Source organism: Bacillus rossius, chromosome 6 (assembly GCF_032445375.1).
Source record: "Bacillus rossius redtenbacheri isolate Brsri chromosome 6, Brsri_v3, whole genome shotgun sequence".
NCBI lineage: Eukaryota > Metazoa > Arthropoda > Insecta > Phasmatodea > Bacillidae > Bacillus > Bacillus rossius.
The window spans coordinates 39,863,248-39,919,898 of record NC_086334.1 but is presented as its reverse complement, the minus strand read 5'-3'; the positions used below and the strand labels follow the sequence as shown (position 1 = coordinate 39,919,898).

General features: G+C 35.2%; 2 protein-coding genes across 2 annotated transcripts; one reads left to right on the top strand and one right to left on the bottom strand.

Moving 5' to 3' along the window:
• Positions 1-5,030: 5,030 nt before the first annotated feature.
• LOC134533073 (metaxin-2) lies at positions 5,031-27,566 on the bottom strand. Its single transcript, XM_063370285.1, has 7 exons — positions 27,267-27,566; positions 21,346-21,513; positions 18,509-18,585; positions 18,336-18,428; positions 14,402-14,566; positions 12,222-12,298; positions 5,031-5,408 (listed from the first exon to the last, which is right to left on the bottom strand). The coding sequence occupies exons 1-7, from the start codon at positions 27,310-27,312 to the stop codon at positions 5,246-5,248; spliced, it is 789 nt and encodes a 262-aa protein (XP_063226355.1). The 5' UTR covers positions 27,313-27,566; the 3' UTR covers positions 5,031-5,245.
• Positions 27,567-28,833: 1,267 nt separating this feature from the next.
• On the top strand, positions 28,834-55,004 carry LOC134533078 (large ribosomal subunit protein uL14). The gene is made up of 5 exons (XM_063370296.1): positions 28,834-28,945; positions 29,136-29,219; positions 31,032-31,160; positions 48,709-48,822; positions 54,876-55,004. Exons 1-5 carry the CDS (start codon positions 28,933-28,935, stop codon positions 54,956-54,958), a joined length of 423 nt encoding a protein of 140 aa, XP_063226366.1. The 5' UTR covers positions 28,834-28,932; the 3' UTR covers positions 54,959-55,004.
• Positions 55,005-56,651: the final 1,647 nt, after the last annotated feature.

The window sequence follows — 56,651 nt, the reverse complement described above, 5'->3', positions numbered from 1 at the left end:
CTTTTTATCTCCAGGATCATTCATATTGTAGCACAAATGCAATGCGTTGTCTAAATAACGTAACCTGAAAATAAACTCAACAATAACAATAAACAATCCCGGCACAGACATCAAACAGTATTTTTAGCGTAGCGTAACACTTTTGTCTAAATAATTAATACTTCTCTCAAACCTCCGTCTTTCGATGTATCGAATGGTGTTGTGTTGCTCACGTCGCATACTACGTACGGTATAATCTATGGTTGTGCGCGCAACTGTTTGTTAACTTTGTTTTGAGAATTTAGAGGTTAGGAAATATGTTGCGGTGGTATTTGTGTACCTTTGTTCTACTACATTAATCATTTAGCTGGAAAAATATTTACCAGTTTAAGTAAATTTTGGTGTAGTAATGCCACGCTACTAGTAGAATTTATACGTTATAGTGAAAATATGATACTTTAAACTGAAACCGTTCTGCATGGCGAAGATACGATTTTTGGCGGGGACTGAAAAAAAATTTGTTGTGAAATATACGTTATAATAAGGTACGTTATTGTACCGGTATTTTACTGTACATTTTTATTAAATTACGAGTTCTTTTTCAACTAGACCAAACGAACTTCGGTAAGCTATTGAACTTTCGTTTGACTCGAAATATTTCGCTAAAAACGAACTTCGACAGATGAAATTCTTACCGAAATCGAAAATGAAAGTAGCAATTTTTCGATTTCGGTATCGGTATACCGAACATTTGCACAACCCTAGCGATAGATTACACACCTGTAATTTTGCTCCAAAACAATGAGAAAACATCTACAATTTCCTTAATAAATGAAAAACAGCTTCGCACAATGAAAAACAGCTTCGCACAATTCCACGTGTCAGGCAAATGAAACACGCATGATGTCGCCGTCTTGGCAACACCGCACAAGCTGGGGCCCCGCTGCGAGCATTACTTATTTAGAATCACGCCGACTGTAGCCCGTAAATGAGCATAACTCGTCTCACACTTGCTTCGTAAGCATGCGGGGAGTTGACGAACACGGAACTTGTCGAGCTCTTCTCTTCTAATCAAAACGAAGAGGTGTCTGAAGATGATGACAATAATGACGACAAACCAAGTGACGTACCTCTTCCGTCGAAAACGTCAATGATGGAGGCACTTGACACAATGTCGTTTTTATCAGCTTACAAATGCTTCGACAAAAGATTTTATGAACTTCCAAGAGGTCCAGTCGTTTATTTTGTGCGAAAGTGTAGTGAAATCAAGGCAAATAAAAATTGATTCGTTTAATTTTGTGTTATTTTCCAAGGGTCTGTACAAATGATTATTTTTGTGTTACTGACCAATTGTCAGAAAAATTATTTTATATAATTTGTATGGTTGTCAAACGTAATTAGAGACTTTTTAAAAAAAAATTTGTATTCAAAACTCCGCAAATATGCACCCGATATCAGCTTAGCACATATGTCTCCAGCAAACCAGCTGAGGTCAAAGCGACAGGAAGCAGGCGGCATGACCTTGCGTGGCCCGCCCGCCCGTCTACATGTAAACAAACAGCTGTGTGCTTAGCCACGTGTGTGACGGCCTCATATTTCGCAGTCGGCAAGTGCCGATATACCTAAAAATGTTATTTTAGTAAGTTTTATGTATTTTTCCTGTACTTTTGTTGTGAATCTCCGTTGTAAAAACAAGCGAGAAAATAATATATTTTAAAAATGCTACAAAAATAAGATTTTTTTTTTAAATTTTGGCTATAATGAAAATTTGCTATAACAAACTTTTGGCGCCGTTATAAATTCACGTTATAACGGAGTTTTACTGTATATTATTTTAAACGAAACACTCATTTAACACAATGTTTATAGTGGGTTAAACTACTACTAGCACCGTTAGTTTGAAGGTAAGTCGGCAGACTTGCAGATTGTGAAACGTATGTTGAAACTGAAAAACATCTTTGCAAGTAAAATCCATACATTCTCACATTGTGTGTGATCTGAAAAAACATTTTATATTCATTAGTTTAAAGAATTCATGAAGGCTAAGTGCTCTCACAAGTGTATTGGATATTTTTGTTCAAAAGTTTTCATATCTATATATCAGCAAAATGTATTGGATTTAACACTGTGTGATTGGATCAATATCAAATGACATGCCAGTCATGCTGATTTAGTAAACAGTGCCGATGTGAATATTGTTACGTGCAATTGAGTAGATACTCAAGATATTTTGGGTTATTTAAATTTTTGTTTTACATCAGCCGTGGTTGGAGAGGTCCTGTGTTGCTAATGGCATATCACACAGCTGAAGGAAGCATAATTGGGAAAATAGAGGGGGGTGGGGGCCTTCTGCTTCTTGCACATTGTGTGCAACATGTTGAGAAATTTATCTGTGTAGCTGTAGTTGGTGCACTTGGAATTTTTAAATTACTGGTTAATTATAACTACCTTGCAACGATTTTGTTAAAAAAAAATTTTCCCCACCTTCTTGCATTGTTATTACAAGAGTACATTAAAATTGAGTGAAGTGGGTCTGTGCAAGCAATTTAATAATTCGTATTTGATTTTAGTTTGCTTACGAATATTTGACAGTCACACAGCATACCTCTTGAGTCTCTTTTATAACGTTCACTGTTGAGGTTTTCATTTTAGCGATACTTTTTTTTTTGTGTTTCTGGGACTTGATGAATCAGCAAAATTTTAATCAAGCAATGAGCATAAGTTTTTTCATTACTGTTTCACTAAACAGTAACTGAAGAATTGTGTGAACAATAATTCTAAACACTGCATATTTGCGACATTTCAAACTTGAAGACAATGAATATAAATATTATTTTGTGTCACGTACCAGTAGTGGTAAAAAATAAATACTTGCTCAACCATGAACTACACCATTAATCATGGACACTCCATTGTGATGGTCATTAAAAGAAGTGGATGCCATTGTTACAACAGTGTATAAATTGACAGTCACAATTGATAAACACCATGTGACAGTAGCAGCTTACTTGCTGTATGTATCAATGATCACAGGCGCAACACAAAAACACATAAGAAAATAAGAGGTTTCAGATATCAAGCGGAAATGGCATTTTTTAATATTACTGAACTAAAATACTGGTTCACCTGGCTGTCATTAACGATAACGTGTGAATTACTAGGGTTTAAATATGAGCTCATCACTTATTTGGGAACACTGCATAGTACAAATAAAATATAACAATGGATGATTTTCCAAGGAATTTTAATAAGGAAATGAAGGCAAATCAACAACATAACATTGGAATAACATTTAAACTGGCAGGTTCTGACAATTGTTAAAGTTCTCTGAGTCTCTACAAGCACAATAAGACTAGCAAAATGTTATTTAAAATTTAGGACATTACGATGGGCACCCGGCTCGATAACAGTCCAATTCACAACTCGGTCTCTATTTTTGGTCTCAAACACAACACGTAGATGCCGTCTACACGTTAGAAAGGGTGGGGTTTGCTCCGTGCTATAACTCTGTCAGTAGGCTATTTCTACCCCCAGGACCACTGGGGGGGGACCGCGGACAGTTACTATTAGCTTGTACAGTCTCGTAGCGGGAATCACCGTGTAAGATGAGGGAAGCTTGCAGTTCAACAATGCGCTGGCACCGACTCAAGGCGACCACGCCTTACCTTGCGAATGCTGCGCTGGCCCAGCAGTCTCCAGTCTGCGTAACGGCAGTCCCAAGGAGTGCGTTGAGATGCACCAGTATGCACCACACACTTTAGGTCACCAGAGCACTCAAACGAGGCGAAGTTCCGGCGCGCTCATCGTTATTTCCCGGACCGCGGACTCGTTGGCAAATTCGATAAATACAGTTCCAGTTCAGCTGTCAGTATTAATACCAACGAAGTTCAGCGTAATTGTCACGATTCCGCAGCCCGGAATCACGGGTAGCGAAAACTCCCCACGCGAAGCAACACGAGCTCGGACTCTGCACAGCGGACTGACTCCCTGAGAAAACGCCGGGCGGCTCTTTTATACGTCCGCAGAGCGTCACCAACGGCCTCTCCTATTGGCCCGTTTTTAAGTTCAGGCGGTTACCGATTGCCGCTAATACTCAACTCAATTTCTTAACGGGAGTTACGTAGTTCATAACGTCCAAAATGCGTAGAAACGTAAATTGAATATAAGTTCCACTGTAATTTAAATACTTTAAATAATTATCAACATTAATAATCTGGCGGCGGGAAAGAGGGCGGTCTGGCGCTGGCGCGCATGCGCCGTCACACTATCACTTCAAAAGTTGGCTCTCAGCACCGTCCAAATATTTACCAACACCGCGGCCCTTTGTTGCTTAGGCCCCCTCAAACACCGTTTATATGCCCTACTGACCATATATATGTATATGTGGGCCGTGTATCAGTACAGTGTTATGAAAGTCTTCTTTCTCCAAGTCATAGTAAATGATTGTGATTGTCTGGGAGTTTCGAGACCTTCTTTGGTATGCCTACTACTTTGGACAAGTGATGAAAAGCCATACTTGTACAGGAGTTTGCAAGTATTCAACAAATATTTTGTTGCTTAAGAAGCAACACTGCCTATGTGAAAAAAAAAGCATATTGCAAACATGACACAAAATGTAGTTTTTGTTTTAGATTACATATTTAATTAGTAGCAAGTGCTCAATGTCATGAGTTGATGATAAATGCGTTAGTTTCCATACAACAAAACAATAAATAACGAATTTCGATACTCTGAAAAAAGTTTATACTCAATTCAACTTTTGCAATTAGATATATGTTTTTTTAATTAAATAAAAAAAAAAATTATAAGCAGGCTGTGTTCAACCAACATTGTATGTGCAGCAGTGATGTTGGCATGCAAATAAAATAGCTTACCACAGAATTATTTTAATATGCCATTTGAGGAAATAATTTATTGCTTGAAAAAGTAGCTTTGTTATAATAAGTTGGCACATAAATAATTTATATATATATAAATATATAATTAAATTTCTAGAGAAGGTTATTTTTATTCGCTGCTTATTAAAGAAGAGTCAGAGCTTCAATAATGTATTATATACCAGAACTGTTTTATTACACTAATCTATCTACAAGCTGTAAAGTATTTGTCATATGCCAATTTAAATACAAAATGTCACACCTCTACTTTTGACTGTACAACTCACTCAAGTAGCAAAGAAATAAGTAAACTATTTCAGCAATTGCACTGAATAAGCGAGTTCAACTTGCTTGCAACTGTCGCTACAGCACGGCGAGGCAAATGCTGCTCACGCATCGGGTATCCTCTCGAAGAAGTCCTTCTCCACTCGCTTGCACAGCTCCACGAGGTTGTCGTATCCTCGGACGACTGCAGCGAACCTGTTGTTCAGGAGTGGCGTTGTCAGGATCGTGAACACGTGACCAAACACCACAGCGTCCAGCTCCGTCGGCCTGCACCAAAACGCCAGGTTCACTTTAACAGACCACATTAAACCACCAATATCAGGGTTCCTGAACTGACTATGTACAAAACAGTATCAGCAATTTTATGACTTGATGTAAGTTTTTGGACATATGCCATTGCTAAGAACTTTTTCTGTTGAAGAAAAACTAATAAATAAAATAAATAAAAATACACAAGAAAGACAAAAAACACACAAAATTAAGCAAACAATTGCTGTTGTCAACAAGAATATAAACACCACAAAATATTCCGAAACGGAAATATGGTCAACAAAGAAGAAAAAAACAAAGAAAAAAGTACTAAGTGAACCAAAAAAAACACAAATGATGACAACACAAAAATATTGAAACCAAAATAATTCAGCACAACAGTTGAAACGAGACAAAAACACAACAAAACGAAAAGACAAAAAAATACAATAGTTTTACCAAAACAGAAACAAGCGACGTTTCGGGAACTGCTATCTGCTCCCGTCCTCATGCAGAGACGCACATGGTACGGAAACACAGGTGCGACCTGTCTTTCCGTACCATGTGCGTGTCTGCCTGAGGACGGGAGCAGATAGCAGTTCCCGAAACGTCGCTTGTTTCTGTTTTGGTAAAACTATTGTATTTTTTTGTCTTTTCGTTTTGTTGTGTTTTTGTCTCGTTTCAACTGTTGTGCTGAATTATTTTGGTTTCAATATTTTTGTGTTGTCATCATTTGTGTGTTTTTTTGTTCACTTAGTACTTTTTTTTTTTCCCCCTTTGTTTGTTGACCATATTTCCATTTCGGAATATTTTGTGGTGTTTATATTCTTGTTGACAACAGCAATTGTTTGCTTAATTTTGTGTGTTTTTTGTCTTTCTTGTGTATTTTTATTTATTTTATTTATTAGTTTTTCTTCAACAGAAAAAGTTCTTAGCAATGGCGTATGTCCAAAAACTTACATCAAGTCATGCGCTCCCATTGCACAAATCTTTTAAAGATAACAGCAATTTTATGTATTGACTTAAAAATACAAAACAGTTTCAAGACATTATCAGAAAATTTTTCATTGTCGATAATCTGTGTGTGATTTTCACTAACATTAATACAAAGGGTATGTGCAGACCTCTTTTTTTAATTTTGAAGTCTAAATATTTTGTTTCTTTCAAGATAAATCCATAGAAACAATTGTAAATGTTTGAGTTGGTGTTTATTCAGTAGACGTCCTGCATACCACTCTGCCACTACTAGTAAATTAAAAGAAAAATTGGAAAACCAAAAGTAACTTATTTGAAAGTAAGCTTAAGAGCGTGCATCAGATGGAGTTAAACTTTCTAATACAGTCATCCAGGATTCGGAAGATTACTACTATACTTTTACACGTTTAGCATTTCTGTTGACGCATTAAAAGAACTTAAATGTTGGTAAACATTTTAAATGCAAAACATTTTGAAAATATCAATTGAAAGTTGCTTTAAAAGCATACTGTAATTGCCATATTTAGCCATTTTCAAACGGCGTTGTAGCCAAGAAATATAGACAGATCTCTATTCTGTTTAAATAGGCAGAAATTATAGTTCCTCGCCAGAAACTTTGTCGCTTTGTCCCCCATAGTCACCGCGACAAATTTCGAGTAATCTTGCTAAACCGAAGGCACTGCACGCGTTTATAGCATACAGCTGGGCGCGCCGGACTGCCGTGTCTGTGTGAGAATGGAACAAGAGATACTCGCGGTTCCTATCTTGGAATGCGAAGAAGCGTCAAAGAGGAGACGAAGAAAGATTGCTTCCCGACCCGGCGCGCCGCGGCGTTGCTGCGTAAGCTCAGATTACGAGGAAGTATTACCACCCTCGTAAATAATTCCCATCTTAATCAGTAAAGATTCCAGTTCGGCTCTACGATTCGTTAGCATCAGTCATGAAATCATTGAAAATGAGTTAACTCTTTATTAGTGGTTTAATATATACATTTTACTCTTTTTACAGTAAAAAGAACTCAGTCAATGGACTATTATACTACTTTCTAATCACTTCTTTGAGTTCTTTTTATTATAAAAAGATGTAATCAATATGCGAAACCATGAATATGGAGTTAACTCATTTTCGATTATTAGTGACTGAGGCCCTTTCTGCAGGGACTGATTCAAATTGTCACAGCGTAGAGGTTGCAGACCGACTTTCGGTATGAGAGGCTTGGTTGTAAATATAAAATGTTATTTTTATGAGCCTTTAAAAAAAAAATAGAATAAAAGGCTATAAGTATAACGATTTAAGAGAGAGGGGCGAGTGAAAAATAGCCTGATAAAACTCGAAGACGATCCAACCCTATTTAAATAAGAAACCATTCACAAATTTTTTTTTAATATCAAGATTATAAATGAAAGACGTTAAATAATGTTTGCCAATTTTAAATGGATACTGATAATTATGATAGTGCCGTAGGAAGTTAATTTTTATTGCATCTCAGGAATTTCGTACCAACTGATAAAATAAACCTTTCAAACAGTTTGTAATTAAAGCCTGTTAGAAGAGGCACAACGTAACTAAGAAGAAATAATTAAATAATTAACAATATTGGATACATTTGCTCGCACAGAGATACAGTGTTTCACATATTTGCTGCATATTGATTATTGTACTATAATTATTTAAATTACGCAAGGTTTCATTAATTTATTAATGTAGTTAAAAAACACAAAACATTTACTCCGTTGTATAGGTATTCTGCAAAGTTATCTTTACCATATGAATTGAAATAAACAGTTTTCAATCATATTACGAACGAAAAGATGATACAAAGGATTTTTTTTAAGGGGGGGGGGGGGGGGGGACGAAACAAATACAACCATGTCTAGTACGTAATTTTATTTCTGTTTACTCATGAACTAATGCTAGTAAGAAAAGTCCATGTAAATTCACCGTTATTATTAAAATGTAAATATTGATTTTTGATCTTTGTTCTATAAAGCCGTGACAAACAAGAGGAGCTGCTGACAGTTTCGTTTAAAAATGCCTCTTTGACAGTAGCTATTGACCTCGCTTAACAGTAGGCAATTGGTTACAAATATTAGCAATGTGTCGGGTTGGATGAATGCATTATCGAAATATAGCTTAACATATCGACGACATCGGGGTAGTTAATGAGAATAGAGCCTAAACAAACTGAATGGGTAAGAGCAACGAGAGCACCCTGAACTCCTACGGACCCACGGCAACGTCCGCCACGTTTCACACTTACGAAAAACCCAGATTTGATTCCATCGGGAATCGAACACGAATAGCCTTGGTGGGAGGCGAGGTGCTGGCCTGATCACAGCGCTTCCGTGTAGGATTAGAATACATACACTATAAAAATGTGGCCCGACCGGCATTAAATTTTAGAGGGATGAATGTACACGAAAAAAAAAAAATGACGTCACTAAATACAGAAATAATAATAAAAATCGCAAGGGGAATCTTTTTAACTTTTTTGGTTACAATTAGTTTGCCAAGATTTTCGTAATTTGTACAGGCCTATATTATATGTTGGGCCAATGTTGCGTAGCTAATTTCTTTAGATGAAAAATAAGAAATCATATTTTTTAATTGAAATTTTACTCTTTTCCATTTTTATGTTTCAACTCCTTTGAAATGTTCGTAAATCTTATAATTATTATCCAAAACTTTTGTCTGAAACAATTTTTGATAAGAAGAACCATTGTTGCAGGGGGTTGAAAAAATAAAGGGGTAGGATAAAAAAAATCACAATTAATATACCATGTACACTGTTAAATCCGTTCTGTTTTATCGTGAAACCGTACATTATTATGTACATCTTTCGTCTGAAATAATTTTTTATACGACCAACCACAACTCCAAGGGGTTGAAAAACAAGGGTTAGCAAACAAAAGTAAAGCATAACTCTGTTCGTAAGCATAACATCTAACTCGTACAAATTATGAATTTTTATTTTAATTTTTAACGTGACAACGTCTAATAAATCGATGAATGCTGGCTGCACGCACGAAAAAGTGTCCCGTTACGATCATTGTACGCTTGCGCCGCATCTATCTCTCTTCCACTCGATTGGCCTATGCGTCCGAGGAGAAAAAAAGACAGCGGCAGCACACAACTTACATCTACACGTGATATTTGATTACAGTTTATTTATATGAAAACGCGTTCATAAAGTGCAGTAATAATAGGTTATGTTACAATTGACTAAAAAATTATGGTGATTCATATAATTGATGATAGAAATTTGATTACAGTTTATTTATATGAAAAATTGTTCATAATTATATTTAAACTTTATAGCTAAACCCCAGTTTTTAAAATTAATTACAAGTCATCTACACGTGAACTGTTTCGTCGACTGTTTATAAAGTGAAGTGAAAAGTTAATGTGGTTGACATTGCTTATTACAACAACAATTTCGGCAATAAAGATTAATTATTCTTGCATTTTAAAAATCTGATTACTAGTATAATTTCAAGTATTTATTCTGTTAATATTAAAATAAAAATGATTCAATTTTATTCATAAAAGTATGCAATCATTTCATCATTTTTTTATGACGTCACGTTAAACTATCGTCCGTTAACCGACTTTACAGACAACCAATTTTTTTTTTCGTGCGTGCAGCCGGCGTTCATCGATTTATTAGACGTTGTCACGTCAAAAATTGCTGTTGTCAATAGGATATAAACACCACATAATATTCCATAACAGAAATATGGTCAACAAACAAAGAAAAACAAAGAACTAACTAGACTAACATAACGAAAAAACACCCACAAATGATGACAGCACAAAAATATGTGTTTACGTACCATGTGCGTCTCTGCCTGAGGACGGGAGCAGATAGCAGATCCCGAAACGTCGCTTGTTTCTGTTTTGGAAAACTATTGTGTTTGTTTCGTCTTTTCTTTTTGTCGTGTTTCTGTCTCGTTTCAGCTGTTGTGCTGAATTTTTTTGGGTTCAATATTTTTGTGCTTTCATCATTTGTGAGGTTAGTCCATTTTTCTTTGTTTTTCCTTTGTTTGTTGACCATATTCCTGTTATGGAATTTTATGTGCTGTTTATATCCTATTGACAACAGCAATTTTTTGCTTAGTTTGTGTTTTTGTTTTTGTCTTTTGGGTTTTTTGTAGTTTTCTTCTACAGACATACATGAGCTTAGCAATGGCGTATGTCCAAAAACTTACATCAAGTCATGCACTCCCATTGCACAAATCTTTCAAAGATAGTACATTCATAGGCCAATCGAGTGGAAAGAGAGATAGATGCGGCGCAAGCGTACAATGAGCGTAACGGGAGAATGAGCGTAACGGGACAATGAGCGTAACGGGGCAATGAGTCATCCTTTTTCGTGCGTGCAGCCAGCGTTCATCGATTTATTAGACGTCACGTCAAAAATTAATATTTGCACTTATATAAATTTTTAACTAATTTGGAACATTTTATATCATAGTCCCTAGTTTCGCATTACAACTATGTATTTCAAAATGTATTCAAGTTAAAGTGCGGTATGTATTATAACACCATTTTTACTTTTGTGATTATAATATATTAATATGAAACAAGACTAAATAGGATGAGTGAATCGCTGGAGTGTACATATATACGTATACGTAGCACTGTGGCTGTGGCTCGCGTCGGTTATTGTGCGTCCGTGGTATTGGGAAGGGATTATCTTGACAAGGGCCCCGCATGGTGGGTGGAAGAAAGATAACACCTCGTGAATGGTGTGGAGAAGACCATACGAGAGCGATAACTGACACGTTTTTGTCTCCTCCTTTTGCTCTCTTCGCGGTCACACACACACACACACCCAAATGCAGATGCCAGGCGCGAGCTGAGAACTTGCTGCTCTGATGAACGCTCTTAACTGTTTAAATACATTTGAAATTTCAGCACACTATAAACATTGCATATAACTAAGCATCTTTTCAAATCTTAAAAGCAGGCAGTTATGCAAATTTTGAAATACTATGTCAAGAATTTAGTTTTTTCAGTTAACGTTATAAGTATACAACCACCAATGTTGCAAATTATTTTACTCTCTCTTGCTGTATGTATTTACAGCATAAATGACCTAAACAATTTTAATATTTACATGCACTAGTAGAATCTTACTCTACTATAAATGTATTGTGGACCTTGAAAAGGTTTGTTTTCTTAATTTCCCATCATTTTTTAAGAAGGCATTGTGAAACTTTATAAGTAGTGGTTTTTTTTTATTAATTTCCAATCATTTTTAAGAAGGCATTATGATACTTTAAAGTAGTCTTATCAAATGGTTAAGTTAGGTATAAATATAATAGTGATATTGTAAAATGGTTTGGATGGTATAGGTTAGTTACATTTCTGGTCAATGGCCATATGGTTCACCGTGGCAAAGGTTACAAAAAAAAATGCAAGTTGTTTACAATGGCAAACTAAATAGCCGTGACCAAAAGCACACTCATTAAGGTATAATAAATAAACTTAACACTATTCGCTATCAACTTTTATTATTCCCTCTAAACTTTTCTAATGCAGCAAATTATGGCAAATGCTTTCACATAAAGCGTGTAAGTAATGCATTATCAATATAAGGAAAATTATGGTGCAAGTAAAAAAAATTAATCATGGGAATTTGTAAATCCCGGGTTCGTAAAAATGAGGTTCTACTGTACTTCGCAACCTACCTCTACCATTCTCCACACACAAACAGATTTCAATGTTGCTTATTGTCACACATACATCACTTTGATAGAACAATAGTTCATACGGAGACACTTGCTATATATATATATATATATATTACCAAACTGCATTAAGCTCACATTAGCTAAGTACTGAATCCCTTACTTTGAACCAAAAAAGAATTCCCTGTCGCCGAGTCGATCAGACAGCGACTTGCAGCAGTTTTCAACTTCAGCAAAAACCTGTGCACACAAAAAATTACAGTGAGATTTGTTCCTATCAAACACATTTTACTAATTGCAGATAGAATAAACAGATTAAGAAATAACAGGTTACCAGAATGTATGCATGATAACAGAACAAACATCAAATTAGACAGGACTTTAAAATATAACAAAAAAAAAGTTCAAAATTTGGGCTCCAAGATGGCCTTCATTAAAACAGAAAACCTTCTACACACCGGAGATAAGGTTAGTTGATTATGTTAATACCCATTTTTGGGTGAAGGCGGAGAAGCTAAGAGATTGAAGAGGAAGAGCAGTGAAATGTACATACAGTAGAATTCCGTTGATGCGACCCCTCACGGTTTCCGGAAAAACGGACTTATAAACGGAATGGTCGCAATAGAGAATTCGGGCCAATTTTTACCCCACCCCCAAATATATCCAAATACATAAAATACTCGCGCTAAATGTATTCGCGTCACGTGAGTTCGGCTATGCTAGCCAGCTGGTGGTTATTTTCGTTCAAAACGTGGCGAAGGAACTTGTGTGGATCAGGTAGAAAACATTCGGCTATTAACGAAAGATAAAAGAACAATGCTATCCTGAAATGCTGTGACATGTTTTTGGAGTAGATAATCACAGCGACAGACCGACAGGATGCGCTCCCGCCCTTGCCGTCAGCGATGTTTATTTTGACAGCTCAAGCAATTATCTTTTCCACATCCCTTCGCAGCATAAAAAAAAGAAGAAAAAAACATGTTGGAATGCAGACGGAAAAGTAACTACAGTATGCAGTAAAATAAATATATTTACGGCTCTGCTAAATTTTTCTATTCAATAAAATTCGAGGTATTAGTGATTTTTCAGCAGAAACTGCTGTGTGACTAATAAACAAACTGTATCATAATAACTTAAACTTATTAAGTATTTATTAACGGCGAAGGACAGTCGTATAAGCCCATAAAAATATTTATTTTACAGAGAATGGACTGTACAACCTGGCTTTTGTCGCACGCGGTGTGGGAAGGGAGGAGGATGCTGACAGTTTCTCATGCAGAAGGTTGAAATAAGGGAGGGAATATGTTGAAATGTTAGTTGGTAAAGGGGAGGGGGGGTGTTTTTACATGGTTTGTGGCTCTGGGAGGGATGAGCCTTGAAGAATTAGCAGGGGATGGAGAGGTAAGTGTCACGTCACGTATGACGTCAAGCCGCCGCTACCGCCAGCCTGGCCGGACAAGTTTCTTAAGCTCTCGCAGAAGCTACCACAGCGTGGGTAAGATAACATGACAGCTGAGACGGCTTTTCGTGCGATAGTGGACGCGCCGAGCTCAGCTAGACACTGTCGCGTGGATAGCCTAGAGGGGTGGTATCTAATTTTAGCGTCTTTTGTATGCCTGCCTGCTTACAGTTCAGCTCCCGCCAAGATAAACGTGAACACATAGCGCCCAACAAAGTGTAACAGACTTGTTTTTCAGCCGATTTTGCTCAAATTTTCGACTTTCTCTGCTTAAATTTTTCACGGTTTCTCAAAAAACGGTCGTATAAACGGAATGGACCCATCAGAGGGGGGTCGCATCGGCGGGATTCTACTGTACCAGGAATATAGTAGTTTGCCTGGGTATGTATCAGCTGTCTTTGACTGCAGTTTATTTCAAGCTGGACAATGGGTATTCATGGACGTAATTTTATGGGATAATATATCATGTATGAATTAACTTACAGACAGCATAAATTGTGAATTTTAATCCATATGAAAAAAACTTATATTAGTAATTTAGAAAAAAAGTATCTTTACTTCAAATGTCTAATGCTCTATCTGTATACACTATTAATCTCTTATAAACACAAAAATCAAAACAAAATGGCCTGAAGGAGGATAAAAAAGAACCTACATCTGTCCACAAACTGTAATTTGTGGGTGCATGAAACTATGATGGATGACCTTCAAGCTAACATAATTAGCTGGATCATCAGAGATTTTTGGACTGCAGGATCCACTAACACACTGCAAATATAAATGTAATATCTAAGCCAATATAAATGTGCACAACATAAATCTACAGTCAAGATACTAAGTGGGCACACTTTATTAAACCATACCCCGAAGACAAGTTGACCAACCTCGTCGCGGGACTTGTTCTTCCAGCCAAGAGAAGCCAGTCTCTTGAGAATCTCCTTCCGCTTGTGGAACGGCAAGTAGATGTTCAGGGGCCAGGGATGCACCGAGCCGTACCGCTGCCTCGTCAGTTCCTTGTACGTGGCCTCGTCCTTCCAGCACACGTACAGCTGCAACCACGGGCCACCAAGTTTACTGCAAGGCATGCCTCTCAGTAGTTCAGCAGCATCCCCCAGCACGGTCTGACAAGACACACACGGACTGAGCACGGCGACGCAGCGGTAATTCACAGGACTCAGGTCCGACCGTGGTGCGGACAAACTGATTTCAGTTTCCCGAGGATTCCTGAAATCATTCCAGGCGATGCTGGGTTGATTCCTTACCACAGGCCATGGCAGATTCATTCCGCAATTCAAGATGTCATGTACATCTATCACTTAACACCTCTGTCAAAAAACAAAAATGAAATGAGAAGAGAGACCAGGTTCCTGCAGTCAGGGAAACCCTGGGAAGCTAAATGGTATCTTAAAAACCATTTTCTATTTAAATCACAAATTTGTATGTAGTTGAAAACCCATCTGTCTCGTGAGAGATCAATCAATGATTCAACTGTGTATTAATTTAAGAGGCCGTGTCAGTAAATTTTTATTTCCAATATTCTGGTCTAGAAGTTCTCTCTTTTAACAGTGAGATTTAGTGGCTTATTCAACCGAAGTAACTGTAACCGCAGCGCGTGATAAAACTACTATACCGCCAGATTACTCGACGAAAAATGTATCTGGTTCCTCGACAATCTGAGAGGATGACAATCTGACCGGCGGCTCACTAGGAAATTGCGGATGCAGGGATTCAGAATCAAGAAACCTCACATTTACAACTGTAGTATGAGTCGTATCTAAAAATTTTAATACTTTAAATGTATCGGAATACAATTAATCTTCAAACATGTGGTAATTATTCTTTATCTGGATGTAATATTCCGTGAAAAATAATGGTAGTTGACATTAAAAAGTATACGAAATTCATAGTGTAACGTTTTAAAAGGATAATAACATAAATTCTTATGCTTAGATATTGCATATGCATTACACACAATCTAAATACAATCTCACTTAAGTCAGACTACCTAATTTTTTTACAATGCACCATCATACAGTTTAACAGAGGTAGGAGAACCTCTTATCGATGTTGTTTCAAAGAATCTAAATTTACAAATATTACTATTTATCTTATTATGATATGTATCTTTATGAATAAGAATTTACAAAAAAAAATGAATTGATTACATTACACTTTAACATTACAAAAGACTAAAACACTAACAAAACTTAGTTTTATATATTGCTGTAGCATATTAGAAGACGAAATAACTCACTAGACTAACATTAAGAGGGCTGTATCACAAATTTACTTTACAGAGGAGAAAATATCTTTTAAAGATATTTAATTACCTCATTGATTACATAATACTGCCGTTGATGTGATCGTAGATATAAAGTATTGAAAAATTAGATTTCATTATGTTTATGTAAATATTTAGAAAACGTTATTGCTTATAGATGCTCATTATTTAAATAATAAAGAATCTTTTACTTTTATGTACTGGACAAACAAAATACTTATAAGTTAATAAGCTTAGTTGAATAACATCTTCAATTTGTATTGAATTCAATGTACAAATTGAAAATCATGTACAATGAATGCAACTGATTGAATTCAATAAATATTTGATCTTGTGAAACGGCCATAATGGTGATGTAGATAATTATAGATACTCACATGCATTTTGAGAGTCCTTATAAAGCCTATTACAATTCTATAAGTATACATTAAAATGATTTTAAAATAGACATGTGTAATATAATTAAAACTTGTTTAAATAAGATCATAACAAAAAAAAAATGAAAATCCTTCAACAGTAAGTTATGTTTTATAAGATTTTAACAAAACACACATACCATAAGAGAATATTAATCATGCCACATAATTCAACACAAAATATTCATTCCAATAGGCGCTACGTAAAAATAACTTCTATTTTTATGCTGATAACTTTGCATTGTTTTATATATATCATTATTTCTAACTTTTAATATTCTCCACACATTAACTGAAATTAAGTATTTTCAGAGCCTTAGCAAGTGTTGGTCTGTACCACATACAGTTCGTACGATATCTCTACGTGAAACACATACAGTTCATTATTTGTAATTTTAATTATATTTCCATGAACATAATGAAATTAGTATAGGGCCTAGGTTGTTCACTGTTGAGTACTTCTGAAGTATTTTCATTGTGAGTTAACATACATACCAAATGCCATTCTTCCAGTAAAGTTACAAAGAAGACAACAAGATAATATATGTATAATATATATAATATGTATAATATATATAATATATATAATATGTATGTAGTACCATATTTTAAACCCCTATTAAATGAATAATAACTCAATCTCTTTTCTGGACTATTAAGTAATAGTTTTTGATTACTGTTATTTGTAACTTAAATAAAATGACAACTAACAAATTAGTAAAATATATAATTACGTGCGATATAGTGACAGTTTTACTTGGACGGCAAACGAATATAATAAAATGTCTATGACAATGTTAACTTTACTCATTATTATGGAAAGAAACAAAATGGGCAGATAAGCATATTCTACGCTGACATTTAAAATTGCTCAATTCAAAATGAACATTTCTTCCCGATGACAAACAAAAAAGTTGTATGGTCGCGAATAATACATTCGTATGGCGTCACATCAGCGGAATATTCCCTTGGCATAAATGTGTGAAGTCTGTGACACAAAAACAAATGAACGAACAGCTTTTTTTTTATCGGATGTGCAATCGGAGACCCTTGGGGTGGTTGAAGAGTGTCAGGTCGGTCGCCAGACCAGATAGTGAAAGCTCAGGGGCTTAGGATAGAAAAGGCCTATCTCCAAATTATTAAGTATAAATGTTGTCATGAAATAGTTAAAGACTTGATTACAACCAGGTTTTTAAACCCATCATGATCATGAAGACACTGATCGGAAGGTAATGTACAATACATTTCAATGGCCTTTTCAGTTTTTGCTAAATAATTATAAATATAAGCAAAATTCCACTGTATCTGGACAAATCAAAATATTGATTATATTTTTTTCATCACAGAAATAATATATGATATGATAACTAAATTTGAAAAAAGCGGTTATGTTAAATGTATTGTATACTTTCAGTAGGCAAAATTTCTGGCCCCTACCTCTTATAGACTTTGAGAAAAACTGCCTTTTAAAATAACATTGATATAGATAGGAGCGCAAATTTGTGACACTGCCTCTTAATAATTTGAAGCACGATCATATGTCGAATGTCATTCACATGGTCAAAATCAGCGATGTGTTGTTTCAATGTTTGATCAAATATTGTGATTTGATATTACATACTGGCAGCATTGGTTGCACAGCATCGCTTGGAAATGATAAAGCAAACTGTGCATTGTGTGGGAAAAAATTTTATGGGCAGTTGTAAATATTATTCATTGAAACTGTCTTTTAGATCACTATAAATAATTTCACTCATATATATTTTTAAAAATTAATATAATTAGTATCACTAATACTTGTACATTTGTTTTGTATAAATTACTGAAGAAATTTTGCTGTATTGTATAACATAAATATAAATACATTTCAATTCGATCATCCACGATTTTCTCTTATCCGTGCTGACGCTCCCCCCCCCCCCCCAACCCGCCATTACCCTAGTTAATCAAGGTTCTACTGTATGTATGTTACCTTAAGTTTGATTGATATAAAAGAAAAAAAACTCAGAAAAATTGTGTAGAGTAAAAGTGTGGAACCCTGGATACAAGCCAAAATTGTAACTTTAAAAAACAGTTGTGTGCTTCTGAAATGAGCAACCTTTGCAGTGAGTGAAGTCTCACCTCTGCATTCCCCAGGACATTGCAGACCAGCGAGATGTAGGCTCGCATGTCTGCCTTCTCTGCGTTGTTCAAGTCACCAACCAGAGTTATTTCCTGCAAGAGCCACAGGCTGCATCAGATGCACACTCCTCAGATACAGGCACTTCCAAGGGCAGTGCAAGCGGTCCAGTTACCTTCATGTTCACGAATGTAATGATAGGGTCCAGATCAGAGACCAGGTACGCACCACATTTCAAAAAGGGCACTCGACCTGGAACCAACCAGACCAAAATATCACTTTAGTAATGGAGATGTTGATCCTACGCATTATGTCCTACAGAAGTGATCAGCAATGTCACAAACTTGTCTTGACATGGTTTACATGCAAACAACCAAAAATGAAAAATAAAGTGTTTCTTTCTAATCAAAAATATTGAAAAGACTGGGGAAAACATTTACACTATTAATTAGGTTATATCAGTTTAATTGTCTGTTTACAAATTAATCATTTTTTTTAATTTAGTTCATAATTTTCTCTTCCCACTGGAGCTCGACTCAACAGTGGCGCTCTCCACTGCTCGTCTCTTACAACTTTAAGCAAACGGGGCTCTGGGAACATACCAAAAAGAGGTGCCGCTTCTAATCAGATTACCGCAGAGTTACATGGTACATGTGCTACCTGTCTGGGAGGCGGAGCCTTCCCTGCGCTGGCTGATAGTCCGGGCGAACTGCCCTGTCTCATTCCCTTCTCTCTAGGAGCTTCATAACAATGTTAAAAATATTTAAAGAAAATTTTATATTGTAATCAATATTGTCTTAATTGTGTTACATAAATCTTTCATGATTTATTTTAGCAGTGTGTATGTTGTAGTACAGTTAAATTCTGATTTATGTACTTTTTTGCATTATGCAAGTTATTTTATTTTATACTAAATTTTACACAATTACCTCAATAAACTGTACCTAGGTAGACCTTTTCACCAGTCCTCTTATAGTAGTACATGCCAGAAGTCTTGCAAGCTGTCAGTGTGGGGGTGAGGAGCATGAGGGATAGCACGATGGAAGGAGAAGTAAGGGAAGGAAATATGTATCAGTGGGGTGTGGCCAAGGAGGTTGAAAATTGATCGCTATACAGATTAAAAATATATGATGAGCATGTAGATGCAAACAGAAACACCATTATGAAGACTGATATTTTTAAAACAGTTTATGTGTAGCCGAGTCTGCACTATTTGGTTCTGTAGGCAGTTGCGGCCCTAGAATTTGCAAAGCCCTGGGGCATTAACTTCTTGGGGACCCTACTATTTAGGAGAGAGGCCATACCGCAGATCCTGGGGAGGGGGGGGGGGGTGGAATAGTCCCCTGAGAAAAGGGAGGTATCAAGCCCTTCCCTGGGAAAATTTTAAATATAAACTCTTTTAAAACAATGATTTTGCAAATTTATCTTACGAAATTCTTACACTATGTAGGTGCATCAGTGGAAAAAGGGGTGACGCAGAGCCCTGGGTGGTTGCCCGGCTTATCTAACCCTGGGGACTCCGCCTACTATTTGGCTCTGCTGTCTGTTCCAAGTCGAACTATGGAGTCAACTCACAAGATGTTTGACATGCACTATACTGAGGGATAGTTTTAAATGTGTAATTGTCATTTTGTATGTTTTTATGATGACTGTCTGCCAGACTAGATCTTCCAAACTATTTTGAAGGCATTAAAAATACCAGCATGAATAAAAATAAATCATAAAATGCAAGACATTTGAACCTAGAACATCACTGTTCAATGGTACACTCCAACATTAACCTCGATCAGATATTTCTATGACAATCATAAGTTACTAACTACTGGGCAGTGGGAGCACATTGTAAGGATGCTCAATAAATCCAGAATAAAGGCAACCAATAATAATAATCAATACAAACTACAAAGATTAGCTTGTATAATTTAAATGACAAGGCCAGTGCAAGATATGATAACAAAAATTAATGAACAATGAAAGGTTAAAAAAGTGAGAGAAAGCAGTAATTGAAGTGGTGGGGAAAATGGTAAACAGGAGTACAGAGAAAAACCACTAACTAATTACAATGTCTCCCAGGTTTCCACTTGCAAAGAAATATCTGGGATTACCTGTGCTGAGCATTGAACTCAAATTACCTAACCAATCGATATTGTGCCTTTCGGATTATGTTCAGAATGTAATGTACCCTTTAGTCTTCTTCACTGATAGCTATCCACAAACCACTTCAAGCTGCTAATATTAGCTGTCATTCAATTCAAAATTATTTTATGTTCTCTTTTTTGCACAATAATTTGAATCCATTGTGCACACATGAGGTTATGAATTAAGCTTCCAAATCCCTCTCTCAAGTAAAATTTATGTACATAATGTTCTCATAAAATTTAGCTGCACTCAATTTTAAATTATATAAATATGATATAACTTTGCGTGTTCTTTGCAGCACTCAACAGAGAATTCATCATGCACAGAAGCATGTCTCCTTTACTCTTAGGGTCGTCAGATTTACTTATAAACATTACTAACTGATATGACTCGACAAAAATGTTTGGTCCTTATCTTTATAAGATACCTGCCTCTCTATAATCATGCGCAAGTACCATTTCACACCTTCAAGGTACCATCTCAGAGATCAACTCAAATTAATGTCACTAAGAGCAGAAGTAGGAGTACAGGACTAGAATGAGATGGTATGGCCAGTTGCAGAGACTGGGAAAGTAGAATATACCTAGGAAAATTATGAAGTACAGTTTGAAGACCCCAAGGAAGGCCAAGGAGAAGGTGAGAAGAGCAGATAGTTAAAGTGCAGAAGAGAAGAAGAGAATGGAACTGAGTGAAGGAGGAGGAATGGAGGAGTGACAGAGGTAGATGGAGTCATTTTACTTTGCTGACCCGACCGCAGTTGATGATGATGATGATGATGATGATGATGATGATGATGATGATGATGATGATGATGATGATGATGATGATAATGATTGATAATGATTGATGATGAATGAGTAATACGTACGATACCTGATGGTGACATGTACTCTGCGTTCTTGCGCTGTTCAACTTGGAAGTTCAGGCCGCACATCTTGAGATATGCTTGTACTGCCAGGCAGTTGGCATTGTCCGGCAGCAATACTTGTTCCACCTCGTACGGTTGGAATAACTTGGCATCGCTTGGCCATGGCTCCGAGGCTATAAACACGTCCACATGTAAAAACAATCAAGTTCTAGCAACATGTTTCTACCACAAGAGTAATTGTTAAAACAGGGAACTTTTTCGAAAGGTGAATAAATCAAAACAATTTATTTTCAACACTAAAAGTTAACTATGTTACTTTCCAGGATTGTATTGTAACGAACACTGCATCATATACAGTTTACCTTGGAGAGTTTACTCTTAAATAGGTTACTATTTATTTGACGAAGATTTCACATTTCTATCTATTTTGTTTTGTTGCTTTCCTGTGACCGGTCTAAAGTGCACCATGACGTTACAGACACGCTGTACTTTTCCTTATATGGATATGAAGCACCTCCTACTCATACCCGAATATTGCCGAAATCAGAATTTATATAATCTTTTCTACTATTTCTTACCAATTTTATTGTAGTCAATGTTTTATTTTGTGAAAAAATTTCAATTTTTTTTCCCCTTTATTTGAAGGTTTCCTTAACTAATTTGAAATAAATACAAGGACATTCAGGCATATACAAAAGGTTCTATGAATCTTAAGCTTCCAATTTTCATATCTATTTTCAGCCTAAAATCTAGCAGCCCTTGAACGATCATGCAGTGATTAAAATATTTAACAGTGTGTCACTTTTTTTTTTGGGGAACACTAAGGCATGCATTAGCTATGCTAAGAATTCATAGTCTCTCGTGAATATATCAGTTTTTATTGTTTTTTTCTTGTTTTTCTATATCTTAACTTTTGTATAGCCTAGTTTTCTTTTGCACAACTATTTTTTTCTCCTGATTCTATTGCACAATGCCTAGGTAAACACATCCCTAGATATTTAATTGGTGGGCTAAGTAAACATAATATATCACGTAATCATCATAAAAAATGGTGTTTTTGTAAATTTTGAGTTTACTACACAACCACTCATCAACTTCCACTCACGGTTGTGGTGGCAGATAGCCTTTGGTCTACCATTGATTCTAAGGTTTGGTGGAAGTGGCTATGCATCTATGTTTCAATTATTTTTTAAAATCTAATTTTTAAGCCCCTTTCCCTATAATTTCTATGGCAACGGCTGTTGAACTGTTTGTGTTTCCTTTGTCTTCCTGGCAACATCAATTGCATTGTTGATGCATTTTTCATCTCCTGGTAATGGTTATTGCATTGTTGATATCTCATTAAGTGTCAGGAATGCTGTTGCACTTCCCGGGGGGGTGCGGCAAGGGTATTTTACCCCCCCCCCCCTTCTGAAACCTTGAAGTGGGGGTAAACGGGGGCAAAGAAAGTGCTGTGTAATCAATTTTTAGATAATAAAATTGCTTAAATAGCACCATTTTCCACCTTGAAATACAAATTTTCCCGGGGGAGGACCCCCCCCCACCCCCCGCTTCAATAGGGGGGATCGATGATTCATTCTTTATAAAAATGTATATTGCCCCCCCTTTGGAAATTTAGTTGTTGTGCCCCTGGCACTTCCTCAAACTGACAGTTGGCTTGCTTGTCATTTTTTTGCGGAATCAGATTTGATTAAAATTATAATTAAATATATACATGTAATGGCACAAAACTCTGCATTAAAAATCTGCAGAATAACATCATTGAAGCGAGCATAATAACTTGCAAAGAAAAAGGGAAAACTGTTAATACTGTGAATACCTGTAATTTTTAAACAATTGCTATTTCAAGTAAAGTGGGTTACAACTTGACTATCTACAAACTATCAACCATCACTACATAGTATAAAACAAAGTTGCTTCCCGCAGTCTGTACCTATGTATGCTTAGATCTTTAAAACTACGCAACGGATTTTGATGCGGTTTTTTTTAATAGATAGAGTGATTCAAGAGGAAGGTTTATATGTATAATGCATGCATAATATAGTAGAGAAACACTGATAATTTTAGAGGTTTCTAATGTGATGTCGTAAATAAACACTTTTTTTTTGCGCTTACATTGCAAACGCTGGCTGAACCCTATTAGATAGATCAAAATAATGTACTACAGTATTGTAAACCTTAAAAAGGTCTACAAAAAATTCAGCGATGGTATATGTCTATCGCTTAGGGATAACCCACAACAACCATTTTTTATCCTTTACGTTTTACGAGAAATAATGGCTTATTTATGAAGCGATTTTAAGCAATACAGCATTAATCCTTATCCAATTAAGTACCTTAAATACATTGTGCATTTAATATAGATCAATATGGCCCTTTACAGCATGTAATTTAAATGAATATTTTCGAAAATATTACAGATTTAAAATGCAGGGACATAGCGGTTGCGGCGGTACTGGCCAGGGGCCCAGCGGCGCGTGCCTATAAATAGTGTTTTTATGTACATTGTATATAAAGACATTCTGCAGTATATTTAGTATCAGTATTGCACCCATGCGAAGCTGGGGCGGGTCGCTAGTTTACTATAAATCTAAGATAATATATTCTTACTCGGGTGATGCCGGGTAATGCAGCTAAGTATTCTTGGTTACATAAATATGAATTTAGAAGCCCTTAGAAAATTAATGAATACAATATTTCTTCCCATTATCTTAGATCTAACGATTTTATTTGTTACATGAGTTGAGTTTCATAATTTGATTAAGTTTCTTTCTTCTTTCTTTATTGAGATGCTGCAGTGACATACCCTGAGAAGTGCAAGAGTTTTCTGCTTGTAGACTGCCATAGCGAAGCACGGGATCATCAGCAGGATAGCAACATTTCAAATAAATTAAAATCATTAGGTATTAAATTATTTAACATTTTGAAATTAAAAGTATATTAATCACAGTGTCATACAAAAACTGCACAATATTTGCTTCTCGAAGCATGAGTGACAGCTATTATCATATACTTCCAGCGGCTTTTAACACATTAATCCTAGATTCTTTCCCATTCTGAAAGAATACTGTGTAAAGCATGCGGATGGGGGGGGGGGGGGGGGACATTTTTTTTTTAAACAAAACCATATAATGTTTTTTTAAACAAGGTTTTTTTATTACTTTAGTTATTTTGATTTTCAGCATGTTCAAATTAAGCCATATGACATCCTGCTTTCTGCCACTCATTTTGAACCAGAAAAGTTATAACATCAAAGAACTTAAGTCCAGCAAATCTGCACATCTGACTGGGATTTAACCACAGAGAAAGGGATCCCACAGGAATGGATGTTTCCTACAGAAAGGGCATATAGAGTACAGAAAGGGCATATAGACTACAGTCAGGGATTTCCCACAAAATAGGAATTTTATTTAATAACAAATTTATCTATTTTCTATTTTTAACACTTTTGACTACTATTTATTATTACTTTAAATTTAGAGAAGTATTTAGCTGGCTACAATTTTAAACTTATTCAGATAACTTAAATGATAAGATCTTGATTAGTATATAATTATTTGTTCATGTAAATTACAAGAAAGATTAATGAGCAACTATTGTTGTTATTAGAATGTAATTAGACCTTTCATTAAAGTTTATAAAGATATTATATTTCAAAATACATTTAAAAAAAACTATCTGTCTTGTAATCAGGCTCGGTCTTGCAAATAGACAGAAGGACCCCCCCTCCCCCACCCGCAGGACAAACAACCCCTACTCACTCAAGCAACCCCTCCTCCTAAATGCCCTATACTTCAACATATGCCCATCCAATTCATTCCAATCTCCTCACTAGTAATTAATGCTCCCCAGTCTCCGTTTTCCACACCCTATGCAACTTTCCCTCATGCCCTGCTATGACCTATATTCTGCTAGATGATAAGTTAGCTTGGAATCCCCAATCAAAAAAAATAGTAGTGTAAGATAGTTGACATGTACCTTAAAAAATCTTGGAGCAAAAACAGCATAGCCTACATATCATATATGCCAAGTTTAAGGGCTATAAAATAAAAATGAAATTTTTTACTCTATAGAAAGGGTATCTCACATTAAATTGTGCTCCCTATAGTACAATTCAGCATATCGGCTTAAGAGTTACACAGGTTTGGTGTTTACTCTAGCAGCTTTATAACTTGGCACTTTTAACTGGAATACATGTGTAAACCTGAAACTGAAATGCTGAATTGTATTCAAAAGACTGTATTTTAAGGTGATGTACTCATCTGTAGGGTAGGTACAAAATTCTGTTTTTATTTTATTGTCCCTTAAACTTGGCTGAATGACCTGAATTTCAATTAAAAGTGCCACGTTGAAAGGACTCTGAAAATAAACATAAACCTGTGTAACCCTGAAGCTGATATAACCAATTGCACACAAAATAGTATTTTTTTTAAGGTGAGGTACTGCTTTTAAATTCCTTTCACCTTGGCGATTTTACTGATTTCCAATCAAAAGTTATAAATTCAGAGGCAGCTGAGCCAATTTGTACACAATAGAGCACTTTGAAAGGTAAATTTACCCCTACAATGGTTCAGGATTTGAGTTATTTCATCTACCCTTTAATTTGACATCATATATTGTTTTTGCACTAATGTATTAAGCCTTCACTTACCTCAGATTTATCGCATGGTACAGTAATTATGGAACTTGCTTCAATTCAAAGCTCATATTTGAAGTTAACTTAACCTCAGTTACATTACATTCTCAAGATCATGCTAATCTCCTTCAAAACTTTAAACATTACCAGCCTCTCCACCCATATCTCTACCGTAAGTGAGCCCCATCCCAAAGTCCTAACTATCACAGATGGCGTGTGAGTCTCCCACTCTCTACTCTCAACATTCCACCATTTCACCCAATTCTCTTCACCCATCTAGCTGCCCTCCAACACACACCAATTCCTTCACTAGTGTCCACAGGAAATGCAGTCACATCCCTACCCTTTATATTAATATCTTCTCACCCATGGAGTTAAGAATTGCCAGGTGAGGAGACTGCATGCTGTGACATACGTTGCCATTGCCATATTGTTCCTCCTAAAACATTGCCGAAATGGTGCTTGACCAACGTATGATGATGGTTAATAAGTATGAATAAGAATCTACGTCATTAAGAACAGTCACTTTCATAAAAAATGTCATTTAAAACAGTTTCCACGCTGTAAATGTTTTGGGTGTCTAACCAATATGGCTCAACAATTAGCTGAAGGAAAAAAAGGCTAGCATGTAATCATGCAGACATAACAACCCCCTGCTCAAACCTCTTCAATCTTTCGGCCTTCCACATATTAGCTGTCTCTTTCAATGTCCCTATCCTCGCAAATCTCTGTACTATCCTAGTATTTGTAACTAATATTGTAATTGTTTCTCCACCTCCATTGTTTGATTCAGTCCTGGACTTCCACCCCACTCCAGTCATTCATCGTTAACAGGTGTCCCAGGACACTTCCCTGTGGTAGCCCTGACATCACCCTCCACTCTTCCTGTTTCGTTTCCAACTATAACCCCTTGCTTCCTCCTGTACACTAGCAACAAGTTAATTCAGTATATGGATTTTTCACTAACAGGAAAAAAATTTTAAAATTGTATTTTTGGATTAATAATCCTTGATAAACGCACTGAACAGTGTTTAGTTTTTTTTTACTAACTTAATCTACCCAACATGTCTATTTTACAAAACTTTGAAAGTCGTTAATATAACCTAACTTAACCATCAAATTTACCTATATTTACAGTAATATTTTTATGTAGCTTACATAAACTAACCAACCTATCCGTAAACCACCAGTAAATTACTTGAAATACCGCAGTCGTTTTACAGATCTTTCACCAAGTTATTGACAAAGTCATGTTACACAACAATATACAAGAAGAATGCCAAACAGTACCTCCAATTTCTACGGCTATTGATTCCAGCAATAACGAAGATTGCATTTTAATAATTGTTATTTATTTGTACAACACTAACAAACAAAAGTTCAAGATGTAATTATCTTAAGGGAAAAAAAATTAGAGTCTTCCGAAATTCACTGCATAATAAATAATAAAAGAGTTACTTAGGTTTTTCAGAAACACGTTTACTGACTAAAGAAAATGGAAACTAAACAGACAGTAAATAAAGATCATGTCCAAATTTCATTCGCAACTATTGGAATCCACCCTATGACGTCTTGACAAACATTACCTATAGTTTTTTTTTGGTTTTTTTTTTTTAAGATAATGCTTGAAAATATTAACAAGAAAAATATATGGCGTTATATATTTTTGTTCACTTATATGTCATTCTGCAAACCACTTAAATGCATACTAAGAATATCTGAGATTTAAATTAGTAGTTTTGTCTAATCTCACGAAACTCCCAATATTTTCTGCATAAACTGATTTGAAAGAGTCATAGTTTTTTAAGTAATGTTTTTAACCTCTTATTTTATTTCGAAAACTCCACACAATTTCTTTTTGTTTCCTAACCTAAATAAAACTAAGGAGGATCTGGTTTAAGGCGGGACCTATGTGTGTCTCAAGCCAAAGCCTATACGCCTAGTCATGCTATAATTAGCCCTGCAGAGTAGGATCACAATCCATCGTATGCTAGGAGGAGATTGCCCTGCCATGGCAGCGATTGATGCTATGATAACTCCCCTCACTCTAAAATTGGCTAAACTACAAGTTAAGTTGGGCCCAGGTAAAACCCTGGGCACAGTCATGCGGGAAGCAATATTGTATGCATTACGAGTAGGAAACTACAGGAGACAGAGGATGGTATGGATGAAGAGTAGGATGGAGTAGAAAGAGTTTACCATATGGGCACACATATTTCGTCGAGTGGTTTTTTGTAAACCCCATCTCCCCTAAAAATAAAAAATAATAATAATAACGAAGGAACTAGTTGAACCCAACACCAACCATACATACTTTTTCGTCTCGCGCCCTAAGACATACAGGCAAGTACCACGCTTACTGAAAGACCAACTTCGGCATGTTCTTTCAAGTATTTTAACAGCAAGGATGCATGCCGGCCTCAACTTTTCAGACCAGGAGAAAGTGTCATCATAAATCTACAAATTACTATTTTATCCAGGAGAGTGTGGAATATTGTACATGTAAGTAAAAGTGGGTGCTGCATTCAGTTTATTGTATTATATTTTATTATCTTAGTTTAGATTTACATTAATGTTTTTCTTATTAATTTTCGTACTTTTATTTTCAAAGCTAAAATAATAGTTTAATTTTATTTGCTGTGCTATTAATCAGTATAGATATTTGCAATTAGGTTTTCTAACATGAATTCCTTTTTTAAATTTTTTTTTATATATTATAATTTAGATATAATTTTCTTAAAATAATTTTAATTGTGAAAGTTATATGATTGGCTCTTATCGTTTTTTAGGAATATTTTATACAGAAAATGAGCTTATAGTCGCTATTTATTTGAATTATAAAAACAACTAATTTAATTGTGTATGATTCTTCTTTTATTGAAGGAAAGACCTCAGTCATTTTTGTTTCCGTTGTTTGTACGTATATATGTTCACTTTGTTCCTGTTTTGATTAAAAATGTCGAAACGAGGTATGTGAAATGTGTTGAAATTAAAATCTATAGGAATCAATGTGGAAAGCGAATTGTAAATGCTGTAATTTCTTATTTTATATATTTGTATGATACAGGACATATTTTTGTGTGTATATTTTCGTCGTAGTGTATTTGTTTCGAAATGTTACACGTGATGGGTTGTTTTATTAAAATTATGTATTTTCAGGACGTGGTGGTTCCGCGGGAGCCAAGTTCCGAATATCATTGGGTTTGCCCGTTGGAGCTGTAATTAATTGTGCGGATAACACAGGTATGTATGAATTGGTATGTGTGGTTGTTGATGCTAGAGTTTGTACGGCTTATTAAAATTTTAACTTTTATAACGGGAAATAAGCATATTAATTTAACAATTTTTTTAGAGTATGGGAGATAATTCTTGATGGTTGCCAGCCCAGTGTTTAACGTAACAGGTTTTAATTGTACCGTAATCATGAATCAAAGTTCTTTGTTTGATCCTGCTGGCGTGTTGATCTATGCATTCATCTTTTGGTACATGATTATGTTTTAATTTAGTACGTTGAAAGATCCTGACCAAACGTAATCTTAAATGTCACAATACAAGTTTTTCTAATGTGTCTTAGAAAAACGTTTATGTATTTAACTTAGTATTATAATTCAATGTTGTCTCACAAGTTTTTCTTTTGTTAATGTAACAATAAATTAAAACTGCAAACATGGTTTGAATACAATGATAAACTTGAACTTTTGGTCCCAATCCGTGACCTTCGGTTGCACTATTATAATTCAATGTTGTGTCACAAGTTTTTGTTAATGTAACAATAAATTAAAACTGCAAGCATGGTTTGAATACATTGATCAACTTGAACTTTTTGTCCCAATCCGTGACCTTCGGTAGCAATCAAGAACACTCAAATTGGCTGTTTCCTGTTCCTGTTTTTTTTTTTTTTTTTTTTTTAAGGTAAACAGAAAATAACGAATTGTGTGGTAGGAAGTCAAGAAGACAGACACAATATTAATCAGTATTGTCCTTTTTCAATCAGCGCTTTTCAAAGGGCTGACATGCAAATTTGTTTTTGCAGTGTGCCTAGAAATTAATTTATAAGCATTTATTTTTTCTGACAATAAATCTCCCACGACTTTCTCAAGTTAAATTAATATTCTAAACTTAGCTGCGTTACTCATTTACAATACATGAATACAATAAACAAAAACAATTCAAAAAACATTTATTTTGGCGCTCTATATTATTGCATTCCAGTGACTTCTTTAGAAATCAGAAGATTATGACATCGGACATCGCAATGTAGACAGGGCAGTTTTCCTTTCGACAATGTGATGTCTGCACACATTAGAATAAGGACTCGGATTATCCACATATCTTGAAGCCTTGATTCCTCAGTTCATGACAGTCCTCGAACACTAGCGGTCTACACATCGCCCATCTTGCATTGGGATATGGGTCATGAGTCACAAGTGGTATCCTGGATTAGTGTGTTTTTCTATTAGTAGCTCTTAACTTTAAAAAAAAAAACTGTCTTAAGTATCTGTAATGCTAGGCTGAGTTTGATTGAAACATCATTGGTAGTAGGAATCTGTCCATGCTCAATTTGTCCCATTAAGACCCAGCCAAAAACACTATCAAAGCAATAGAGAAACCTCTAGGCCTGGTACCGCCCACTGTCAAAAAGGTCTGCTAACAAAATATCAATAGAGTTTACGTCAAACTTCTAGTCAACTAGTTCAGACCTGTTGCAAAAATCTATTTACATTTTTAATTAAATATAATTATTGGTACTAATACTAAACATTTGAAAATTCTTCACAACACTAAATGCTAACTAAACCTAGAGTTAAACCTTGCCTAGCAGTTTACGTGCAGCTGATTCGTTCTTCAGCTACAACAGTCATATCCTTACATTTATTAGCATGTTTGCCTAACCTACTTATTAAGTTACCATTTTTCTGAAGCATGACAAATGTGACTTAAGTCACTACAAAATATCTACTTGTGGGAATGCTAACTCAAGTAACTTTCATATTTGTCTGTTAACTTATGTGAGGAATGAGCAGTACTAGCATTAGCAATGCGTGGTGTGTACAGGAGCCAAGAACCTGTATGTGATCGCTGTGCAAGGAGTGAAGGGACGCCTGAACAGGCTCCCTGCTGCCGGGTCTGGGGACATGATCGTGGCGACGGTCAAGAAGGGCAAGCCCGAGCTCAGGAAGAAGGGTGAGTATCCCATCTGCCTTCAGTTACAAAACACTCAATGATAGCCGATGCTCAAGGTGACTACAGGTAGTAAAAATCGGGGAACCAGAGAATTTAAGAACGTCAAGGAAAACAGCGAAATGCCAGGGAATTCCATTGCAGTACAGAGGAAAATGTTTTAATATGTTAGTGTAATTTGCGATTTTTCTTAACAAGGACTTTTGTGTTGCTTGTTTAAGTTTTCCCAGTATTTGCGAGCATCGACAACGTCGAGAATGATTCGTGACGGGAAATGTCTCGATTCGGTATCCAAATAAATTTTTGTCTCTGAATGTTTATGAATTTTTTTAAAGAGAAATTGTGATTGTTTAGGTATCCCAAAAATACTGAAGTGCAAATATATTTTACAATTAGAATATGGAAAAGAAAGTAATAATGTGCTGTTATTCTGATGTACTACGAGCTGTTGTTAAGCCAGTAATAATGACTCAGCATTCTATAAAAAGTTGAGAACTCAGTTTGAACGGTAAACATATTGTTTAAAGAAATTGGGAAAAATCTTAAAGATAAATGATTCATGAAGCTGTTTAGTAGTTTTGTTACACTTCCAAGACCCCCGGACTAGCTCAGATATTTCACGTTTTAGTCTTTGAAGGATAACTTACAGTATACACTTGCAAGCTTGGATGCTGAAAAAAATGAGGTTATGTTTCCCTCAGAATATTATTTATGGGCGATGTTGAATTTCAATGATGTCTCTCGTACACAAAAATGTTTTTCACTGTTTATTTATTTATACCTTACAAATTCACGAGACATTTGCCGCCATCTTGCGACCACAACATTTACCAGTTGAAATGGTATTTTCCTTACAATGAATAAGCTACATTAATTTGAATCATTCACTGACTGGCCAAAAATTGAATATTAAAAACAGTTTGAAGTTAAGTCCCACAGTTGAACTCAACTTTTCGGTACAATGCCGAAGGACAGTGTCCTCGGAAACAATGACGAATTTTTTGAGTCATGTTTTGGGCAATTACCGACGACTGTAGTCACTAAATTCTAATTTATGTCCAAAAAAACGAAAATAAGGTTGATTATAAACCGGTGATGCCTGGAACACAGCCACGAAATTGACTCTTTAAATCTTCATAATATCATAATTTTTTGAGCCACCTATTCAACTACTCCACCTCCTCAGTCGCTTTGCAGTAGATGACTAAAAAACCAAAACGACACACTGGTCTCAGGAGAGACCAAGATTGCACCATGACGTAACTTTCGGCCAATCACATCACAGTATCAAACACTCCCTCCAACACCAACCAATCACAGAACAAATTACAATACATGGAAAAACCCTGTACACACATAACCTTTGACTTCCCTTGATCTGTCTCTTTTCAAATCCACATCAAATTCGGGACTCCCAAAATATTCTCTCATGCTAGTTGCTCTGTCTTTGCCTTATACCGGATGCATCATTATCGTTTTATCACCTTGGCGTCACTGTGTCAACGCACGCCTTTCTTTCTCACTCTAACTGGCACGCAACTGGCTCACATGATTGCATCATCCCACAGACAAAATTACAAAAGAAAAATACGTTACAGTGTATTTGCGCATATGAACAAAATATTTAAAGCTTAAAAACCATTTTAAAACACACAGAAACTAGGGATGGGGCGAATCCTGATTTCCTCGAATCCGAATCCTAACTCAAATTTTCGACTGGAATTGCCGAATCTCGAACCCAAACCCGAATCTTTTAACAGATGATGTCCACATATCTAATGTTAAGTGAGATGTATTCTGCTTGCACTAAAGGTCGCTTGACTTTATCACATGTAGTTTGGTACATTTCTGGTATAGCCTAAGTGTATATAAAGACAAAAAAAATTTTTTGAGAAATTTCAGTTTTCGTACAGATTAGCGGTTAGGATTTTTTCTATAAATAAGCTAGAGGTTTGCGAGCCTAAGAATTTTACTTTGAGCCGAGCTCGAGCTTTTGTGGTACAGTTACACTTTTGGGAAATTATTTTTATCTTAAACTTAGTGTAATGTTTGAATAAAGTATTAAAATGAAGTGGGCTTATTAATTTTGGGTAACTATTTACAGTGTGTGTTTACATTTTGGACTGCTAGAAAAAAATAACATTTTTTTCCATTGAATCTTACCTGTTTTTATTGGTTCATTAGTAACTGATATCATCCAACTAACATAACCCAGTACAGTAGAACCTGTTTATAGTGAACCCGCCTATAATACAGCAAAACCCCTTATTTGCACTTTTCATGGGGACAAAGTAAAAAAGTGTAAAAAGCGGGAAAGTGTAAATAAAGGGAAAAGCATAAAAAGGAGTACAGTTTACCTTATTTAGAATTTTTTTCCTTTTGTTTAATAGCACATACTACAATGCAGGTACAAACACACTAACAACAAATTTTACTTTAGTATTTAATCAATTATTAATTTACCACATTTGACAAAAATAAAAAAAGAATGAAAGCCAAAATGTTTTTCTGATTACTTCCTAAAAAATAAATTTGAAATTTTCTTCTGCTTGCTTTTTTGGCTGTTCAAGGAGATTATTTGCCTCTCCAAATTATAAATACAGTTGCAACCGGCAGGGTTTATAACAAATACGGGCTACATACACATTGCTCACAGTAAAAAATTTTTTAAGAAAAGGCCGCAAATTGATGAATATTTACCGTCAATAGCGCGCCAAACGCGGAGAAAGGTCATTGTACTCGGTCAGCTGCTGTAACGACGCGGCGGCGCATGCGCACTCTATGCTCCGCCCATTCTCATGACGCCATCAGCCGCCAACCAATAGATGCGAGCTTAGCGGAAAAAAATATAAGCTCCACCTCCCGTGTACCAATTTTATCCAGTTCTAATACCAGTTTATTGGTATACGCACCAGTTTTCTCGCTGCCGTGACATGTTCAAGTTTACGTTTATCATGTCTTGATACCAATAATTAATTATTTACGATCCCCAGAAATAAATGGTTAGTTTAAAAAATATGGCGTCAACTGTACAATACTTCCCAAATTATAAAAGACGTATAAAACAGTTACCAAGACACCGCTCATTTTATCTTGTGAAGTTTATGTCTCGTACCAGTATTTCGGCTAAGTTGTGACATAAATACAGTATCAGAACTTACAAGCAGCCATGTTTGTACATTCATGAGTTTACGTTTTTCCCTCGTGCATTTTAGATTGTCTCCTGCTATAATTACTCGTACTTTTACACGCCTAGGCTTAAATTATTACATGTTTAGAAATAAAAGCAACTTTTCATGTTATAAAATATGTATATTTTGCTATTTAAAATGTTCATTGCCTACTAGCTCCACGGTATTTTCTGGTTGTTTATGGTTGTTCGTGACGTAAATAGCGGGATTGATTCGATTTTTGAGACGTAATTCGCGGGAAAGTATTGTATTGGACTATATGGGAACCAAACGGGACCTGAAGAATATAGTGCAAATAACGGGAAAACGTAAATAACGGTAACGTAAATAAGGGGTTTCGCTGTAAATTCCCGTTTATTGTGAATTTCCGTCTCAGTCCCAGCAAAATGATGTGAGGTTATGTATTAATTTATTGGATATAGCGCACAACTTTTGTCAATGTTGATACGTTTTCCCGTGTACCACGAACAAATTTTGCCGACATAATGCACATTTATCTCAAATATTTTCATATAATTACAAGTTTTTTCACAAAACGTCTATTCTATATCACATTGAAGTTTTTCTCCGCAATACGCTACTCGATTGTCCACTGTTAATATTATAAACAAGTCTTATTCGAGTGGCCTCGGTAGGCTACGTGTAGCCATAAATGGTGATCAGTTAGGTGAAAATAAAAAATAGTTTTCCCTGCATAGTTAAAGAATGGGCGAACGCGTGTACATTTAATATGTTATCAAAATTAAACATAAATTACTACCACACAAATACGTATGTACATTATAGCAGCAAATTCAATATTTTTACGTCTCATATTTATCGTTCACGTTTCGGACATTTTCATCGAGTAAGGTTCGTAATCGTAAGACTACCACTAGATAGAACTCTGTGGACTAAATTTTTCCATAGAAAGTGAGAAAATTTCGTTCCAGCTTTAGCAACTGCGATACTAAATGATACGTAGTGATCTTTGATGCGCCAGACTCGTTATTTTTCGTTTATTTACTTTTGACGGTAAAAATAATTTCGTGTTATTAAGCTGCAAATGTGCTTCAATAAGAAATACGTACATAAAAAAATGTGAAAACGCGGAAAAAATACGTAAGGCATTATCTGTGCGAGATAAACTGGACATCATTGAAAAAGTAGACTCCAATCTCACTGTCCCGCACGTGTTAATAGCAAAGGAACTGGGAATTGCAACATCCACATTAAGTACAATATTAAACAAGCTGAACAATCTTCTTTCTCAAGCTGCGAAAACGTCACAGAGTATTAAATGCCTGAAAAAAGGATAATACGCCGATGTCTAAGAACCATTAGGTAATAGAAAGTTTGTACATGTGTAGTTCATTAAAAATAATATATGCATTTGCTAATAAAACTGTTGCTTTGAGTATTTTCATTCGTTCTTTTCTTGGCTTAGGCCTACGTGTAGTTAAGATTTTGCTTTTGAGTATGTATTGCCAATATAAAAGTTTTCCCAGATATAAAGTTTCCCCTCTATAGTGAACATATAAATGACTCACTTCAGATTCGTTATAACAGGGTTCTACTGTATATGTTTGTGTAAATGTAACATATGTTTGGGAAAATTTCATCCTTGCCAATTTTTCTGGAGTCCTTACTGAGCTTCAACAAACTTAGCACCAAAAATCATGTTGTTTGAAAAGTACATTCACATTGTTTCAGCATTTCCACTTTTCAGCACAATAATTCTGAGAGAGATTTTCACAGAGTCTTATTAAATTCTGTTCGTTAATCTATCATGCAGAACAATAATTTGTTCTGCACGTTCAGGAGTTAAATTAGCTCTACGATTGGTAGGGCCCCACTTTCATGGTAAATAAAATCAACAGATTTCGTCATAAAAATATCTTGATTTCGTCATAAAAATAGTCTCATTTCGTCATAAAAAACTGCTCTCTAAAATCACGGAGAAAAATGTAAAAAACAAAACCAACACATAAAAATATAAACCATACTACAATCATAATCCTTAAATTATAATAGTGATTGTAAGTTCCATAAAAGTAATTTTAACACTATCAGAGTTTTAAAATCATTAAAAGAATAGGCCTATGTACATGAATAAAAAAAACATGTTTCCAGAATTGACAATTCAGTCTCCTAAAGTATTTGGAATTTCTTATCTCCGCCGGGTTTAATGAAAAGAGGAAGTTAAAGAGCATACAATAAAAGTATTTTTGGATTTTTAACATTTTTTTTCGCAAATACCGCTAAACAACATATTTACCGCCTTCACTTTCAAATTCGAGTGCACGATCGAAAACTGTCACTACTTCAGGCATTTTGAGCATACAAGGCTTACATTTACACAAAATCTCTTTCATACGAAAGCGTCACGATCTATGTAAACAATAACATAGACACATTTGCATTTGTTCTTATTCTCCCCGTGAATGGCCGGTAGCCTACAACTCACGTAGTTTCGGTTCCCTACCACGTTCATGCAAATTCGGATTTCTCTCAAAAATTGAAATTAAAATCGAAGGGTTAGGTTAGGTTAGGTCAGTCACAACATGCTTGTTTTCATTGGAAACTTCTGATTTAGCGGCTGAAGTGGCGTTAATACCAAAACGCAAGACTTCGGAAATCTTCGGAAATTCTTGCAGGGAACCGAAACTATGTGAGTTGTAGGCTTCCCTGACATGGCCGTAGTAGTAATCTGTGCAGCCAGAGATTAACTCACACGTTTTACAAAACGTTTTTCGCAGGCGGTAATTTCATTTTAAGATCGATTCTCATTATTAAATAAACCGTAAATGGGACCGAGTTGTATGGAAATGTTAAACTGATGAAATACAGGATGAAAACTATGATTTTAAGCGTAAACGTGATAGCGAAGTATACAACTCGATTCTTGAATCGATACTTTCGAACTCAAAACGTCTCGCAAAAGTCGTATTTATACAGTTGCTACCGAAGCCATTATGTTTGTTTTGATGCATGTACGAAGACGAAAAGTGGTTAATAAAGTAGTCTTTAAGTGGGAAATTTGTGTTTAGGAATCTGTACTGATTTAAAAATGTTGTCTATGTTGTTATTAATTTAATTGACCTTTCCAGTCAAAAAATCGTGTACAAGTAAGCAGATTTCGGGTCAATTTAGCGAAAAGGGTTTTTTGTGCGGAATTTCGTGTTTTAATTAAAATTGTTAACATTTCGCGTTATTTCGCTTTATTTCGCTGTTCGCGAAAATTTCAGTGCCCTAACGATTGGAAATAGTGTTTCCAGCAGAAGAGAAGCGTCTCTCGCTGGCAACCTGCTTGGCTGGAATGCTTTAGTAAAATTGCTTAACCTCAAAATTAGTGTCATAAATATCTGTAACTGGTCATTCAAGTTTAATCAATTGAAAGTAATAAAAATAAAAAAAATTTAGTTCATTCAATTTACACTTGCAAAAAAAACATACACACATAAACCTACATGGAAATTAGTCTTTTTCAATATCCTGACGTCTGAAATACAGTGAAACCTCATTAATAAAATACCGGTTATTTCAAAGTTCGCGTTTATTCGAACACTTTTAATTCCCCTTCAGACTGGGATAGCATATTTAATGTCAATCAATACGGTTAATACGAAATATTCGTTATTATGTATTACGAAGTAACCTCACGTCCGCTCACGTAGTGTACTATTGTTTTATTATCGGATAAACCAAATGAAATTTTAGAACAAGAATCGCACACTTTAATCACGTGCACGCAGCTTCACTATAATTCTGTTAACGGCAAATAATTTGTACGGTAAATGGTCTACAGTCAAACCTCTATCTATCGAACTCGCGTGTATCGATTGTCCGTGTTTATCGTATACTTTCTACGGTCCCGGCAAAATTGCCATATAACTAAGGTTAAAAAAGTCCGCTTGTACCGATGTTCGAATTATCGTTTTGTCCGCATTGATCGTACAAAATATGTGGTCCCGTCACTATAAATTATAATAGATGATCGTTTAACCATAAAGATTTTGCAGAAATAACCATTTCTTAGAAAGAAACCGTCATAAAAACAGTAACGATAGTATACAGTAGTAAAAATCAACTTAAATCTGCAGCCAAGTAATGGAGCACGTAAATATGAAGAAAAGACAAATGAACAACAACTTACGAAGAAATTGGATGATGTACCATAACTACAGTACAAACCCAATTGTTATCCTAAGATAATTACCATAAAAAGAACTAAAGATTCTTTGTCGATACCATAATTACTACAGAAGCACGATAGCTACCACATTTGCACTACAGTTACCGTAACAACTGAGATGTATATTTACCGTGACGGTAATGTATTTATTTATGACATATTAAAAATAACGAACATTATTGAAAAATAGGATGTTAAATTTTTATATGTACGTTTGGCACATGTTGCGAAGAAATAATGCGATCTGAAAAAATGCAGTACTACTACGAAAAGCGAAAAGGGTAATCGTGGATTTTTAGGTTATGGCAGTCTCTCGTTTTTCAGTAATATCGGCCGAAAATTAACAAGCGTATCGGAAGTCGGCAGAAATGCCGATTCAACTAAATATTGGCAAAATCGGCTTCTTCAGTACTGCTCTACATTTGGTGACATGAGTAAACATATTTCAGACCTCAGGATATTGAAAAAGACTTTAATTTCCATGTAGATTTTTTGTGCGTATGTTTTTTTTTCCAGTGTAAATTGAATTAAGTAAAATACTTCCATTTTTATTTATTTTTCAACTGATTTAACTTTAATGACAAGTAACTGATATATTTCTGACACTAATTTTGAGGTTGAAATATTTTTTAAAAATTCTTAGAGTGAAGTCCACTTCAGCATTAATTGTCTTGGAAAATGTTCTGGCTGCTAGTGATGTAGACACTGATGTCTTGTCTTCCTTCGACAAACTTTGCAGTGCAGTAAAGGACATTTATGCAACTAAAAAAGTGCAGAAAAAAATCAATGAATTTTTCAAGCCTCTTTAATTCTCTATTTGACTAATTTTCAAGTAAAAAATCAATACTTGATTTTGTCGATTATTATTAATGTGAGCATATGCACCTGTTAACACAAACCTCGTTAATACAAACTGCAAAATTTTAGGTCCCTTCAGGTTTGTATTAAAGAGGTTTCACTGTATGTTTACTCATGTCATTAAATGTAGAGCTATATTGAAGAAGCCGATTTTGCCAATATTTAGTTGAATCGGCATTTCTGCCGAATTCCGATACAGTACGCTTGTTAATTTTTGGCCGATATTACTGAAAAACTAAAGAGACTGCCATAACCTAAAAATCCACGAGTACCATTTTCACTTTTCGTAGTAGTACTGCATTCTTTCACATCTCATTATTTCTTAGCAACATGTGCCAACCGTACATATCAAAGTTTAACATCCTTTTTTTTTTTATAACAATTTTCTTTAATTTAATATGTCATAAATAAATAATACATTACTATCACGGTAAATATACATCTCGGTTGTTACGGTAACTATAGTGCAAATATGTTAGCTATCATGCTTCTGAAGTAATTATGGTATTCTACAAAGAATCTTTAGTTCTTATTATGGTAATTTTCTTAAAATAACTATTGGGTTTGTACTGTAGTTATGGTACATCATCCATATTTCTTCGTATGTTGTTCATTTGTCTTTTCTTCATATTTACGTGCGCCATTATTTGAGACAGGAAGTTTCAGAAAAAATTTTAACGGACTTTATATCACACATTTAATGGCGTAAATAATGAGACCTCGGGCAATTTAAACGCTTTATACGGAAAAAATTACCATGCGGAACCTCGTAAGCGAGTTTTACTGTATTTTTTTTTTCGTAAATAGTAAAAAACCGAATCCTTTGACGAATCCTATATCAGACCCGCCGAATCTTCGAATCCCTAGGATTCGGCGGATTCGGCGGATATTGGATTCTGTCGCCCCATCCCTAATAGAAACGTAATTATTTAGGTAGAATTCGGTAAATTTACAGTTACGTGGCTGTTTCATAATAAAGCAAATAGGCTTAAACAATACACAAATATTAGAAACGGTAATTAATTGAATGTGTACATTGAAAAAAACATAAGCAAACATAAATATTAACCTTGAAAACAATTATAAACGGTAAAATATTATAGTCAAAGTTATTTGAAAAGATCAATTGTAAGTTTAGATGATTTACCACATGTACCACAGTCAGGTTTTGATGCCTGAAAATTATTTGAACAACTTACATACTGTATTACTGTTAAAACATATTATTCATAAAAACTAGAATAATTGGGGAAGGCACTGCTACAGTTTTTTTTTTAAATTAGGTGTTAATGTGTTGTCAATTTTAGAGTTTAGGTATTTTTATTTCTCCACCAACCATCTTTTTGAGGTTAGATTTTAGTTCAACTCTAAAGACAGCACGTGATGTTTGCCCGCTCACATCTTTATTATATGCTGTTTCCCTAAAACTTGATCAATACATGTTATAAATTAAACAAGCCTTTATTAACTAGATAAATAAATTTTAACTGAGTAGAATTCTACGAGCTTTAAAATAACTTCAGTATTTGGTTATTTCTCACAGTTACGTTATACCAAATTAAGTCTCCAGAATATTAATAGTTTGTACTTTTTAGCATTCTGTATACAGTAATTACATTTATATTGGATCATAATAGTGTATTTTGCTTAGCACTGCATACTTTTAACTACCGATGCTAGCTATTGAACAGAGTGAAGGAGAAAGAATGGTGGATGACAAAGAAGATGGAGGCATTTTACTTTGCTGACCTGGCAGCTGGCTGGAAGCAGTAGATGATGATGATGATGATGATGATGAGGAAATAGCAATGAACTTTAGTGCTGTGTATATAATAATTCTATTGTTTTAAGAAAAAAAATATGTAAATTGGTAAAAATTGGCATAAATGTGCATAATTTATTAGGAAAATAACACCACTTAGTGCAATAAAATGTAAACACAAATGCAAAGCAAGGCATTGTTGATAGTAGCCAAATCAAAATCAAGCTCAATGGAGTGCACTGAATGTACCCTTGCTAATCCAGTTGATTGGTGAGACCTGAAAAAGTGCTATAGAAACTCTTTTCAAGCCATGAGATCTTATGTCAAATAGCATCTGTTCTCTAGGATCGAGAAGATACATTGTATCATGTTAATGGTGTTTTGTATAGCTTCAAACTGCATTTGCAGATTTTCCTGCATTGATGGTACAGGAGATCCCCTTAATCTGGCACATCTTTGTGTTTCTTTATTACAGTTTCAGTAGATCAATGTTTGAAAGTGAAGTGATTGTCCGAAATACACTATGTTATTTTAATTTTATTTAAAACCAATGGCTGGTGCAGAAGTCCTTAGGGGAATTGAATAATGTTAACTACTAATTCCACTGATAAAGCATTAATGTGTATATTGTTCTAATATTCTATTTATGGTTTTAAAACAAAATTTTTTGGTATGTATTTTTTGGAATCTTTACAAGAAAATCGTATAAATACAGTGAATGTCTAAATAGTTTCTATAATAACAACCATTTTGAACATTTTAAATGAACTGGGTAGATTAAAGATACCTATCTTTTGGGGGTGTTATGAAATTTACTGGTAGGGACTGGAATGATAAAAAAGCGCAGGTTTCCTGGTACTGTGAATTACAGTAGAACCCCTGTCATACACTTTTCAACGGAGGGCACAAAAATGGTGTATGATGCGGGAAAGTGTATGAAAAGGGAATGGCAATAATAAAAAAAATTATTAATCTAGCATACCAGCCCAATGTCAGATTAAACTTAAATACATAATGTGTAAATAATTGCATCATATTAATGAAAGATATGAATTCATCATTATATATACATATAATAAAACTACCAGAAATGTAAAATACAGTCCATAATCAAGTAAAGCAGTCCTTTCTTGGAGAGGGGAAAAGTCACCAAGCCTAAATTAGAAATAAAAAAATTAGGCTATGGTAAAAAGAAAAACAGAAATTTTTGCTGGTTTGTTTCATTTTACAAACAACTTTATGCAACAGAACAATTTTCAATAAAATTTTAACTTGAGAAACGTAAAATATAAAACAATCCGATCGTAAGAAAACAATAACAAACAAGTATATTCAGTCCAAAGATTAATGAATGCACAAAATATGAGATCCATGCCTTGGTAAAGCACTGGCACCATTTTCATAATCATTGTGCCACTAGTCTCGCTTGGTGCTGGCCATAGATGCTACTAGCGAAGTGCACAGTCTACCCAATACTATCCATATCTATGGTGCAATAAAGTTATTTTCTTACGTTTGCAAAGGTAAACAATGAACGTTTTTCAAAATAAAAGCATTAAAACGTAGTTTATCAGGAGGAATATAACAAAAAAATTTGTGAATTTTAGGACTTTTCCGCTTCGTAAAAACGTATGAAACGGGAAATTAAAGATTTTATAAGTGTATGTTCCGGGAAAGTAAACCATTGTAAATATAGAACTTTCGGTGGGACCAAAATTAATCAGCGTATGACACGGGAAAATGTATGAAACGGGAACGTATCATCGAGGTTCTACTGTATATACAAGCCTGGGGTGCAACAGAAGAATCCCCTTCTTAATTGTGTAGATTTGTGTATATTCAGTGGTTTTATAGTATAGTTAACACCTGTATTATGAGAAATTAAAAATTATTGTTAAAGGAATGTGTGTTATACTTTAATTAATTGCTGATAGTGACTTGAAAAGATAAATTTTTAATTGCTGGATGGATTTTGACTAAGAGCACAGTTTCTCTTGGATGCTTTTGTATGTATTACATGCATTGCTAATGGTAGATCTATTGAAATTTCCAGAACTTCAGTAAAATTAAAATCAAGCTAAGTGGAGTGCACTGAATGAACCCTTGCTAGTCCAGTTGATTGGTGAGACCTGAAAAAGTGCTATAGAAACTCTTCTCAAGCCATGAGATCTTATGTCAATAGCATCTGTTCTCTAGGATCGAGAAGATACACTTGCCTCTCAAAGAAACATTGTTTGATTTGCGTGGTTTTGAAGTACCGTATTGGTCCGAATATAGGCCGACCTTTTTTGCCAGTTTTGTCAACCTTGAAATCTAGAGTCGGCCTATAATGGGGCACTAGCCAAAATAGTATACCTAATTAAACACATACATTTCAAGGAGAATTACTTATGGCATAAAAATGTTATCAGATATACAATTCATTGACCTAAAATTACGCCGTACTTACATGGAATTAGTAATTTTTCCAACTTAGAAATTTAGTAAGCACACTTTACCCCAATAACGTATCATATTTTAAATACACAGATGTGGACACTTGTAGCAGATAGCTTTTAAAAGCTCGGTCTGGTTATTTTTGAACTGTATTTAACAGGCTGCGGTAATTTAATTGCTTGTAAAATGTGGTATTTACAGTAAACAATTAGTATAAACAGTAAATTTGCCGTAAGGTTGCGCATGGAGGCCTCGGGCAGTTTTACATAATCTCGAGTCAGAGATAGGCATGTCCGCACCACGGCGCCCTTTAAACTTTGTTTAATCATTGACCATGTTTCATTAATAGTTTCCAAATATTTTTCCATTGGCTCGGCAGACGAACTTTCCATGGCTGACTTAAATCTACCAATCACTTAACTTAGGTGCCCACACAAGGGATGTTTCAATGGGCTAAGTGAATTTTGTGATTTTAGTTTGAAGTATCAGTATCCCTGCCACTGTGTCCTTCGTATTCCTGACAAACCCATATTTGTGCCAGTTTTCATTGATTTCCTGCACCATCAAATATCATAAATAGATTTCCTTCGCTGTCTTGATTTTAATAATCAGCTGTTTTCCAATTTCTTTTAATCCATTTGATACTATCTCCTTTTGCTTCCTCAGTTTGTTTAACTCTTCCTCCAGCTCCTTTACCATGTCCTTCTGCTCACAAAGTCTGATGATCTCCTTCACCCCTCTTCAAGTTCCCCCTTAAACTTCTACGCCTCAATCTGCAACTCAGTCTCCTTACTCTCAGTTTGCCCCAGCTCCTCCCATTCTGTTTCTCTTACGTGATCCTGTACTTCGTGCCACTCTTTTGGCCAGTATATTATCCTCGCTTATTACGTTTTTTTTTATTTTCACCTGCTCTGGCCTATAAAATCCTTTCTATCAGTCATAGACTCACCTTCTTTCAAATAATCAAACCTTTCCGTTAATTCTAGTTCCTTGCATTGAAGACATAGCAACATTTCGTCCTTCCATTTCCTTGCGTAAGCTTCCACTTACTTTTGCACCACCCCTCCTTCAACCACTTTCTCACAGGGCAGCAATACCTGTCTGTTTTTTTTTTTTTGTGTGGAGGGAGAGGTGTGGTATGGAGCACATGGCGAGATGAGGTGATAAGGCAGGTAGGAAGGCTAAAGGGGAGGAAGGCGGCTGGTACCGATAGGATAGGAAACAGCCATCTCAAATTAGGAGAGAAGGAGGTCTGTAGATACTTACAGGTACTATGCATACAGTAACTGGAGGAGGGATAGCTGCCAAGGCAACAGAAGGAGGCAGTGGTGGAACCTATTTTCAAGGAAGGTGGAGATAAGACAAAACCAAAAAATTATAGGTCTGTCAGGTGATGGAAAAACTGATAGTGAGGTTGCTGTCCGGGTTCTCGTCTTCGAGACTCGGCTGGGTTCCTAGCGGGAAGGCTGTTTTCTTGCGGAGAAGCGTGTCTGGGAGGGCGCCAGGCTAACGCGGTGGTTAGCCACGAGGTGGGTCGTGAGGTACGAAGGCCCCTGCGTGGCCCACTAGAAATGGCGGTGGTGGTGGTGATGTTAGTGGTCCCTAATGTCTGCTGTACCACTGGCCCTACACAGCAAAGGACGCTGATCCCAAACTGAATTGGAGAAGTTCACAAATAACGTACACGGTTTGGCACTGTCGTTTACACGTCGCGCACGGAGTGTGCGGAGTGGACGTTTAATTAATGTTGGCAATTACCCTTACAATTACAGTCACACGATTTCCCTACATTAAGCACACTATCATTATACACTGGGTGCTCTGATGCGCCATCACTAAAATTACGTCCTCACACCAGTCGAGGTTGAGGGAGAGAGTTTGATTGGAGTCGGCCAATCCCGTAATTTTGAAGGGCGACGCGCAGGCCCACCTTTGTGGACCGCAGCTCGCTATTAAATTAAGTAAAGTCTTCGATTAGATGTGGCCAGTGCCTGTGCACTCGGCAGTTAATTGAAAGTCTGTTATGGCGGACGTCGGCCCGTGCCGTATATTGCACTGCCCCGCATAATGCGTTGTGCGGGGCGTGTTAAGCTTACGTGGCTGGGATAGGACCTACACCGATAAAGGACCGGGCGAATACGGGGAGTGATTAAAAAAGGTTTCGAAGTTGGACTATAGTTACCAGAAGGAAGTTCAGTGAAGACAAAGAGATGATGGCTCCCCGTGGGACGTGCGTCCGTCCCGGTCCGCGAGTCACGCTGTACTGGCGTCTGGCCCTGGCGCGAGGGGAGGGGTGAGCATCCGGTCGTGCCATAGTTTCTAAAGTTCCGTTATTCGTCAAAAGTTATATTAATAACAAAATGTAAGTGGCTCTAAATTCACACAATAAAACTTAATAATTAACTATATATATATATATATGTGTGTGTGTGTGTGTGTGTGTGTGTGTATAAATATATTTTAGAAATTACATGTAACAAGTTTGTATGAAATAAGTTTGAATAATCAGAATCACACTGGAGACTATTCGTCGCTTGATGACTGCTCCAGTGGCGCTTGATAAATGATAATTTGGGGCAGTTTTAATTAAGTCACATATTACACTATTGAAATCAGGCTGAAGGCCGCAAGTGGAGATCTCACAGCTGTTTTACTAAAAAAAACACACGTGAGTAAATAAAGCATACTACGGTAAATAACCTTACGGCAAATTTGCTGTTTTTACTAATTGCTTGTAAAATGTGGTATTTACAGTAAACAATTAGTAAAAACAGCAAATTTGCCGTAAGGTTATTTACCGTAGTATGCTTTATTTACTCTTCTACCACAGGAAGATCAAAATAATGGCACCAGTGTTGGAAACTTGTAGTTGCGACACAAATAAACAAATACCGGTACATACCAAAAGTAACAAGAGCAATAAAACCTATTTTCAATATTGGCTGTTTTATGGTTAATTCATACACGTTTTACATGAAACTATTTTAGGTTTTTTACGTCAAAATTAAACGTATCTGTAAATGTTTTTACGTCACAATTTCTATGAGCTTAGAAAATGTAGCCATTGCCGTATAAAATGTTGGCACCACTACAAAAGAATGTGAAGATAAACGGAAACACAGCTTATATATACAGTACAACCCGGTTATAACATTCCCGTTTTTAACATTTTCCCGCCTATAACACCATAATTTCATGGTACCGTCATTTCTCCATTTATCACAATGCTTTAATTTCCAGCCTGTAACAATATTAAAATTTCTACATTCCCGCCTTAAACGTTCAAATTTGCTTTGATAACTGCCACAATTTGCAGTATCCCTTCCTTCAAAGTCATAATTTAGAGCGAAACCATAGCTAGAAAATACAGCACGCATATACAAACATCAGATGTTTACATTTGAATGGTTCACCATAGACGTGGTACACACGCACTCCACAACTTGCACCGGATCGACTATCAATATGGCGTCCTGTTCGCACTTGTTAGCCTATGACTTGTTCCTTTATACTTATGATGCACATTTTGTGCACTGATACATGGGTTGGAAACAGTGCTACTGTAGTCTATGGTGCTGGTTTTTGTTTCAAAGGTTTAACACCTTGAGATTGTTAACTGTTCTATGGATATATTCACGGCTTTTGTTTGTGGTTAACCTTTACCTAATTTTTTTTTTTTACTTATTGTAGTCACGGTCGTATTTAATTAAAATACGCCGTATTGAAATTTTATTCAGGTTTTTGTACGGCTATGATGGCCGATAAATATAAGCGAAAATATATTCTGTAGCTGAAAAAATTCAGTTTATTAACCAAGTGGACAGTAACCCCAACAAATGCGTGTTGTTATTGAAAAAAAGTTGAATATTTCTGTTTCGACTCTGAACTGTATCGTACAAAACATTTTTTTTCTTTAGCATATTATTAGGTATTATCTATAAATAAAATTAACCAATTTTCCACTCTATTGCTGTACTTAGTGTATTACTCCTGTATTTTGTGTTGTTTTACCTTTACTTTTTAATTTAATCAATCCACGCGTAATTTTTACAAAGTGAAGATGATTTCCTGCTTATAACATTTTCCTGCTTATAACATTTTTTTATGTTGGTCCCTTGGAGAATGTTATAACAGGGTTGTACTGTATTTATATATTTTCGTAAGTAAGAATAACACATTTTGTCAGTTCAATAAATAGTAACTTAGTTGAAGTATTACTGTGGTAATATGCTGCTGATTATCATTTTAGTTAGTTAAAATTTATTTTTCCCTGATTTTGAGTGTGCTGTAGAAGGGGTCGGCCTATTTTCGGACCAATACGGTAACAATGCCAATAAATTACGACATAATTTGAAGTAGCAAATTTTATGTCAATTTTTATAATTATTATTAGGTCGTGAGATATACTCCATTAAGTAAGGGTTGATGGTTTAAATTCTTAATACATTCATGTTCATTCTGTAATGAATCTACAATGTAACTTTTTCTGTGTTAATTTTTCGGTTTTGCGTATTTTTCGATGTTGCAGTTAATTGTGTGTGTTGGTTAAATACTAGTGTTTTACAACTGTTTTCATGATTTATTTTTTATTTAGGAAATTAAATAGTAGGTACAGTTTAGTCTTGATTAACTGAGGTTCCGTATTATCTGAGTCAACCAAAAGCGTTATTACCAGCAAAGAATGTTTGAAAATTTGCTTGATGGCCTAGAATAAGATCTGTGTTCGAAAGCCTAAAGATAATTAACTTCAAAGATGTCAACTGAGGGGAAAAATGGAGAGATGTGGAAGAATCCACAAAGCTGGAATAACATCACCCTAATAAATGATACCACTGGACCAACTTATAACCAAGACGATTATCTTATTATATTCGTGCTGTCTGAGATTTTGCTAATCCAATCCACATTAACCTGTTTAATAAAGTCTACTGTATAAATATTCATTTAAAATCAATTTTAAATGTTGCGTGTAGTTAAATCAGAGAATGTATGATTAAACTATTCATTTAGTACCCAGCAATGATGAATGTAGTGTGTTCCTGCATTTTGACTGTATATTACCAGCCCTAATTGATTAAGCGTATTTCATTTATAAGTATGCTATAAAAATGCTTTATGGGGGTTTTGCAGTGATGCCAGCGGTGGTTATTCGCCAGAGGAAACCATTTCGGAGGAAGGACGGTGTGTTCATTTACTTTGAAGACAATGCTGGAGTGATCGTCAACAACAAAGGAGAGATGAAAGGTAAAGGGCAGGCATTTTGTGAACCTTATCTAGATTCTCTTGTATATAGTGGAAAGAAGTGAAATTTTGTTTCATCGCAGCATGGATATAAGTAAACATACATGAGTTCCAGACTGAAGGTGTCTTGGTATGCTCTGTGTTTCTTGTGTATCTGTCCTGCCCCTTTTTTTCCTACCTGTCCTGGAATTAGATCTGCTTTTCCATTGTTCCCAGCAGTCTTAGTTTTTCTATGAAGTCGTAGTAACATTTAACTTATTCAAAATTAATACTAAAATATTGCTTGCCATTGCATATGCAATTGAGCTTTTTTCTTTTCTTACGTTGAGGGTAAATTGATAGTTTCAACTTCTAAAATATTAAAACTTTAAAATTATGGAAGCTAGAGGGTACGGTTGTAGATTGTGTGCTGTGTTCGTATACATTCTAGCCGGTATTGCAATAAGTTGGTGTTACTAGGGTCACCTTTGAAATGTAACAGTATGTCTAAGGTCCTGAAAGTCATGTAAAGTAACTAATGTGAAGAACTGGCCACGAAAGTCACGGTAACCATGGTAAAAGTCCAGAATCTTAAGATTTGAGCATCTATTTTCTTGCTGGCTTGTTTTTTGATGTCTCACATTTTATTGTTTAACGTTACAGTGGTGCTTATCCACTTAAATCATGCAGTGCTGCCAAAGGTCATTGATTTTCATTTGTTATTATTACTGATTGAGTGTATTAATACATTCGTTTAGGGAATTACGGAGTGATAATTTACTATAGAAACCAAGAAACTCACTGGCATGTCAGAAATACAGCCGAACCCCTTTTTTTACAATAGTCAAGGGAGTGTTTTGAAAATGTAAGAAGCAAGGTTCAAAACTCGCAACTGGAAATATTTAAAAAATTTACAATAGTATTATTATAAGTTATTAAAAAAATTGTAAAATAATTGAAATATATGTAAAATTATTTTTTGCTTAAATAACAGTGATATATGACAACCCTATCACTCTCTAAGCTATCGATACAATTTGAGTTTATGGGGGAGACTATATGCAAATACACTTGAGACTAATATCAGACAGCTCCAAGATTTTTGTGTGAAAACCTGGCATTGTTTTTACACCTGTCCGATGTAGCAGATGGTATGTCCAATATTAACAATGTAGCTGTTAACACTCATGGTATATGGTACCATCATGACAAAAAAAATTACTTTTTTCTCTTACAAAAACTTATTTTAAAATTATACTGATTTTTTGGTGAAAATAGTTACGTTTAAAATTTCTTAAAAAGAGGTGGATCATATGACACCAGAAAATAATATATTTATAGTCTAATGATTTATCTATAAAATATTTCTGTATTCATACCTTTTGCTGCTAGGTTATTTTTCACACTATCACCTGTAATTGTTATCTAGAGCAGGGTTGCCGTTTTTACTGATTTTATCCGTTTTCGCTGATTTTATCCGTTTTCGCGGATATTTTGGAGTTACACCGGATTAACGGATAAGCACTTCGAATCACGGATATTTGAATAGACGAACACACAAACAAATATTTACTTACTGCTCCTGCTCCACTTCATAGATAACATGTCATCAAGAGACACTTCACTTTGTTATGTTGTTTCAGTTTTACTAAGTGATATTAATTCACACACTACCTTTTATGTCTGGAAGCATTTTTTTATTTCACGGATGAAAGTATACTGTGCATCGTAATATCTATGACAGTTGTTTTAGACACAGTGTTTTGTTTCTCTCTTCTGCGCGATGGTGCGTTCGTGCGTGTAACGGAACACGCCCAGTAATATTTGTGCGAAGTGATATCTGTGACAGTGTTTTTACAGTCTGTGTTATACCATGCAATCACGATTCCTATGATGGATTGACGGAGTGTTGTTAATTTTAAAGTAATTGTTGCGTACAAAAAATTCTGCTTGCATCTTTGTGGAGATTGTAATTGAAAGATGGAAAGAAAACCCACTGCATTTCCAGATTGAACGCTGTATAAACAACGATATAAACGTGATTGGGAAGTAGAATTAAAGTGGCTGAAACCCGGTAAAACGGTCGCTGTTGTTTAGAATTGCCAATGTTGAATGCATTGTTGCACTGCCACAACAGGACCAAAAATTTGGGGCTTGAATTCAAACCCACTGATGAGCTGAGAAAAAAAGCTAGGAACCTGAAGAAGTGAAGCAGTTGGAGTGTTCAGGCAAGAAATGCCTGCAAATACGTCATAGTCTGTGTGTATATTTTTAAGGTGGTTTTTGTGAGAACCTCATACTGGTACTTAACTCTTTACATGTAAACTTATCAGTTTTTTATCTACATTCATTATTATTATTTTAAAGTAGGCCTATGCAACTGGAATGAAGGAAAAGCTGATTTTTGAAGAAATATGTTGGTAATACTTTGTTTTCTCCTGTGCTTTAGCTGTAAAAAAAAATGTTGGCGCGAATGAAAAACCTGTTTACAGAAATTTTCTTTTTACAGGATTTTATAACCATTCTTGGTGGCATCCCTGATCTAGAGTGTAATGACATTTTCCTAACATATTTTAAAACTTGGGATTTCTATTTAATGTGACTTTTTTACTTTACTGAATGTATTTCAGAGTAGTTTCACTATACATAATAAAGTTTCATTTGGTTTGGTATGTGCCTTAATTTTTACGAAATTGACTTCGTATAGGCATTGAATATATATAACTTATAGAAGTCGCGAGGGGATAGGATTTATTATTCCAATTTTCGGATCCAAAACTGTGGTAGTTGTTAGCTCCGCCGCTAGACAGCTCTTCTTTCCACAAGAGGGTACTCGTAGTTACCAGCTTCCACGCCAGAGCGCTGTAGCGTCGCTTTTTTCAAGGTCATGCGCGTAATTCTCTGTCTCACTCTATCGAGAGGCGGTGCCTTTTGTTGAAATCCGAGCGCTTAGATACGGGCGGGCGCAACTGAATTGGAGGAGTACGGCCACCGAAAAAAAAAGTGCGGTTAAAAGATGCCAACATCAAAATTTAAGTTTTAATTATAAGAAAACTACAGAAATTTCTTAAACGTAATAACGTAAAAAAATAAATACTGACATTCGTAGTTCAGAATTTATAAAATGTTGTGTTAACGGAGTGGCGCATTGAGTAAAATGGCTAAACATAATTTGGAATAATTCTTGACAACGTTGAATGATTTTGGTAGCTATGAAACAACTATGGCTGCGATGACTGTTCAAACGCGTGCACGTAATGTTATTAGTAACTGAAACTAATGGTATGATGTCATACTTTGTGGCTATGCAGTTTATAATTTTTTTAACATAAGATGAAGCATTTTTACATAATGTTTTGGTTGTTTCGTAATTCAAAATAAATAATCTTAAACGTTATATGGTGAATATTCCCAGTAACGAATGACCAATAAAAAAAATCAATTTTGCCAACATAGATCTGAAAAGTTAACGATTTACTATGTTAAGTTGATTATAAATAACGCACATTTCCCGGATCTCCAAAGAAAATAAGAGTTTTTGTTATAGCATTTAGTTGCCACTCTTTATATTCCTTGCTTTGAGGTTAGATACACAAGTTATGCTCGTAAAAACGATGCGCAAGTATTTTGAATACAAATATATTTTCTTTTAATAACCGAAAGGTTAATATTATTTCCATGAAATATAATACAATTATTTAAACACAGACAACATATAAGAGCTATTTTTTGTTTATTATTCCATCTGGCGTGATAAATATTATATTTTAAAAACAGTTTGTGGATTTTTAATATAAAATAAATATTTATTATGACATCAATTTAAGTTGTTCAAAAAATTCACTTTGGTATGAATTCAACCAAATTCATGTTATTCAGGGCAGAAAATTAGAAACTACCAAAAAAGATTATCTACATTGCTGTTTTGTGTAAATCTGTGCACGGACTTAGTAAATTATATATTTATAATTCCTCATTTTAGCAACCCATTTTAACACAAGAGAAAAAGGATTTTATACTAACAATTATTATGTTAAACCATTAATTAGCAGGAAACATGTATGAATAATCTATTTAAATTTGCATTTGAACAGTGAATATTATTTTGCAATAATAAATATAATATTATCATCGTATATTACGGATGAAAAGTTTGTATTTCCATCTAATCAGAAGAATTATGACACAGTTAATTAAATTGCTTTACAAGTTTTTATTCACATGAAAATCATTAAAAATTGGTTGGGAAGTTATATAAATATACAAAAACAAATCATTATACATACAATTTTATTATCTTAGTGGATTTAAATTAATGGTGTCCCAGTGACTACTGCGAAGAAAAAAAATCTTGCGAAAGGTTTCTTCGTAATTGAAATTCGTCAAAAAAAATCTATCTCTCATTTTTGGTGACATTTCTGACAAGTGGTACGATGAAATTTCAGACTGGCAAATGAATGTTGTGAAGCAATAAACAAAATATCACATTCGTGAACTATAAATGTATAGTTGTTTTTATTTTATAGTAAAAGTATATCTAATAACCCGTGGCTTTGCTCACGTAATTTCCGGGTATTGCTGATATTCTACCATTTTAAGAAAAGTATGTATTAAATTCCAAAGATTTTTGAAGAATTATACACAAAGAACTGTAAATAAAAATATTTTTACAACTTATTTTTAATTGGTTTAGCGTAAGCCTATTTTAACTTTTATTTAAAATTAAGTACCTACCTTATTTTCTATCTCCCGGTTTAGTGACTTTGAGAATATATTTTTCCTTGATGAAATCTTAACTCTTTTCCATCTGACGAAGAAGCCAATTAAAATATAAACTAAGAATCGCGCACTTATTGTATGTTAAGACTGCCATCGTTTTAAATTACTGTAATTTTTTTAGTTATAGTCATGCTTAGGATAATAACATAATATGCCTTAGTACGCATACATTTCAGTATTCATGAAACCAATGCATTTTTATTTGAAATGTAGAGCAGTTACCAAATTTCTTATCTCGCATATTGATTTTTTGGTATGGCTAGTATTACTTAAACTAAATTTTTTAATTTTCACTGATGTACTCTTTTCCCTTTTCTATGTGATTTAGAAAATATAGCAATATACGTAAACCAATTAAACCAAAATCATCCTGAATTTTTATTTCCAAAAAAAGGTTAAATACAAAAAAATTTAATATGCGTATTTTATTATTGAATTTATATATATCTTGCCACTGATTTAGTGGGTTCCATTTTTTTATTTTTAAAAATAATATCTACCCCTTTTACTACTTAATAGATAACGTTGAATAAGAGAAGGTTGTTTAAGGTATGTGGATTTTCCTTGCCAATATCTAAAAGTAAATTTGTACAAACGCGAAATATAGTTTAAATAAGTATTTTACTTTTAAAATAAAACCATATTTTGAACGGAACACTGACTATTGGCCCAATACAAAGTTTTAATAGCTAATTTTCACTTCACTCGGGTACAGAATCCCATCATTCAGTGATTTCCGTGGCTAGCTTCTTTTGGGATTTCATCATTCTCAAAGCGACGGTAAGGGAAGCTCCTCTTCAAGGTCGCCTAACGATGCTGATAAGACCTGCCGGGTAATTTGAATCGTTGGTCTTGGATTTTCAAAGAGTTTTGGGGGGGGGGGGGGGGTGAAGGATGATGTCACGACTGGGCTGGTTAACCTAGTTCTGCCAAATACCGCCAGGGGCGTATACGGCCGATACCCAGCGATGAAAGCGATCGCAGCGGCGGAGCTTGGAACTACAACAATTCTTCTGAGAAACCGGACAGAAAATTTAACCTGGGCTCGCGACTTCTATACATTATATATATTCAATGGTATAGGTCTATGTTTCTACATGTCGGTCCGCCATTTTCATGTCACATTTAAGTTCATTAACTTCTGTTTCATTTTCACAAAATTACTCCTACCAAATGCCATATACTGAGAGCTAAGATGTTTCCACATTTAAAAAAATTTATAAAAATCTACTAAAATTGGCTTTTCTGTAGACAACCTGCATAATCCCTATTATGTCTAATAAGTTTTTTATTTACAGGTAGTGCAATTACTGGACCTGTTGCAAAGGAATGTGCAGATCTCTGGCCAAGGATTGCATCAAATGCCAGCAGCATTGCTTAATGTAAAACTGAATCCAAAATTGTATAAAGAGTTATGAACCAACTCACACTGTATGTTTTTTATTGTCACTATCACTACAATTATCTGTACCTGAAATAAAAAGGTATTTAAAAAATAGTTTAATTTACTATAACTAGTGTATGTAAATACTTTCAGTTGCTAGTACAATAGAGTGCAAATTAATTTCAAGATATGTTTCTAATTATCCAATTTATTCCGATACTCTGCTATGTTAACTTCATGTAAATGTCAAAGCGATCAAATCGAACATGCCACAATTATTTTGATAATGTTAGGAATGTATTTTGTAGGTGTTGGACAAATGCAATCTGCTTTTGCTTTTTATGTTGCGCTGTACTTAGGTTACAATTCTCAAATGAAAATCATAAATGGTTTGTGATTTCGTAATTTTTGGCATTTTTATTTCAAGGGCCATTTAACACTAGTATTCTATAGTTCATGCATAACAGGGAATGATAAATTTCATTGTTCTGAACTGCCAGGAAGCAGTATATGTACTTTTAAATTAACTAGTTGAAAATAGTTAACAGTGGCTTATGAGGGCATTAATGATATTTTTACTAAGTTGTGTATTTATAAATATCAAATTATGCAAATATGATGACTTGCTGTGACTAAATGAAAGATTACTTAGCTACTAGCAAGTTACCAGGTATCTTATGTGCTTTAAGAAATGCCAGAATACATGTGCTCGCATATCACAACCAATGTTCGAAATACAGTAGAACCCCGATTTAACGAAGTGCTACGGTTACCGAAAATGTTTACTCTAAATCGATGTTTCGTTAAATCCGATGTACCGATTTTCAATGACCCCCGCACTCATAATCGCGTACCTACGTTTCCATATCTTAGACAGGGTCGACGCTGATATCTTGTGCTGCCGTGCTATCTCAGACTTCGTCAACTTTCCATCTTCAACGTTTTTGATCTCGCTCGTACGGCCCCCGTTTCGTACGTACACCTCGGTCGTACATACAGATTTTTAGAAACCGTGAAAAATGAGTCATAAAAAAAAGTTTAAAAATATGTAAAGTGTAAGAAATACGTTAAAGTTTATTAAAATACAGTCACAACCTGCAGCGTTTATAACAAAAACGAGCTACATACACATTGCGTCACAGTAAAAAATTTAAAAAAAAAGGCCGCAAATTGATGGAAATTTACCGTCCATAGCGCGCCGTACGCGGAGAAAGGTCATTGTACTCGGTCAGCTGCTGTTACGGTGCGGCGTGGCCGCCGGCTGATTCTCTTTGTTCGCTCAGCTGCGCAGCACTTATAGAAAACTTATTTCAAAAACTAAACACCGCGCACAAAGCTCTTACTGAGAATATAGAGCTGTAGCAAATCGTATGTATTCGGTACTGAGTAACGGGTGCGCCATCTAGTAACGAGTAACGAAACGTTACACACGGCTGCATCTCGTTAAGGCCTTTTCACAATACCGCGATGCGACGCGATCTGGCGATGCGATGTAGCGAAGGCAGCGACGTAAATATATGTCGCCAGCTAGTGCACTTCATAACAGCGCGACGCGATCGCCATGCAGCTGGCGAAAAAAACCGAACCAGCCTGCACTCTGCTGGGGATATTTTACAACATGGTTGTAAACAAAAGTTTTTGGCGGTAATATTCAGATTGTTGTTATTATATTTGTACACTGACTGACTGG

Coding starts and splice junctions, on each gene's coding strand:
- LOC134533073 (XM_063370285.1), bottom strand. CDS start 27,312: ATGCAATCTTCGTTATTGCTGGAATCAATAGCCGTAGAAATTGGAG. Junction 18,586..21,345: donor AGAGTACATGTCACCATCAG/GTATCGTACGTA, acceptor GGTTGGTTCCAG/GTCGAGTGCCCTTTTTGAAA. Junction 5,409..12,221: donor GAATTCTTTTTTGGTTCAAA/GTAAGGGATTCA, acceptor GTTTTGGTGCAG/GCCGACGGAGCTGGACGCTG.
- LOC134533078 (XM_063370296.1), top strand. Junction 31,161..48,708: donor GCCCGAGCTCAGGAAGAAGG/GTGAGTATCCCA, acceptor GGGGTTTTGCAG/TGATGCCAGCGGTGGTTATT. Junction 48,823..54,875: donor CAACAAAGGAGAGATGAAAG/GTAAAGGGCAGG, acceptor TTTTATTTACAG/GTAGTGCAATTACTGGACCT.